The following is a 72,089-nucleotide window of genomic DNA, read 5'->3' on the forward strand; positions in this document are numbered from 1 at the left end:
TTGCCCACCCACCAGACGCCATTCTGCAGTTCCCTGACCAGTGTAAAGCCTTGTCAGGCCATGGACTCAGTGTGCAAACCTCAGCTGCTTTGTCCTCACTGAGATTTCAAGTAGTATTGGCTCAGGTGGAAAACATACATTTCTATGCTAAAGATAAGGCTGCAGGTAACTCAATTAACCAAAGTAGCATGGTTCAGTGGCAAATTTAGGAAAAAGAAACTGCCAGGGACACCCCTCACAAAGGTTGAGACCTTCACTTGAGGCCATGCAAGTTTTTCTCCCACTGACTTTTGTGCCTTTGGATTAGGCAGGTCTTTCTGGAGGACTTTCGTTTGTATGTCTTGAAGTCAGGCAGCTGTTATCTGTTCTCCTCCTGAAAACATCCAACACTTAGTCGATCACTGTGTCTCTGCCACCGGAGCTGCACAGAGAGCCAGGGCTGTGTGCAGGAAGAAGGTCTAATTAACAAAAACTACACTCCAAGAATTTGCTATTTTCAGGGCACTTCTCCACCTGCCAAGCTGTGCTAACGTTAACAGTGCATGGCGAGAGGAGTTTTAAAACAAGTGCTGGAAAAAACCCAAACCCTGTCCCTGAACAAAATGCCGCCAGCTCCCAAAAGACTTGTATGACAGACTGAGTGCCCTGTAGCTGTCAGTTCTTCATGCCCTTTGGGGGTCTGCTTATTATTTTTGAATACTTTACCTCTCCGGTGGTTCTTCTGGCAAAGTGTTGCCTGTACAAGCAAAAAATAAGGGTCTTACTATAGCTGCCTTTAATTCTATATATACATAGGATAACTATGACTTCTGTTATTGTTATATTGATAACGATCTGCATTTGATTTACATTTTGTAGGAATATAAGAAGTAAGTCTTAGAAGAAGTTTGTGTCATCAGTCTCACCGTGTGCTCCAGCAAGGTGAACAGATGCAGGTTGGTGCCTTTTCCAAAGCCCCGTGATGAAGCAACAGAGCGGTGAAAGGATTCAAAAACAACCAGAGGCAGAGCAAGGGCTCCAACACAGCCCTTCCCAGTTTTGTCACTCACACTCAAATCAGTGACATTTCATGTGCGAAGGGCAAATAAATACAGGAAAATTATTTGGAGATGGAAGTTCAGAGAGGTGTGGAGAAGGAAGGATTTGTTGAGTGAAGGTTTTGTGAAGACAATCACTGGCTGGGATTGCTTGACAGAATTATACTTCATTACTGACGCTTCGCAGCCTTGATTTTCGTATTTATTTGTGACTCTTCTTTTTTAAACCATGGGCTCTTTTGACATGAGAGTCATGCTGTGTAAAGCGCTATTGATTAGAGTTTCTAATTTCATGCCATTACAGCATGACCATTGGGGAATGAAATGTATTTTATTTTTTCCACCACGGCTATGCCAGCAGTGCTTGGGACGCAGCCATCACGCAGACTGTCAGCAGCAGGCATTTTCAGCTAAAGATCTTTGCTGTTTGAGCCAAAAGGCGAATTTGCCCAAGGTCTAAGCCTCAGCTCAGTGTGTTGTTCCTGGAATTAGAACAGATCAGTGGCAAAGTGTATTTTGAGGCCAGAGGTTTCCAGAAGGATGGCTGACTTAGGGACTTTCCATTTTTCACTCAGGCCTGCAAAAGGCCATTTTTTTTTTCTGCTTCCAGAGGAATGGTTGCCATTTGCAGTACTACCTGCTGTCTTCCCACCATTTCTGGTTTGGTGCTCAAAAAAGTGAAGGAAATCACTAAAGGCGTAGGAAAATTCCAGACGGCACCTGCTGTGATCATGTAACATACATAATCCCCTTTATGTACAAGCTGCAAGGATGAACTGATAGTAAACCTGAGGAATACCTGTCGCAGCCTTATTATAAATAGTTTTTTCTTCTCACATGCTGGATTTGGGCCCTTCTGGAGTTTTCCAGGGAAAGGGTTCGTGGTGAGACAGGGGAGGTGCATTAATAGCATTTCACCCTGTTGGTGCTGCCTGGGGGCATCTTCCCCTTCCCTCTTCCTCCAGGTATCCCCCAAACCCCTTGGGTTTTTTGGTCTGTCCCAAAAATATCCGTAAGAGGATTCCTTTAGCCTCTTGCAAAAAAATCACCACTTTTTTTTTTTTTCCCCCCTGTGTAACAAAGACTTGTGCTATCCTGAGGTAAAGACACCAGGAAGATAAAGTCAGCCTAAGTCTGCAGCTGAGTTTGACTCTAATGAGTTTCCCTCACGGTATAACTAACGTGGCTTGTCTTACACTCTGGTTTTACCTCTGAACAGTAGATATGCACTAGCTATCCTGAACAAATGAAGCTTTCCAGCAGTGAAGACAAGCTCTAACGGAGCAGCTATAGATGTGTGAACCCCTTACAAATAGCCAGATGAGAGAAGAGTGAATGCTTGAAATCTGTCAAAAGGGGAACCAGCCGAGAAAGTTCTCTGACTTCTGCTTTATTCCAGGAGCTACTGACACCCGCCGGTGGGTGATGAATTAGTGCAGCACAGCTGGAGCTACTCAAGGGCTGCAGATGGGAATCCCAGAGCTGGTCCTTCGCGTACTTGAGCACTGGAGGTAGTGTGGCCAGTTCTGGGCTTCCCCTGCAAAAAGGCATCAACATACTGGAGCAAGGCTGAGAAAAACTGGGGGTTTGAGGAGGCAAAGGGGACATCTTATTGCTGTCTATGACTCTTAATAGCAAGGTGTGCAGAAAACAGAGCCAGACTGTCCTCGGAGATGCACCAGTGACAGGACAAGAGGCAACAGGCACAAATTACAGCATGGGAAATTCTGATTAGATATGACGTAAAAAGTGTCCACCCTGAGGATGGTCAAATGCCAGATGAGGAGCCTAGAGAGGCTGTAGGATCTCTAGTCTTGGAGATGTTCAAAACTCAGCTGGACAAGGCAACCTGGTACGTTGGCCCTGCTTGGTCTGGATGTCATGGTTTTAACGGTGGCTGGTGTGACTTGTGTGTGACACTGGGGATGACACTGCTGATTTCAGTGTGTAGTGGTGCATTAGGTTCAAGCTTTCCAAACAGAAGCCCAGTGCAGCCCTAGCAAAATCTGCCATGTCAGTTGACTTACTTCTAAATGACATTGGTCTGACTCAACATTGCAGGATGCATCTTGCTGGCACTGTCCTTGCTCTCACTGGTGGTTACAAGTGCAACCCTTCAAAATAGGAATCAGGAGTGGGACGCTAGGTATGGTGCTCTACCGAAAAGCCGTTCCCAAAGCCAGCAGGAAAGGAGAAACCTCTGCCACCACCCTGTGAGCCACCTGTTTCCCAGCGGCAGCTCCATCCTGGGGAACAGGTTGGTGATGTCTCTTGATTTCACTATTAGATGTGGTGAGATGTTCAGTGTCCCTCATCTGCATGGGGTGATTAACCAGCACCCCTCTGGGCGCAGAGCATGGCAGCCCCAAGGAACAGGTGTTGGGCAGCCGGGTGGGCAGTTCACTTTAGTGCCATGCTAGTCTTACCCTTTTGTTTCTGGAAGGTGCCCCAACTGCCAGCTGTATTTTAAAATTGAAAAAGCTGTGTGTCTTCATGGAGTTGTGGTGGTGCATTTCCCCCCTCGCTGGGCTGATCTAGAAACTCAGGAAGTCTCACTAGGCCTTACCATAAGTGTAATGAGTTGGGTGGTTAAGCATCCCTTGACTGTACCAGGAACTCTTGCATGGCTAAGACAGCGAGTCGTACTGACCATTCCAAGGACTCCTGTTGCCTGGTGGAGGCTGGGGACAGGAGTAGAGATAACTTGTCCTCTCCTGACAACCTTGAGACATATCTCAGTCCTCTCCTAACTGCCTTGGAGTATCCCGTATCGGAATCTTAAGTCATTCTCTGACAGCCCTGGAGCCTTCCTTATCTGAATTGTAACTCATGTGAAATGGTACCAGCGCAGCTGGAATTCCAGTAATTTGCTGATGACTAAAGCCAATCATCTCCCAAACCTATAAACAGCAGTACTAAGTGAGACCCTTTGAGCTCTCCTGGACCGCAGTGGGCTGCGGCGAGCATCTCCCTCTGAGTGGGACACCTCTCAGAGCTCGCAGACTCTTCAGTTTGCGAAGATCAGAGGTCCGCCGCCAAAAGCCAATGAGACTTGGGCTGATACTCTTTGCTCCTTGAGGCTCAACCCTTCGCCCGTTGAGAAAGATGCCGAAGTATTTGATGTGAATATTTTCACTGAACTCGAGAGGAATTTTTAACAGGTATTCCTCTTTGACTCACTTCTATGTATATCTCTTAATGTCTTTGTGCGTGTGTGTGTGTACTAACCTGAATATTCTATAGCAACTATATTACAAATACTGCTTTTCAAATCTATACGTAAGTCACTGTCGTGAACTTTATTCAACTGTGAATGAATCTCAGGCTGCTATTATACTCATAATCCCTTTAGGTAGAAACCGTTGACCAAGTCTGAGACTAGGACTCGATCCAGCCGCACCTAGACTCCAACAGGAGTTTAGAAAGCAAGTGGGTCTCCTCTGAACCTTGTGACTCAACGGGAGGGTCTCCCCTACCTTTTTACATTCCCGATCTCTGTACCAATCGTGATAAATCAACTCTAATCCAATTTTCCTTTGTATGTTTCTCTCTTAACCTTTCTGTATACATAATTTTAGTTTGATTCTAACTTGATTTTCCTTTGTCCATTTGATCCATGTATTAAGTAATAGAGTGAACCTTGCCATCGAATCCTGTGAGGTCACACTTTTATAAATTCCTATTAAATAATTTTTGCTAATACCTTGGGAGGTGATTCTTTAAGCGGTCCAAACCTCTCCATTTTGCGACAGAAGTGAGCAAAAGGCTTTTTGACCTCAGCTGGAGCACAGCCTGGTCTGTAACATCTTAGAGCCTCAACGGAAAGGGATCATCCTCGTGCCATTCTCATCACTTCACATGTATGTCCCCACTCCAGTTTCCACTGTGATGCAGAGGCTTCAAGCAAGGGTCTGTCTCTGTGTCCTGCACAGCTTTGGCTTCACCTATCACCTGCACACATCACATTGGCACTGCTGGAGATAACAGCGAGAGATGCCATCGCTCACGGTCCATCTCTTGCCACTGCCCGGTGTCAGGCCTCCCCGAGGAGTCCCCTCCAGCAACTGGCAACGCAGCCAAGAAACCCTGGGAAGGGAGAGCTTGGCCCCTTCCCCAGCACTCAGGTTTCAGTGTAATGTAATCCCAGTGAACTCCACACCTACCTGCTGCCTGCAGAGTCCTATGGGCTTTTGCCTCTTGCTGACATTTATATACATTTCTAAATATCACGGAAGTATTGCTGAGACAGGGAAATGTGGAATGAATGACACAGACTTGTGAGCAGCAAAGGGAAATAGGTAGCTGAGAGTTTGATTGTAGTAACCACACCAATACCCCCTGAGAAACGAAGCCTCCTGCAGGCACGGTGCCTTTTCCAGGAGATGAAATGAACTTCTTCAGGTTTAGCCCTAAGTAAACGATGGTTCAGCTCATAAAACATCCTGAAGTGCAGAACTGTTTACAGACTTTATTTGTCTTGAGCCTTGTGCTTTCTGAGATCAGAGGCAATTTTATGACCCAACTTTGTGCCACGTCATTCCAGAAATGATCACAAATGCCATGTGAATGTTTACCATAATGACAAAATACATTACAGCCCAAAAGGATGGCAGCATCTAATAGAAATATAATTCTAGAGCAGCTGAGGGCCAATCCCAAGGATGGGCTCTTACTTGCCTCTTTGTACTCTGATTTCTACCTTCCTCTTCGCTAGAGCTGAATGAGAGGACATACCCAGACCCTGGTGCTCCCTGACACCCTCTCCCTGCAGCTGGGTGCTCACCACAGCTGGACACAGGGCAAAGCCAAAGGGGCAGGACTGAGCCTTCCCTCCCCAGTAAGGGGCATTGGGTTTGGGGAGCAGTTCCCCACGGTGAATTAAAGCCAGGGCTGCACAGTGGCAGGTGGAGCAGCAGCAATGTGCAGCCAGCCAGCTTGGATTGCATGTAAAATGGAGCTTGGTCAGTTTCCAGTATTGGAATTTAGCCTTTTATTTTCCAAGGAAGATGCAAGCAATTTGTCTTTAGGATGCTATAAAGGCGCCTTCAAGAATATCATATAGTCTGCTAATGCTACAGAGAACCTTTTAAAAACTTAATTGCCTGTGTCACCAAATGAGAAGAGAGTAGTCCCTTGAAAGATCCTGTGTTTTGAAAACACACAGTCAGTTCTAAATACTTTCAAATGGTACATGCTTCTTTACTCCTGCTGACAGTAAGAGTAATTGCTGAGCACAGGATAAAGGAGATTGTCTGAAATGTTTCGGTGCGATTTTCTTGTTCTGTATTTTTTTCACAATGCAAAAAGACAGCAGCATTCTTGGTCTGTGACCAAACAAAAGGAGAGGTTTTCTTCTTGTGCCAAGAGGCAGGTGAGACATAGAGATCTCAATAACAAAGTGACTCTCAGTTTGAGAATATCTCAGCTCCCATCCCCTGTTCTGTTTGCCCCTTTCCTCGCCAGCTACTCACAATCTGATGTTTTAGGGATCACTAAAAGGCAGATGAACAAAACCAATTAATCACAATTACAGCTGTGTTTCAGTATTGGCGCAGGGCAGTAGGGCCTGAGAGTCCTGGAGACACCAGGGCTGCATGGTCCTCGCACCACATCCAGGCAGAGCAAGGCAGGGTACAGCCCCTGGTTGAAAGGACCAGACACTGAGATGAATGATGTGACTGAAGCCCCAGAGCAACAGGTCTCATTGCCACCAGAACACATAGCCTTTCTAAAGGGGAAAAAATATTTAAAAAACAAAGTCCTGCTACCCATGCTTTAGAAGAAAATGGACTTCCACAAGCACAGTTTCCATAGAAGAGAGGTCCTTGAGCTGAGAAACTGTTGCTGGAGCCAAGGTAGTTTTGGCTGAGTGATGCCTTCCAGTTTTGGCCCCTGTGCCTGATAGACACAGCCTTGGTTCCTGCTACAAGTCTGCTGCCCACAAGGATGACAGGTAGGGATGTTTCCTCCCATCATTTACTCATTGCACTGACTCATCAACATCTCTATTAATTCTGGGGAACAGGAGACCTCGAGCATTTCAGTTTGGTCACTCACCCATTGCTTTTATTTTATTTTGGCCATAATATTTAACATACAGGATTCTTTCATCTCAGCCTGGTTGGAGCTAATGTAGGTGTCTGCTATCATTGTGTTCATTCATTATGCACTTGTTTCACTCTCTGCATTCTCCTGTGTGGCCCATGATGCAGCATAGTAGATCGCAAAGCCATATCCACTGTAACATGATGTGACATCTGAAACCTCAAAGGAGACACAGGCTTATGCTGACTGTACTGTTGATATGCTTCCTTTGCACCTGCTCTGAAAGCAGGAAAAAAACAGGTGTGATCTATAGCTTTAGCAATTTTTTTTTTTTATTTAAGCATTCACTGTTTTTTTGTGGGCAAGCAGATACACAAAGCACAGCAGATGTCTCAGACTTCGAGAGACAAGGGAACATTTCTCCTCGGTCCTTAGATGAAATGGACTGGGCTTTGCTCCAGAAAACAGGAACAATTAATCCATCACTGAACATGAACTTATATGAGCTAATATTGGGTATTTTAATTCTGATGTATGTGCTAAATGAAGTAATCATTCAGGGCATAAAAGTAATGGATTTGGGAAAATATTCTAAAACACAGTGGCTGAGGCACATGGGGCTGAAGCAGCACCCAGCTGGAGCGGGCACTGGCACGACTATCACTCCTGCGCTATTTCTGCACCAGAGCAGCAGGAAGACAAGTGCACCGGGACTGAGCCGCATGAGGCTACGCTGAGTATCCTCTGAGCACAGGATGAGTAAATGCTACTTAGCTGAGACAGTCTGCAACGCGGTTTCAATGTCTTGACACATGCTGCCTACGCTGGCCCCCGTCCTCAGCAGCTTTATACTGAAGATGCGTCTGCGTTGTGCTTTACATGCCAGTGTGAGTCCTTCCTTGCGTTATCTGCCATCCTAGATGCTCTGCTCTGCAAGTACCACTAACCACAATTACACCCTTAAGCAAGAGACAGCAATTGATATTTTGTCATTGGGATTTTTTGCCATGACTTTTGTACCCACCTGGAGTGAACAAACTATTACAAGTTTCATCCAATTATGTTAAGTGCAGTTGGACATACTGTGCCGAACACAATCTCTTTTCAGTGGGAGTGAGGGGCAGTCCGTTATCAGCTCAAGGCACCATCATTTATTAAGACATCATTTGCCTCTCACCAGCAGAGCCAAAGCAGCAAATCTATAGGATGTCATAATAAGGTGTGCTAATGAAAGATAGGCAGAACAGGATTAATAAAAGGGTCTTCTCCACATTATACCTTCCTCTTACTACTTTGCTCAGTCCCTGTCTTTTATGATCTCCTGAGGGAACGTTTCAAAGGGGTGCGTGGAAGTGAGGCCCATGAATCCAATTAATCGCTGATGTGGTTTGTGCCTAGAATCGCCGTGCACCACTTAAAAAAAAAACTGCCTGAGTGCAGCAGACTATAAGAAGGAAAATATTGGGCATACAGTGCTGTAAATAAGCCTCTCGTACATCCCTGCCTGTTGTTCTTGCCCTGGGCTAGGAAAGTCTCTGATAACTAGTTCAGCACCTTTACTCTCACGGTCCAGTTCATCACATAAGTCCACCTCTGCCCTTCTGCACCAGTCCAGTTGGGATCTTATTTTCACTGGAATTACTTGGTTGATGTACCAGAGGCTAAGTGGGAGAAAGCCCACTTGCTTCCCCAGGTCACAGCTCCTTGGTCTCAGGCAGACAGGACTCGCTGGCTGCTTACAGAGGTCATCCTTCCTGGAGCAAGCGCTGGGGAAGCGATGGCATGTGTCCTCCATTCCCTCCTCCCCCCCCAGCCCCATGTGGGCCATCCTGAGCATGTCTGGGGAGGAAAGCCGGAGCTAATGGTTGCAGTTAGCTCCTTAGCCCAATCAAGGTGCAACTGGGATTCAGCACAGTGTCTTCATGGCAGGATGCATTTTGGGCAAGTCGTTTGGGGCTGCACCTTCCATTTTGTCCATCTACAAAGCAGACCTTTCACGTTTCATGACCTTCATCACTGGACTGAGTGTGGGCAGCTCAAAGTTTTTCTAAGGGTAAAGAGAAGATGCATCAGAGTTCAATTTTGCAATGTTTATACAACTACGATCTTTGCAGGGGAGGAGAGAAGGACATGCTTTTACCAATACAGTTCTACACACATGCATATATCCCAATACGTAACTCTAGTAAATATACTATGGCTATGATACAGACACAGTGATACTGGTGTTGAAGATGTTTTTGTCAGCATCACATTATTCACACATGGGGGTAGGCTAGAGTGGCTCTGAAACCATTGCACAGAGCTGGGCTGGACTCTAGAAGTGCCAGCTATAATCTCTTCCTGAGGCATCAGAGGAACCAACTGGTGGCAGAGTTTCCAGAAAGCAGGCTTCAAAAGTCCCATTGCTCATGGAAGAGGTGGGCTTAGGGCACTGACGCTGATTTTGTGTTTCTGCTAACACCTCCCTTATAAGTCTGTCTACAGTAAAGCTCTTGTTGGTATAGATGTGTCATAAAAATTCACATCCTAAATCACTTTGCTTTGACCTGGCCATAGTCTGTCCCGTGAGTTACTTGTAGGAGGTGGTGACCAAGACCCATGGTCCTGAAGGAGTATTCTACATGGTGCTGGAGAAGGGCTGAACCAGTTGCCTCCTCGCATTTTGGAATCCAGCTCCAAATCTCACAGCAGAAACTCAATTTCTGTACCACTGTCCATCTGGATGCAACTGAACCACATGGACACAAGCCAAGCAGGGCTGGCTGGCTGCCCTTTTCAACCGGCCAGTGCCTCGCCAGCTTGGCATCAGCCAGGGCAAGTGTGAAGCACTGCACACTTTGCATGCTAACAGGCAAAAGCCTGTGTGATAATGTGCTTAAACATACGTGGTAATAACATTAACTTACACTTTTTGCAGATTATTAGTAATGCAGGTTTCTTCCGTGCCTTGTGTGTGTATAGTACATAACTACGCACATTAAATTTAGACCATTCCTTGCAATTTCTTCTTCCCAGAGAACAGCCACTACCTGTGGTACTGGGGACCCAAAATGCAGCTGAGAATCAGCTAGTCCAATAACTCACCTACACAATCCTACACAATGCATCCCTGGAGAGAATGAACTGGGCGCCTGAACGCATAGCGGAATCTTATTTCTATCTATCTTCTGTACTGTTGTGGCTTTTATCCAATTATCTGACTTTTTACCACCTACAATGTGTTTTTCTTCCCAGCATGCCTAGAAGAAGCACTACACCCAATTGCCTGAAAGGGAATTGCTGTGGAGACAGATGAAGTGACATGACTAAGGTCACCCAAGGCCTGTGTCAGAGAAAGGAGCTGAACCTGGGGCTTTCCCAGCAGGGACTGAGCATTACAACGAAGGCTCTGGATGTAATTCAAAGAAAAGGATTTCACAGTTGAAAAAGGGCCCACTGTAAGTCCTGCCCTACCTCTGAAGCCAATGGGAACAGCAGGTCAGCAGAAGGCATCTTCTAATATTTTCGCTTCCCAGGGCATCTGTGCAGCTTACTGGGAAAGACACGGCATGCCCACAGCTGGACCAGATGTGCAGCTGATTCCTTCATTTGCCTTTGGATTTCCACTCTCGTGTTTGTACAGTATTAGTCCAGCCCTGCAAAATTGAGTTTTCTTTTTACTATTCCCAGAAATACCATTTTCCAATGCTTTTTCCATGTCCAGAGTGGGTCAGACTGTCATGGCCAATGGCTCTGTTGTGGTCTCTAAGTGCATTAGGGAGGTGACACAGGACTGCGGCAGAGTGGCGTGGCCAGAGCACTGCCACCAGCACCAGCAACAACCAGAAATTTTTAAGGCCATTTCCCAGAGAGTACTTCAGGCTGCTGAGATTCAACACATTTAAACAGGATCCATGGACCAAGGCAGATGCTTAAGTACATGTTCCCATAAAGAAACTCTTCTAGAAAATCCCAAACTGAGCTTGAGCCAAAAGCACGGGAGATGATCTTGCTTCAAACACTGTTAGAAGAAAGTCTCTTTGGCCAAAATTTCTCTTGCTATTTTTCGGCACTCCAGTAAATCTGACTGCTGTCTCCAGCCTGGAGATTACTTCATTTCACTAGATTTCTCAGCCCAGGCTCTCTGTGCCTCAAAAGCAATTGTTTGTGCTGCAGTTGGAAAATGTGTGTCATCACAGTTGCCTTTTTTTCCACTGCAGAGTAATTAATCGATATTTCTCATGGAGGGCACTCAATTCTCATTACACTGGGCTTTCACAAAGCTGGGGGTTTTTTTTCACAGAAGTGGAATATCCAAAAGACACTTCATGCTCAGGCTGAGGTCTCTGCTTCACACTCTTGCTCGCTTTGGGCTGTGAGAGTGTGAAGGCAGCCTGGCAAATTTCACATTGCGGGAGACAGCCACAGTTGCAGAACTCTCTGCCGGTGTAAAATGAATGAAGGTTTTCCTGCAATTTTTTCCATGCAGCTCTGTGCCATCTGCTGTGTGCCTGTGATACAGTGCCAAGGGCCAGGGAAGGAGCAAGGCGGACTGGAGGTTGCAAGCCACCAGCCTGTTGCTAATGCAAGATCATGAGCCCGTGCCAGCTGTGGAATTAGGATGGCACCTTCCTCCCAGCACGGGGTGGCCAAGGATCACCATCCCGGCAGCACTCCCTACTCCAGTGCACCAGCACAGGTAGAGTCTGCCCCTATAAATATATGATCAGTCTTAATCCGATGACCTGAGGGGAAGGGAGGTGCACGCTGCTCCCTGCACGATTGCAGCACTTGAGAACGAAACGCTGAGCAGCACCAACAAAACTGTATTTGAGTTAGGCTCATTAGGCTCACAAGTTTCTTCCTGACTCCATGTATTTTACCATACAGTGCAGCACTGGAAGTCATTATTATTACAAAGAATCACTAATTCAATAACACCACTATCCTGCATGAATAACATCCATACAATATTAATGCATTTCCCCCCTCATATTCATTGCAGAACACAAAAGCTGTTAACAGAACGCAAGAAGTCTTAAGGCAGGGACGCCATTAATGCGGCAGCCACTGTTACCCATGCATTGCTAACACCGAATTGAAGCTCTGGAAATTATGATTGCAAAGCACATTTTTGGATGCCATTCACAAAAAAAAAAAAAAAAAGGCTAGAAGTTAAAACTTCAAATAGAAGTAGGAAAGCTGCCTGGCATTACACGATAACATGGCACTTTATTATCCCTCTTCAATTGTTTGACGTTTATGCCTCTGTTTAGCAAGTCTGTTCATTATCGTTCTCCAATTAACAGAGACTTTTTTCAGATAATTTTTATGAAATTCTCATTTAATTAGCAATACAGCTGAGTCTCAAATGGCAGTTTTAAAAATACCCTTCTACCGATCAAGCAGCCAAATGGTTTTTCTGAGATCTTTGCAGAATTGTAAACCTTCGTTTGTCTGCTAATTATCCCCCTGCTTAGATGATGGGAATGTGAACACCTGACAATCAGGGGTTATTCACCGGACGCTTTCATTGTGCATGGTGTGGAAAAATACAAATTTCACTTATTAAAACCTTCTCATGGGCTTTTTTTAAAGAATGGGATTTATCAGAGGATTTTCAGATTCCACACAATAGATGGGGAATTAAAATAATGGATGACAAATAATAGAAAACAGGTGTGATAGGACACGTCAGGCATTCTACAGGCACAGAGCAAAATAGAAGGAAATACGTTTATAGTACAATAATGGAAGCAAAAAAAATTTAAAAATAAAATCAACAGTAAAATTTCAGTGAATGGGCCCTCCTGCTATACAGCTGGAGACCATTATGGTATTTAGCAACAAATACACAAATATGCTTAAAATGCATTTTTGCCATATAGTGATGGGTGCATGTAGTTTGGGTAGAAAAAAATCCCTTAATCTACCACTGAACTGCTTCCACATTTGCAAGGGAATGTGGCAGCTTTCCAGTTCTCTGCTGTTCAGCTCTCCCATTGCACCGTGCTCTGTACAACGCTGCTGCTCTCCAGCTCCTTGGGATGGGTGAGTACATGCAAGTCATTGCAACATGACCGCTGCCTGCATCCAGTGCTGCTGGGTCAGCAGCAAAGGGGTGGTTATTAGCTGGGTAAGGGGAAAAAATTCATGTTTTCATAGCACAGGGTTGCAGGGCAAAATACTAAATTTGAGAAGATAGGAAACATCTTATGTTTCAGGTTTTAAGCCTAATTCTAGCAGGAGATAACAAGACTTCTGCCCATACCAGAGGTGGGTTTTGGATGCTGTTGGTGTTACGCACAATCCAAGGCGACAGCTGATTCAGCCGCTATGGCTTTGCAGTGCTCCTGGTCTCTTTTATATCCAAACAGTCCTCTGAAGCCCAGACAGGTAGGAAGAAAGTAAGTGCGATACCAATGCGGCCCTTTCAGGTGACTGAAATGCCCTTCAGATTTGCAAGACCCCACCGACCATCCTCACCAACTTTAACAAGCTCCAAAAAGTGCTTCCAAGTCAGCGTTTGGGGGGGAAGGGAGAGAAGGCACTAACGCCTCCACCCAGGCATTAGAGTAGAGTAATGAAATAGTCTGCTGCTGCCAGATAAGTGGAGAGGATTCCTTGGAGAGTCACTTTAGATCTCCAGCTGCAGTAATACGTGGTTACGAATCTCTATCAGTGCACTTGTAGTGCAGCTGGAGAGTATGTCTGACATTGCCTCCAGTGACCTTTTCAATATAGTCCAAGTGCTGCAGAGCTGGTCTTTCAAGAGGAATTCAAATCGAATTTACTCAGGCAGAAAGGATTGGCTGGAGGATAGCCCTACCACTCGCTTCGTGTTTCTCCTTGTCATTCTCATGGAAATTGCAATTCTTTATGCATGGTGCTTCTTCCTATGCTGCCGCAAATGTGTCCCTTTAAAGAACAGGAACAGCCACTGCACTTTTAATGGGAGGTCCCCCGTGGCCTGGCAGTCGCAGCCGGGCACTGCGGTTGAAGGGTGTTTGCAGGTGGAGCTGGCGGCAGCAGAAGTCAGAGGATGAAGGTGTGAACTTGAATGCAACCTGTTGAAAGGTCCCGACACGGAGCCAAGGAGCAACATCTTGGTGCGTGACACTTGATGGCTCTGGGGTGAGGTCTCTGCCCTTCTTGGGGCAAAGTGCATGTGTTTGGGAGAGGGAATGTTGGTTTTTTTATGTGCTTTCCTGGCACAGTATGATTATTTCATACATGTTTGTATGAGGTGCTTTAAAATGTAATTTCTTTGATTAATTTGGTGTCTGTATTTTCACTGTTTTGTTCGCTCCAATTTATGACAAAATTGAACAAAGTGGGTAACAAAATATAGCCCTGTCAGGCTCCTGTCTTCAAGGATATAAAGAAAAATGTGAAACTGTCAGGCACACAAATGTGCCAAACCCCAAGGAAAATTATTACATTCTGCCTGACATTTACTTTAATTTTACAAAATTCTGTAATACCATTATAAATAATAATAATAAAAAGCGGCATGGAAATATTGTTAAGTGTATTTATTTTCATTTGCTAGCTTTGTGATTTATGGGTTTGTTTTATTTTATTTTTTTCCTCTCTCTGCATCAGAACAGAGAGCAAGCACCTTAAGCTCAAGCGCTGCCGCCTGCCTGTCTGCGGGCCAGGGGGAAGGGCTGGCTGAAGTTGGGTCATCCAGGGAAATGTGCCGTGCTCATAAGAACGGGGGAAAGTAACAGGGGATGTCTCTGCTTCCAAAAGTTCTGCAAGCCTTTTGTTGAACCCCTGTAAAGTGCTCTCTAAGGGATAGGTAACTGGGTCAGATCCATAACTGCTAATACCAATCCAAGAAAGTTGGTTTATACCAGCTAAGGGTCTAACTGGGGATGATCCAGTGGTGCTGAGTGGGAATGGGAGAAAGACACCCAAAATAAGTGTGGGAAGGGAGTAGTCTAACCCAAAGACTAATAATGAAAGTTGAGAAATAGTTGAGCCTGGAGAAAAAAAGCCACAAGAGAGTGGAAGCCAGCAGCACTCAACTTCCAAGAATGGGATGAGCAAAGGCTGTTTGAAAAAAATACACATGGGTGATGCTGAGAGTCTAATCCTACTTATTCTGCTCGTGTAAGCATTGCCATTCTACCCTTTCCATGAGATCAGGGTTGGCTCTTGAGGCCATCCCATCCTTGAAGTTCCTGTGAAGAAGCCCTGTAGCACACAGTTTTTGATTGAGAGGCAGCTCTTCAGTCTTGCTTAGTGGTGGAGCTCCAAAGGCCATCAGGGCTTGTTCTCCCAACTCAATTAATTGCTTCTGAAAATCCCATGTTCTCTTCTCTGCCAAGCCTCAAAGTAGAGTCACACACCAAAGGAAATGGGAGAAGAAAACCACTTCAAGGCATCAAGGTGACTTTTCTTCTGACAGATGAAGGCAAAGAAAAGTGTATGAAAATAGTTGATGGGATGTGGCAAACAGAGCTGGCATCATTTACATGCTGAACTGACAGCATGTGCCATTCACAGGCCCTTTCCACTATAAATAATGCTTTATAGTGACACAAAAAAGCCCTGTTTATCTTGGAAGTTAAAAAGGCACCATCTGAGTGGACAGCCGGCTTCTGGACTCCCCAAGAAAATGTTTATATAGGAGACAGCGCTTTAGATAAAGATATATAACCTGGCTGATACAGGCATGAGTCTGTAGCCAGTGAACTGCAGCGCTCCAGGGATTTCCAGCCCGTGTTGATGATCCCTGCACTCACCCCAAGGGCTGATGCATTGCCTAGGACACAGATCTAACCCATGGCCTCCTGCAGTCTGGAAACCTCAAAGGGCTTTGAGTGGTTGATATTTGCTACCTTTCCCCTGGACATCCCCGTTGTCTCTCATTTCCAAGGTGCTGGGTCTCCTTAACAGCCTCCAGCTGTGCTGGATTTGGAGGTGAGTGCTCCCAGCTGCTCACCACTGCCATACCTGCTGCTCACCAAAACCCACCCTCACCTATTTTGGTTAAAACGAGCTCAATATAAGTAGCTGCACTTTAGTAATGTGACTTGTTTTGGCAGGAGTGGGTTAGGGAGTGTTCTGTGGGTTGGGATATCCAGGAGATAGGTACCTACAAACAGATAAGGCTGGTGACCTCTGCAGCCAAGCAAGGATACAGGAACAAGTTCTTGTACAGCTCCCACCCAACCGGTACCTGATGGGGAAGTGCACAATGTCCATTGCATCACATGGAATTTTGTCACAGCATTGGTCCTCTGAGTCCCAGGTAGGCCCTGACGTCCTTGGATCACTGAGCTCGTGGGAAGAGCCTTGCTGAGGAGTAGGTTGCTTCTAGAGGAAAAGGCTTTCCTATTCGGTGAGAGGTTTCAGTGAGCTTGACTCTTCCCTCTAGCTTGCAAAGTTTAATTTCTTTCCACCTGTGAGGGATGGCTGCTGTTGTGAACTAAACCCTGCTGAAGCATGGGGGCTCTTGTCATCCAAAGCAAGTAAGAAAGGTCATTCCTGGGGTCTCCAGGAGCATAGCTGTGCTGCCAAAGGCCATACTGGCTCAATGGCCAGCAAACCTGGACCCCTCAGTGCATGTACTCGATTGAGTAGTGCTACTCCTTCATACAAACACCATCCATCTCCCTTCCCTCTGTGGCCACCTTGGCCTCTCGGGTCTGTGCTCTTGACAGCAAGCGGGTTTCTGCTCAATTGTCTCCTTTATAAGGCCCTTCTGGGAAGCGAAACGTGCTGCCTGCTCAGGAAAAGGCGTTATAATGAGCAGCTACCTATGGAGGAAGATGGATCACTGAGTCAGAAACCAATCGAGAGGTTGTGATGGCATCATAAATCAGGGGATGCTGAGCGTTCAAAGAAACCCAACGCTTGATTTATAACTTGGCATAAGCCATTTGTCGCCAGCCAAGATTTTCAGAAAGAGAAACATTTTTGTAAGCTTTATTTAACATTATTTTTTTCCACCGCACTAAGCATTTCTGTAGGGTTTATTTTTCTCCCCCCACAGGTAAAACTCAATTTGCAGATAAAAGCAGCCAAACAACATCCAAAGATTTTGTTTCACTTTGAAATGCTTGATGGGTTTGAGCTCTCTTTTCTCTAATTCAGGACCATTCTTCTCTGAACCTCAACTCCTTCCCAATGTCTTTTAATACTGAGGCTCACTGGGAGTCAGAGGCTTTTGCTGGTAGATGGCTGGTGCAAATCCAGCTCATGCTGCCGAAAAGTATTATCAGTTAATCACCACTCTGTTGCTGATCTGAAGCTCATTTTGGTATCAACAGCAGGTAGGCAGCTGCCTCACCTAAACCTGCCTCTGCCCTCCCTGTTAGCTGTGTGTCTGGAGATAGCTGCAGGAGAGGCCAAGCAATTAGCTGCAATAGAAAGCATGATGGGATTTTACCCTGAGCTTCAGTGACTCAGTGAAGGGGACGAGTTTGTGCTGCTGCTGCCCAACGCTGTGACTGGGAACCTGCAGTCCCTAACGCATCTGTCCCTGCATCTCAGCATCTTGATGAGGGTATCTCCTCTGTTACGCTGCCAGACGGTGCGTAAGCAACCATTAACTTTTTTTTTTGGAAATGAGGAATGAAGATTTTTTTAGAGAATTTAAAATTAAGCACCTGTTTAATTCTAGAGTGCTCCAAGCAACAGTGAGACTTGGTGAAGTGTGGACAATGCTGTTCCAAAAGTACTTACCTTTTTTTCCATAATTTTTTAATTAGTTGGATTTTGGAATGGATTGCTTTGGGTGCTTTAAATGAAGGTGGACAAGCACAAGGGATGGGGGCTGTTCTGGAGTTTTCTGTTTGCATTGGATGTGTGCTTATATACAGGGTACCCTCAGACCATGTATTCCTGGCTGAGGTGACCAGACACATTTCCCCAACTGCCTGTTGGTATTTCTGGGAGGCCAAGAAATGCTGAGGACTGACCATGCTGGCCCCATGGCAATGGGAATTAAGAGAAGCATGCTGATTGCTACCGGCCCCGCTGGGAAGGGGTCATGGAGAGCTGCAAGGAGCCCACCAAAACCACTGCTGCTTAAGTGCAGAACAAGCCCAGGTGTTGGTCCTGGGTGTTCCCGTTATAGGTTGTGTATCCATGTTAATGCTATTGAAAGGTGTTTGTAGAAGCCCAGTTCTTGCCTGAAAGGCACCATTTTCAGCTTCTCAGGGAAGAGCTGAGCAGAGGAGGCCATGACAAGGGGTTTGGATTCAAAGTTGGCAAAAGCTCTTGCTCAGGGTCCCCCTCTGAGGCTGAGTGCTTCCCCCCATCATTTTGACTTTCTCTAACTCAGTCCAGACTTGCTGAGAAATCTGCAAACCTCAGGGAAGCTCTTTGGCAAAGCTGATGTGCGTTTTGCCTGGTTTCGGATTTCATGTGAAAAAACACCCAGCCCCCTAATCTACACGGTTCTTGTTTCAGCTAAGTTAAAATAATGACCAATTTGTACATGCCAGAACCACAGGATCACTCCACAGCATTTTCGTTAGCACTATTTGTCCATTTGACAAGCATATAATTGTGCTTCTTAATTGGAAGTATTTGTCAGTGCGAAGCATCATACACGAGGCCATTGTGGGAGCAGACTCAGCTGTGTGACTTGCCTCAGTCCAGTGCATGGCTCTGGCAAATCCACGCCAGGCCATGAAAAGATAAAGAGCAACAACCTTTTTAGCCACAAAAGGATGAACAGTGATGTCCACCTGGTCATCTTCTCCCCATGGGAGTGTCTGGTTAATAATAATAATATTAAAATGCTCATGGTGATGCATAAGGCCAAAGAGGTCTTCGGTGTGCTCTGCAGTTGCTGTCATACTCTTGGTAAAGGTCGATTTAGTGGAGGTATGGTGATGTTCAGAGTGAGCTCTTCTGGCAGCAGAGGCCTGAAGCAAGATCAGGACAACCAAGCGCATCCAACACAGGCTTGCAAAGAGGTTCTGAACAGGAGGTTTAGCAATGCACCGCTTGCTGCTCCACTGAGAAGGTCTGTGACAAGCTCCTCGCCTGCTGGGTACATAGGTTAAGATGCTCTTGCTCCAGCAGCTGCAAGTTTCCCATTCCTGTGCGGGATGAGCAAGACTGATGTGGAGTGGGTCATGCGAGAGTCCCCCAGGAACTGGTGGGGGTCCCCAGTCCCAGCTCCCTGCACACGTCTGATCCCTTGGTCCCCTTGGCCTCTGGGGATGCCCTTCCCCAGCAGCACTGGGCTTGCTGAAGGCAGCAGCACAGAGCTTTCATTTCTGCTGATACAGATCGAGGGTCAAAGGGCTTCTATGGCCCACCCAGCCCAAGCCCTTCCCTTCTCCAGAAAAAGCCTTGTGAAGAAAAAGGTGGTTTCTCTGTGCTGCAGAGCAGCCCTGGATCTCATGGTGGCGAGGGGAGCACCGTCCCAAGCTGGAGAAGCCATCTGTCTGCAGAGCTGGTTCCTTTCTTCCTTCCCATTTTGTGAAATTACTAATGTTGTGTCCCCAGGTCAGCTCGAAGGAGAGCTGTACAATGGCAGCCTGACTTAATGCAACTGCGCTTGGCAGCTTCAGACTTGGTGGGCTCCGATTTCATTTTAAAGACCCCTTCTGCCTCCCCTTATAATTGAAAGGCAAGCTTGTAGTACAGCAAGGATCCTAAATGGGTCAGACCAGCAGGCAGGCTCCAAAACAAACATCATTAACGCCAAACCACTGAACCATATAGTGTGAGCTGACAGTGCCTCTTTTGCCTGCTGACTTTGACCACACAGACGCCATCGTCTTAAAGAAACAGTCGGGGCTGCCTCTGCCAGGGCTGCTGGCAGCTATAGGGGAGGGAAGGGGAGATGCACAGCAGATGGGGCAAAGGCTGAGGTCCCCGCTCTGTATGATGGAGGGCTGGGGGGTAGGAAACCCTCCGCAAAGCTGCAGCGGGGAGTTCAGCGCAGCCAGCGTTGCTCTAGTTTGGAGAAAAGGAGGCTGAGGGGCAACCTCGTTGCTCTCTATAGCTTCCTGAGGAGGGGATGTGGAGAGGGAGGTGCTGAGCTCTTCTCCCTGGGATCCAGGGACAGGGCGTGTGGGAACGGTTCAAAGCTGCACCGGGGAGGTTTTGACTGGACATTGGGAAGCATTTCTTTACCAGGAGGGTGGTCAAACACTGGAACAGGCTTCCTAGAGAGGTGGTCAATGCCCCAAGCCTGTCAGTGTTTGAAAGGCATTTGGACCTTGCCCTTAATAACATGCTTTAACTTTTGGTCAGCCCTGAAGAGGTCAGGCAGTTGGACTAGCTGATTGTTGTAGGTCCCTTTCAACTGAAAATTTCTATTCTATTTTCTCTGCCTGCTGAGCTTTCCCCTGTGCCACTCTGAGTGCCACAGAAGTTGACCCTGCTGGTTTTGGGGTTTGTTTTTTCAGATAGGCCGAAAAGGAGGGCATGGCAGCACCACACCAGGTGCTTTGCTTCCCATTTTTTTGGTGCATCTGTATGACTTTGGGTTGAGTTGTTCTCATTGGCATCTCTAGGAGGGATGTGCATCTGCGTCCTGCTGCTCTACAGCCTGGGCAGTGGGTACAGTGCTGTGCCAGGAAGCATGTCCATCCCTCAGCAAGAAGAAATGAAAAAACATGAAACTCAAATATCCTCCACTTACAAATGGGGCCTATGGTCCATTTAGTTTCATATACACAAAGCAATAGCATTCATAGGCAAAATCCCGGGAGCCTCCCAGAATACAGAGAGGATTGGTGTTGCTTAGTTACCAGTGGTACACTGGCATGCTGAGATAAATCAATACAGCTCCAAATATTAAAGCCTTTAAAATAAAATCAAAGCCATGTCCATAATCCCCAATGCTTCCTCTTTACCTTCGAACAAACATGGCATTGCACTGGAGCCGTGCAGGAGGCAGCGAAGGACTTGGTTACTGCACAGGCTGCTGCTTCTCCTTTTCTTTCTTTCTTTTTCCTTTCCCTTGATTAAAAGCAGAGAATAGGCTGTGGCATCTCAAAGGAGAAAGCTGGGTGGAGGCAATGGACAACCAGAGCTTTGTAAGGGATGTGGAAGTGAGAGTGACTTCTTGCTTCTCCCCAGCTGCATATCGTGGTTATTTACTGCTCTGAGCTGTGATGCTGTTGTGAAGCCCTTTGAGCGCCTGTCCTTCCTGCACAAGCAAGTGTCCAGCCTCGGACAGAAAAGTGGTAGCAGCAGCTCTTGTTTTCTGGGGCCTTGTGACGTTTACCCTGTGCAAGATGCTCTGGGCTAGACCTGCAAGGACCACAGAGCCCTGAGCAGAGTCATGGTGTGTCCTGACAGTCAATGCTACCTCTGCTGAGAACTGGGGGGAAATACCTATTTAAAAAACCCAGAGCAGCCTGTTTGCCCAGAGAAGTGCCTCAGCTGCCAGGATCGTGGGTCCCTGTTCACCCCAGGGCAGATGTGCAAGTGCTGCAGGTGGCAGATGCTGCCAGTTGTCAGTGCGAGTGGGACAGTATCGTGCTTGGAAAGCAGGTTATGGAAGTTGATAACTTTTAAGTGTTTAAGTCCTGCTCTTAAGTAGGAAAGTGAGGAAATCATGTCCCAAAGATTGAAAGAGAACCAGCAAAACATAGGAAAAAAAGTAGCCCTCTTTGGCTCGTTTACTAGAATGAATAAAATCGGTGGGAAGTGGTGATTGACCTAACTTGTTTATCTAAATTAATTTGCTGAGGCTGATTTTTCTCACGGATGCAGAATGGCATGGGAAGGTCTTGCTCCGCAGTTGAATGTTGGCAATATCTTATGCCCACAGGGGTGGGGTGGGCTGCCAGGATCAGGTCTCTGGGCCCAGTAATCCTGGAGAACCGGAGCTCAGATTCTGAAAGCAAATTTAAATCAAGCCAGAGACCTTCGTGCATGGGCACAGGGCTGAGATAAGTCACTTACTGGCGCCTGAGAGTGGGTTAAGCTGTCTATATAGACACAGTCCTCAGTATTTGTATGACAGTAATACCTAGAGAAATCTGCCAGGATTAGATCACTTATATTAGATTTGGTAGATACGCACGTACAGCCTCCTCTCCCAAAAGATTGTAATGTAAGTAGACAAGTCAAAATAGTGGTGAGAAAAAAGGCTGTAACCTTACTCCAGCTTGTAGAAGGCAAACTAAAGCACAGTGAGGTTTGCCCACAGGGACAAAAAAAATGTGTAGCTGAGCTGGGAACTGAACCCAGATTTTCCAAATTCCAGCCCCAGAGAGTGCTGGAAGTGCCAGGACCACTTGGGGATGCCGAGTTGATCATTTGCTGGCACCAATTCTGTGGTCCCAGCAGCTGCCAGGCTGGGGCAGCTTGGGATGAAGCTCCAGCCCTCCTCGTGGGCAGCACAGCATGTCAATGCCTGTGCTTGGCAGCTTGCAGGACATGTCAGAGCCAGTGCTGTTCTCCTGCAGCTTCATAGCACCGGCAAGGACATGTAGGTGCTCCTCGGCATGGAGGAGGGACTGTAAGTCCTGGCTCCTCCTCGGGCTCCCTGCCTGCAGCAGCTTGCAGAGGAAATGTTCACGAGGGCTCGTGGTAACGTGGTGGGGCAAACGTCCCCAGTGAGGAGAGACAGGCATGTCTGGAGGATGATTTGGAGGTGCCTGCTGTGGTTCATGCTCCGAGTTGCCCTCCATGGGAGCAAATCTTGCTCCACCGCTGGGAGCAGAGAGCTGGAGAGTTGGAGTTCCCCAGGCAGAGCTTGCTGTCGTGGGTGACCCTCCACCTGCTGTGCCTTGGTGGCCTGGCCATGTCGGGTGATGGCCTGGCCTCGTGGGGCGCTCTGGTGTGAGCGGCGCTCCTGACGAGTCGCTGGAAGTCGAGCTCTGGTGGACTTCCAGGCTCACAGGGAAAAGCTCTGGCTTTCATTGGTCCTCCCTTCCTCCCAGGGCTCTGGGATATCGCAGGCAATCAGAGGAGTTTTGAATGAGGTTTCTTCTTTTCCCTACTGAGCCTCAGCATCTCCTTCCACTTTACTTGCAGCAAACAGCCCAGCAGTACCTCCAGCTGAGAGGAATCTCAGTATGTCTGAAGGGGACACTGGGACCCTTCTCAAACATCCCAGAGGATTTTTATTATAGGGCCACTAAGAGGAGAGGGAGGGATGGGACTCTGGGAAACCTTGGTTCAGTGGGGTGCTCCCCTTCTGTCCTTGGTTTGTCTCCCCTCTGTTAAACAGGATATTCAGAATTGCCAAATTCTTGCAGTTTTTACCAGCCCTATGGCTGCTTGGAAAGCATGGCTTTGTTTTTGAGAACCTCTTGGAAAAAAAAATTTCCTCTTTGTTTTCCTTTCTACTAAAAAAATACTAGAAAGTCAGAACTTGGCAGTCTCTGGCTATAATCCACACCAGCCGACTTTTTGCAGATAAACTTTGCCCTTCCACCTTTCCCCCATGTCAAACAGAGCAGTGTGCACTCTTTAGAAGAAACCAGGTCATTATCATACGTAGCTTGTGTGGCACGAAAAGGAAAGGAGAAACTATAAAACATGCAGGCATGCAGAGCCAGCCATGTTATGATTGTTGTTCCAAGAGAAAGATATCATGTACATTCTAATTGGTTTGGTTGAGTTATCATTAAATCTCAAGAGGCCTTTTCTTTTTCCTTTTTACGTGCTCCATGAAAAGCCACTCCGGCAGAGGCCTCTTTGGAGAGGATTGCCAGGCAGAAGAATTCAGATGATGGTTGTCCAAACTGAAGTGAGAAAACACATTTGCACCAAGAGCAGCCAGCTTAAATTAGCAGGCAGCGGCGTGGGATGCGAGCAGAGAAATGATTACAGGCTGATAAAGACAGATGTAAGACATAAACAGCTGAAATTTGACTTAAATATTTATAAGAACCCAGGGCTCTCTTACAAATGTTATGTTTGGGAAGGATAGGGTGATTTATAGCTGCTGTTTGCATTGCTCACTTTGCTTTCGTCGCTCCGTGGTCTGAGCTAACCTGGTTGTCCCACAGACAAGGTGCAACTTTAAGGTCACATCAACCTTGCACAGTGGCACGGTGCTGTCCTGGACCTGGCTGTTGTGTGAGCAGCTCCGAGCCCCTCAGCTCTCCCAGCAGAGGATGGTCCTGCTGCTGCGTACCCAGCATCACGGGGCTGCGCCCGTGCTGGGGCTCGGGAGGGTTTTGCTGGGAGCCTTGGTTGTGTTTGCTAACAGCACTTCTAGTTTCACACTGCTGTAACAGCAGGTTATAGTCTGGAAAGCTCGTGTGGCTGTTGGCAGAGGTTGGGAAAGTGCCTCCACCCCACCCAAACCACTCTCCTCTTGTGTGTCCTGCTAAAACCTAAGATGGTCATGGCACAAGGGTTACAATTTAGCTCATTTCTTCCAGGCAGATCACTTCAATATAACCAGGGCCTTCATCCCAGTTGCTGCAAACAGGGCAGGGCCACTTGCACGTAGGTGCAGGGAGCCAAGGACGTGGAGCTGGTGGCACCCTGGACCGAGCAGCACGGTGGGAATGGGTGGGTTTGGCAGAAAGGCACAAAGGGGCTGCAGGGCTGGTGGGAGAGATGCGGGGGGGCAAAGAAGCTGGGGGGGGCAGGATTGGGCTCTCCAAGCTGGGCATGAGGAGCGGAGGGATGAGCACCAGGTGGGGAGATGGGGCTGGCAGGGACGAGGACTTGCTCATTCCTGCAGCCCTGTGCCTGTTCGCCTTGCAAGGCGTTTGCAGTGGCAAACACCGCTCCACTGAAGGTGAAACCAGTGAACCCCCGTTGACAGTAGCTCAGAGCACGAGAGCTTGTCCCCACACACACCTCGGTGGCTGCAGAGTCCCCATGCCTTCAGCTGAGCAGGGCTGTGTCCCTGCGGTGCGTGTCAGGGTGTGACCTCCAAAGACAAAAGCTCCCTCTTGCTAAACAGAGGAGAAAGAGCTGCTGCTATTAATTATTAATGAAATCTCACACACAGCATTAAGGACACGGGCAATTCTTTTTGGCAAGTGTAATGAAAAAATTAATTGAATAATCATTCCGTGTAAATAGATTTAGATAAGCTTCTCTTTTTTTTTCTTTTTTTTTTTTTTTCCTCCTCTTCTCTCCCCCTCCCACACCTTCCACGTTCCAGTAGAGAAAACACTATGATTTATTGCTTGGAATATTGTTATAATTCAGAGCATCCCGTGGTGAGTGGTGGCTGTACTGGCTTGGGCCATCAGGTCCCTTGATTTCAGACAGTCTTATTTAGGGGATGCATAGTGGCATGAGAAAAAAAAAAAAAGGGCTGTTAAAATTTACTGCTGTTAGGAACACTTTAAAATAAATCTAAATGCTTGATTTACAGGGTGTTGGTTTGTTAATGGCTTAGAGGACCTGATCCTGTTAATGTCTGTGAGTCCTTTCGGTCTTTAGGGGGGGTGTTGCCTGGGGGCTGTCCCTGGCAGTGTGGGAGCCCACGGCAGACGCTGGCCAGGCCCCGGCCACGTTAGGGACCGTGTGGCTGCAGAACACCCCCCTGCCCTGTTGCACCGATTTGGCGTTTGCTAGATGCGCTTCTTGCGGTTACCGTTGTCTGATGTTGCTCAAGGTGCCTGTCAACTTCATGCCTTAAATGCTAATGTTGGAGTGAGGGAAAGCATGCCAAGCCTTCCAAATTTTCATTTCTCCCTTCCCTTTAGGGAGTTTTAATTTTTTTCCAAGGAATGAGCCTGTATGTGACCCTCAGGCAGGGCTGAACATCCCTGTAAGTTCCTTGGGGGCTGCACTGCCAGGAGCTGTGGGGCAGGATGCGGGGCAGCCAGGCTCAGTGCAGCCCTTCCCAGCGAGGATCCAAACCCCAAACAGAGGGCAGGACCACAACTCTGAATTCCTCCTGAGTGCAGGAGCCCGGGGCTGTGCTGTCTCCTGTGAAACCAATGGAGAAATCCCCTTTTTGTGCTGTGCTCTGGTTCCCACCTCCTGCCCCCCCTGCAAGGCTGGGTGCTAGCAATGGCAGTCTGGCTTTTTCTCTGTGTTTCAGTGAAAAATGTCTTCCATTAAATTTAATTTTGGAGTATCCTCTTTGGGGTCTCCAGCATGGTACTCAGGTCTCCCTCCCTAACGTGGAATCTTTATGAAGGTAGAAACCTTTTCTGCCTGTACCCATGAAACTGTTCAATACTCATTACTCTCTAAAGTGGCATAACTTTAAGGAAGAACCAGGAGACAATAGCTTTTCCTAGGAGTTTCTTTTGGCTTTAAAAATTAATAATCCCATTATTTCAAAAACACACACATAAAAAAAAATCCCAAAGCCCACTTTCTTCCCATCTCTCTAGGGACCTGAGCGCTCACAAACACCCAGCAGCATCACAGCAGAACTGAGAGGAAGGGAAGGGCTTCAGGACCAGCCTGTGCTGAGCCTATTTGGCATTGTCATGGGCTCAGCAGGACACATCCCCTTTCTGTATTTTGAGGCTTAAAATGGCCAAATTCCTCCAGCTGTGTTCTGCCCTGTATTTAAGAGGATGTAGACTAATTTTGACTGTAACTCTGCAGACTTTCCAGGAGCTGTATCACGATATGTATTCCCTGGAGTTGTATCACAGTTTGACCCTGTGTCTTTTTCGGCTCCTCGCCCCGCCTGACAGTGAGTTTCCAGCTTTCTTGTTGTTCCCTGCAGTTACAATTAACTTCAAACAGTGTCTTATCATTAAATCAACCTACATTGAACCAGGCAGTTGCCTTAAAGAGAGACTGCTCTTACTCTTTTTCTGCACTTACTCAGCTGCTGCATTGCTCCTTCTGCAAAAAAAATAGAAAAAGAGGGAGAAATAAAAATTATCTGTTGAAATGAAGCAAGTGCCTTGCTGCTGCTCGCCATGCCTGGAGTTTCTGAGTTTCTTTGGCTTTAAATGACATCTGTGTGCGTGACTGTCCCCTGAAATGGCAGAAGAGCTTGGCTTATTGCTCCCTTGGGATCTAACTGAGCTAAATTTTGCAGACCGTGAACCTGAGGCAGCTCTGTTGGGTGTCTGAGATCAGAAATGGGAGCTGGTTCTTTCTCAGGCTTGGTTTACAGGTCTGGCAAAATACCTGTAACTCTTCTCTGGGGTATTTATTTCAATTGCTAGATATGTGTACAATTGTAACATTTATAACATGAGTCAAACCAAAATAATTAAGATTGCATCCCGTTTGTGCTAAAACACACACACGCACCCCTGCCCACCCTTAAAGCGATCTGCCGCATTGTAAAGAAGTTGCTTTGAGAGTTAGAGCAGCCCCATCTCTCAACTGGAGTTAATGAGCAGTTGCCATTTCCCTCATAAACTCCATTTTTCAAAGGTTTATAACCCGGGTCTTATAATTCACAGTGGGCTGAAGCTCAATGTGTCATTCCCCAGCCTTGTGTGATCCAGTCTAAAATCTGCACAACTTGGTTGCTGGAGGGTTTTCCCCCCTCCCCCCTTTAAATATCGCTGGTGTTCAGTCCTTACCTAGGCAATCCCAGGCTCATTACCTATTGGAATTTGGCTCAAATGTCTGTGGAAGGGGGTAAAAAGACCTTAGGCCACAACAAAACCGCTTTGTCTGCTGGGCTTGGTGCTCAGTGGTGTCCAAGCGTGATCCCCTTCCCACAAGCAGAGTCCTGGTGTTTTGTTCCAATTATACCAGTAACTCCAGATGAAAACCAACAGAAATGCACCAGTATAAAATGGGGTCAAAGGCAAGATGACAGTCTACTCCTGACAGATACTGCTGGTTTTTTTCCACTGATGTTTTATTGCCCGCTCCTATAAATCAGGTCTTTCATGGTTTCTAAGGTTTGGTTCCATGTGGCTACCCTCTGCTAAAGTGTCCATTATCAAGTTTCAGGGCTTTATTTAAACTTTTAATTTAAAAAAAAAAAAAAGTAAGTAATCTATAAACAATGTAACATTGTTCTTTTTTCTTTCTTTCTTTTCCCTCCCCTCCTCCCTGCAAAAGAGCCAGCTCAGCCTAATACCCGTCTTCTGTATGGCCCGGAAGCAGTTCAGGACTGCTCTTATTTGGTTTATATGGAGTTTTGTCACCTCCAGGTTTTTATATTGGCTACCTCCAACTTCAGTCGACCCAAGTCTCCCAGGACATGCAGCATGGGCCGGCTGAGCTGGGCACACATGCATCCTGAGAGCAGGAGGTTGATGCCTTCAAGACTCGAGTCTTACGTGTCCCCATGAAGGGATTTTGGGAAAGGGAAAGCTTTGAAGGTTGTCTGCAGGGCAAAGCCTTTTTCTCATGGCAGGAACAACCCGCTCCATGTTGGCATCGTTCCTGCCTACTACTTCTTTCTGAATGGTCCTTATTGACAATACCCAAAATCTAGGCAAATTTTGCCAAAGCACTTGGTTCCCACCTGCGCTGCTGAAGAGAGCTTGTTTGTTTGGGAAGAGGCTATCACTGCCATCATGGTCTGGACATCGTTGGGGAGGGGGCTTTGGAGTTGTTCTAATGTCCAGGTTTCAAATGGTCAGGATCTTGTAAAATGAGCTCATGGTCTGGTTAAAAAATGCCAGAGGGGGTTTATATCAACTTCTTTTTATGAATCTGGGCTAGGTGAATTTAGCTTTCTCCCAGTATTGCCAGTCCTCAAGCTCTGGTTTTGTAGCACACATCATGTCTCTAAATGCATGTAGTTAAATAGTTTACTTGGGTTTCTGTGTTTCTATTTTCTCTGTCATAAAATAAGTATATTAGCCCATCTTGCAGGATTGTGCTGTGCATGATTGAATAAAATCTTCACATAAAAAGCGCTGGACTTGTACAAACTGTTTTTGTGAAGGCAGTAAGAACCGGATCCTTACCTGGCCAAAGGCTCTTTCGCTTTGTTGGAATCAGTGGATTTGTCACTTAAAAAAAAATTTAAAAAAAAAAAAAAGCTAAGCCTGAGGTGAGCATGAGAAGCTCCTTGGCATGAGCGGGAGAAAGCGCGGCAGCAGGTGCTGCTCCCCTCCTTAGTCCTTCCCAAGGCACCGAAGCCCTGTGCCATGCTGCTCCCCTCCTCAGTCCTTCCCAAGGCACCGAAGCCCTGTGCCATGCCATGAGCCACATGCTTTCCCAGGAGCCTGCAAGGTGAGGCAAAGGACGCTGCATTTGAAGTGCCACATCATTTTTCCAAGGTTGTTTATTTATCAGACATCTGCCTCCAATATAATTAATGTCACCCTCTGCCAGCACTTCTGCAGAGGAAGGGGTTCGGTCGCGTGCCAGGCAAGCAGTAAGTCGAAAGTCTCAGCACACAGGAGTGAATAACGAAACAAGTGGGTCATTCTTCACCTCTGCGGTGGGGTCTGTGGGAGATGCTGAGCTCCACAGGCAGCGTTGTCCCCCATGGGTGTTGCTGTCCTTGTCTTCTCACAGGAGTCTCCCAAAGATGAATGACTGTTCAGGATGGGAGGTGAAGTGCAGACACTGCTCCAAGGGAAAAGCTGAAAAAGTCCACCTCAATAAGGGTGAGGAGGACCTTGGATCTTCTTGCATTGACTCTGCTGTAGCTCCAGTCATTTCCAGAGTCCCTCCAGCTCCGCAGTCCTCTAACTTCATGTAAAAGAAACCAGGAAGGGGTCAGTACACAGATATGAAATATCAGTACTAGAGACATGGGAAACTTGAGCTGCTGCAGCTGTTGACCTTGGCCAAATGATGGTGCTGTGTCGCGGTGCTCACGGTGCTCGCAGCCCTGCAGCCTGCTCCCAAGGAGCCTGATGAGATCTGGCGGAAACTTCAGTGTGGTTTGTGCCATAGAAGTGGAACTTGAGAGCCAAAGTGGCTGTGGTGGTTCTGGCAGTGGGCAAAGTTCAGGTCACCTTTATGGTCTGAGAGACAGATGAAGGAGAAGTAAAAACATCAATGCTGTGTTTGCATGATGCATCCCTGTCTCCTCTCTGTGGGTTTTTTGTTGTTTGTCGTTTTTAGCAGCTCTATACTGAATTTGGCAGAACTTTCCTCATCTGTCCCTGCAGTGTCAGTTGGGCAGTTTGGCAGCTTATATTCTGTTTTCCTTTGATGTTTCCCATTTTGTCTTGGGGCTTCCCCAGGTTTATAATTCCTTGCAGGAAAGTAGGGTGGTTGGTATCTTGCCAACACAGCTCACAGGGGTCTCACCGGTGTTCCTGTGCAGAGCTGCTGGGTGCAGCAGGAGGGCGAGATGCAGACATGTGGCTCAGAGGTGTCTGCTCGCAGGAGGGACACAGTATTTCATCTCCATTGATTCCTGGAGGGCCATCTCCCTGACATTGATGGGAGAGGTTTAGCTTCAGATTAATCCAAACTTTGGATCAATGGAGTAAGATCAATGAGTTCAGGATAAACCAGCCTGAAACAACTACAAGCTGGTTCACCATACAAGATGAGCTTGTTTCAGCTGCCAGTGGTGCGAGAGTATGGGAAGCGCTGTGGGTTTGGGGATGGACATGGTGGGATCCCCCTGGATCTGGCCAGGAGAGTCAGACCAAAGAGCTGTCATGGATGGGTCAGGCTCGTTTTGCATGGGGCCTCGTGCTGATGCTCTGTAGCTTGGCATCGGGTGCCCAAGAGCATATCTACAGCACGAATGTCCTTCCTGGAGGTATTTCTGTGGATGTGGGAGAAGGGCCGATCCAGCTTATTATGGGGGATTATAGCTATTAATGTAGGTTGCCATGGTGAGTAATTAAAATCTTCCCACACGTCCCGTTCCTGCGCCACAGCAGGTGCCCTGCACAGCAGATGTTTTCCACACCGCATGCACAGGAGCAGCTTTTGTGCACAGGAGAAACCCACGACATGGTTTCACCTCTAGCTGTCTTGGTCAATGAAAATGGTCCCTGGCTTGAACTTAAATAATGCTTTTAATGCTATTTTGCACAACATGGAGGAACTGCAGGGTCCAGGTCGTAATCCGAGGAGGCCTACTGTCTTTGAGAATGCTGTATATTGTTCATAACTGTTGTAAAATGCATCAGATAATTGCATTAAAGAAAAAACCTCTGAGGAAGGCCATGTGCCTTGTCTGGTACCAAGCGGAGGTCAGGCAGCTGCCTGTCCCACAGACACAGCCTCTGTTACCTGCAGGAGGTGTTTAACAGATGATGGCTCCCGGGTCCTGCTGCCTTTCAGTCTCAGCACCAAAGCCGGGTCTCTCCTGTAACATTGGAGCATAAATGGCATTAAGATTTCCTTCCTGTGCTTTAGGATGTCTGTGGGAAGTCCTGTGATCCAGGGCATTGAAGTCAGAGCTCTGCATGCTGGAGCAAAGATCTGCTCTCGGGTCCATCACCTGCGAGGGTCCATCGGGCACTGTTTGTAACAGATATGGGACATCCTGGCCAACCAGGATCTGAAAGATGATTAGTTCATTGCCATCCAGAAAATATAAGATCTGTCATGTCCTAGCTCTGTCTTTACTGTGACTCACCAGTCTGTTTCTTGCTGGGCTTCTCCATTTCAACCCTGGAAGAGTGTCTGCCTTTGCTTTTATACTTCGCTTTTTTTCTCCGTGGATTTCTTTGCAGTGCCTCTTTTTGAATTGTCTAAAGGGGTTAGGAGGAAACATGGACAATGTCTCCTGCGTTTCTCAAGGGAAATCTTTGACTTGAAGCTGGTGCAGCCTCTCCTCCTTCCTCATGCCTCTCTGAAGAGCAGGGTTGTGAGCCCATATTTGGTCAGAAAGCTGGAAAGCCAGCGGGCGAGCACTACACATCTGGTGGGCTGGTTACTCGAGCAGCAGCCAATGCTCCAAGATTTGAGAGACAAGGGAGCTGGTGGGACCGATGGGAGCAAACCCGCTGTACCGTTACCCCACTGCACCCCTCACGCTGGGCTGTGGCTCAGGCAAGTCGTTGCAAGGTATTGATTGTCAAAGGAACAAAAGCAAAGCACGAGTAAAGTGCAATAATCATGTGAGAGGAAAGAAACTAGAGAAGTACACCACAGGTTCACTTAACTCCTACTTGGTCAATAAGCTGCTTATTGAAACGCATTATTCTTCTGTTCCTGATTCCCAGAAGTGTCTGAGCTGCCTGGAAGACCATAACAAAACAGGCTGCCTCCTATGTCTGCCATTGATTTTAATGGAGAAAGACAGAGCACTGTGTAATAAAGTGTAAAAAGATGATTCCCCCAAAATGAATAGCACAATCATATAACAAAGATGGTGATTATCATGGAGTTGTTTCATATTCTTGTCTTTGCACAATGAGTGTCTGGCTGGCTTCTTGACATCGCCGTCCTTTTTCATGCCTGTGATGCTAATTTAGGGCTATAACCGAAGCAACCACACTGAAAGGCGGGCTGATCCCCATACAGAGAGAAAAACAAGGTCATTTAATTTTTGTTTCATTACTCTGATATTCTACTGCTTAGACTATTCACGATTTAAGAGCAGGTATTTCCTTTTTCACTCCAACATTTAAAATAAGAGCTCCTGTTAAAACTGAGTGAAATACAGATTTCTTTTGGATTTACTGGCTAAACAAACAAAATAGTTTGGATGAACTCCCCCCCCCCCAATAAATGAAAAAAAAGTAGTTACAGAGTTACCAAAAATGTCTCATTCAATGACAAATTAAGTGTTTTGGTTTGGGGAATGGAAGGGAACAGCAGTGAGAACAGCTATGCTTTTAAGTTAAATTTAGGTAAATATAAAAGAAGAAAAACTAAAAACATTGCACCTAGAAAACATTTGAACTGAACAATGGCTTTAAGAGTAATGCTCATATTGACGTTGGCATAAATTTTTAGATTTCAGCATTACCCAACTTGGGTTATTTTTTTTTTGGCAAATAGGTTCTTTACCCAAGAGAATTTGCATGGTCTTAGCCATAATATAACAAATATTAAAATCTGATTTTAAAAAACAAAGTCACTTTTAAAAAATAAGATCTCAAGTATATATGTAGACCAGACGGATTCTGTTTTCAATGATAGTTGAGGGTCTCTTTTTTTTGACACATTATTTCAAAATGAGCTTGAATAGAAAGAAAAATGCTTAATTCTGCCTAAAGGAATGCAGCAGCAGAAAAAAACCCGTGTATTGTTTTAAGTCAGTGGTTCCTGTAGTGCGGCCACAGATGCTGTTCTTTGCCATAGGGCTGTAAGATCAGCCGTAAACCAAGGAAAATATGATCAGGGCACTCTAACGTGCACGAGCCCTGCATCACGTGGGAATGGTCATGGTGCTGAAGACCATTTTGCACTGCTTTGGTCGTGCTGCGCTGGCAGCTTAGAAATCCCCAGTTAGAGGAGTGCTGCATCTGCCTTTATAAAATCCAGGAGGATTTTATAACGTCCCCTTGTAAGACCGGGTTAGTATTTGCTATGGCCCTGACCCTGAGTGCAGTGGAGATGGGGGGAAGAGCCCCATCCTTGAGCAGGCACGGGTGATGCCAGGTTTGGCATTTCCCCTGTGCTGGCTCTGCCGATGCTTTGCCACGCCAGCTCTGCCTGGGCGCTGGGGAAAGCACTGCATCCCCCGTATCTGCAGCAGCTCCCTTACTGATAGCCGCCACCGTCAATCTGTCCAGGCTTGTTAGCACCATATCCATCACACCCCAGAGGGCAGGTCCTCTTGCCAAAAGGCAGCCCTGAGACCGTCACAACAGCAGCTTTTTTTTTTTCCACATTACTGTATTTAGCCAGAAGTTGATGCCAGTAACACCATCGTTAAAATCTTCCTGGATGTTTGCTTCATTCCTTGCTCCCCCAGCCATTTCAAATCAGATATGCCCTGTCCACACAGGCCAGGACAGCTGTTACTTGAATCTCTTCCCAAGGACGCTTCTAAAAAACCATTTCATGATGCTGGTCCTTTGCCAGCATTGACGGATGCAACATCCCCGCTTACTGGAATTTCCATGTGTCAAAGCACGCAGACTGCGCAGCGAAAGGCAGAGCAGTTGGCTCGAGTGCCTGCCGCTGCTTGCAGCAGAGCTGAGAGCATCTCAAACCCTCATCACCCACACCAGCCTCCCAGATTTCTAGCTGGCTTAAATGAGAAGACCAAGGTGGGGGGTGGGTCTCAGCTTCCGGTGTTGCACCGTTTGGATGAGTACTTGAGGGGTGAGGGTTGGCGTCACTCCTTCTGTCCCCTCCTTGCACCCGCAGATGTTTCTAAAAGCAGTTGGATGCCTTGAGGTCTCGGTGGTGGGGGGGGCATCCAATGTGCTTTGATCTCTGGCTGCCAGGGGTGGGCACTGACATCTCTGGAGAGCTTTGGACAGTCCATCCCGTGTTTATAAACTGTTTTGGAGAGTTTAAACCTGTGTGGAGGTATAGGACTAACGTAAAGTCCAGCCAAAGCTGGGAAACACTGTGCACTGCTTTAGTTCCATGGTCCTCATCCCTCGTGGCCATCTGCATTTTGGAAAGGGTTGGGGTGTATTTTCAGAGCTGCTGTGGGGTTCTTCATCCCGAGAAGCCCCAAAGCAGCAGGGCACACACTCACCTTGTTTTTAGCAAGAGCTGGACATCCAGAGTCCCTCCTCTTCCTCCCAGCCGGGACTCTGAGTGGAGCTGATGATCAAAAACCATGCAACCTCTTCATTCATCTGGGTTTCTAATTTCCTGGAAAGCCTTTGGGCTTTCCTTTTCCAATGGCTTACCAGCAATGCCACCAGTTGGACGATATTTTGTCATCCTAAAACCTCACCAGATCACAGACAGAGCTGGCCTGCCCACGGCCGAGCACAAAGTGTCAGCTGAAAAAAGACACGAGGGAGCGTGGGCAGACAGAGAGGCCAAGGCAAAATCTTGGTGAATTGAACTTTTTTCTGTTCTCTGTCTCTCTCCAGGTTTGTGTCCCACCACCCCCAGCTCCCCAGAGACTGGTGTCACCCACAATAGCTTAGTTTTGAAAAGAAGGTGGATAGGTATAGGAGAGAAGATATAATTATGGGTAGAATCTGGGATTTTTTTTTATCAGATTGTGACACTGTCGAACGCTTTCTGCACAAAGTATACTGTTGAAAAGGCAGCGATTGTGCCTTTCCCACCACCATTATCAAAGCTCCAGTCAGTCAAATCCTCCCTGTTATTAAATGCTGCTCTGCAAGTCTGCATTGTGAAGCTGAAGGATATAATCACAGGTGCCAGACACAGGGAGAGAGCTGATCCAAAGGTGTGAAAAAAAAGAAAACACAAAGATGAGCTGAATAAAAACACATAAATGAGGTGTAAAAAATCAGATTACAGGGGGCAGAGAAGGTGGGAGTAAAATGAAGCAGAAAAAAAATCTATTACTTAGGCTTCTCCCCCCCCCCCCCTTTTGTTAATATAGAAGAAACAGGGAAAAAATGCAAGCCAGTGCACCGGCGTATTTGCCAGTATTTGTCGGCCCTGCTCGAGACATGCAGTACTTGAGGTGATTCAGGCACTTTTTGGCTGCTGTTGTCGATGTCACAGGGCCATCGGCATCAGCCATGGGGACCTGTGGGGTGCAGAGCCCCTGCCAGCGCGCTGGTGCCCTGCAAGCCGCTGGGTCCACGGTGGCTTCAGCAAAGCCCAGCACCAGCAGCATCCATCTGCATGGTCGATGTGGTGTTCAGGGCATTGGGTTGACCAGACAGCTCTGGAATTAGGAATTGCATCCAAACATTTGAAATTAAAAATATTAGCACAGCCTTAGGCTCTAGGTAGAATATTTCCAAATTTTTCTGCTGGAGTGAATTAGAAAGGGAATTACGTCTATCAGAGCTTCTGTTTCAAGGGGACCAAACGGCTGCATATTGCCTTCAATGATAAAAAAGCATGTTCTGGTTGTGAAGCCAAAATGTGATTTGGAAACTTCCTCCGACTGCTCTGGTCCAGTGATGTCAAGCTGGAAGGGTTTGCTGCTGCCAAGCTTTTCGTTTTAGGGTGTTTTCAGACTCAACCCTTGTTGAAGTGGACACATTCCTGCAGAAAATTTCCATTTTGATGAATTTGCATTTTTAGAAAACTTTCAAGCAGCATTAGCTCTGTCCTTTGAAGACAGCTAATACACCAAGAAACCCAATCACCCTCATTTCCTTTAAATATGGATATCTCCAGCCGATTACTCACAGTGCCTCCTGCATCCCTCTGTGCTGCCTTTGTGCATTTTATAAAAACCTCTGTCTTTTAACCAGGAGCTTGACCACAGCAAAACTGGAACCAGTTTTCCCTGCACACAGCCAGCCTTGTGCATAGCCTCCCCCAGCGTAAGATTACTTATTTCTGCTTAGGCTAAGCCTGTTTGTAGTCGATGTCAATTAGGACAAAACTGATAGAACTACATCACGCAGCTGTTCTGCAATAGGTTTGCAAAATCCTTTGAAAAATAACACTCCGAGGTCAACTGGTGCAACTCTGAACAGAGAAAGCTGGCTAACTTTTTAGCTGGCTTATAGAAACATTCCAGGGTAGAAGATCTATTAACAGGCAAAGCAATAGGTCACCTTTCTGTGCATAAAATGCCGATAGCATATTAATGGAGCTCACACAACCAACCAGCCCTTGCTCGCTGGGCAGGGGGCAGGGATGCAGTCATGCTTATAACACAGAAAAACATGGATTTTTTTTGTTCTGCCCCAAGGCATCTTGGAAATTTGGCCCTATTGAGGTCGATAGGAATTTTTTTTTTTTCTGGATTTTTTCCTGACTCTTCTCAGAGGTAAACTGAGCTCAGAGAAATATGTATCATCTCACCAGCGGAATTCCAGAGTGATGTTTGCTGGCCTGTTTTACACATGAGGATAGGCAAAATGATCGTATGGCTTCCTTTTGCCCTTCATATCTACCAGTCCACCCTTTCTTGCAAACATTTTTCTTTTTGTTACTCTGAATATCAGGGGTTCAGAGCATCACTTGTAAACCCAGCAGCACATGCATCGGGTGAGGTTAATTTTGAACACGGCAGGTCATCTCTCAAGCTAGCACGACCTTGGTTCAAATTCTACTATATTTCAATTGTTATGGATTTTCAGTGCCTCTTTTCTGAATGGGAACCTCTGAAAGAAATAATATGAGGTGCTATAGATCTGTTTGCCGGCAAGGTTATCACAAAGGCAGGCAGGACAGTTTGCCTCTGAGACGATGCACTATAAAGCCTCCAAGGTCTTCCCATAAAGTGTGTGAAATACTACCACTATAGACATGCGTCATTGATGTTTAGGGTCAAGTTTTCAACCTGACCCTCAGACCAGCTGAAATATGCAGCTTTATTATTGTGTGATCACTCTATCGTTCAGGCGAGCGATGCATGGAAGCCCAAGCAGCCCATGCGCAGTGAACTGGCATGCAGGGGGAAGAAGCGCTGCCCAAGACAGCATTTCAAGGACACACTAAAGACTTACTTGTCTGCGTACAATTTGCCCCTGATGTTCTGCTCTCAGCTGCAGAGAGGCAGCTATGGACTCAATGTAGGAGAGGGCAGAGGTGTTCTGGCCCAGAAACCAGGTGCCGCCCCGGGGAGAAGTGCTTGGGTAAGGAGATGGCAGGGAGCAGCTCATATTTTGAGCAACACTGGAAATCAAGCACTATGGAAAAGAGTGGAGAACCTGCAAACCTGCAAAGCCCGAGTCACAATAAAATTATATTCATAGCTGGGCTGGTTTTGTATTTTTCAAGTGCCAAACGGGATTATATCCAAGTTCACAATGGAATGACATAGACCATACGTTCACCACTGACAGAGCAAAATGATTGATTTTTTGTCCAGTTCCAAAATATGTTGCTTTTGGGGCATTTTCTTGATGTTATTTGCAGATTCAGCAGGTTGGCTGATGAGGTGAAAAGAATTGTCCAGCTAGTGCTTGCTTGGCAAGGTTTACCTGACCTTCTGGGAGACAGAGCCAGAGGAATTGGCAGTATCGACATTTGGTTGTGGACATCTACAGCCACGTTGTTAAACTACATGGCACAGCTCATGGTATAACCAGGGAGAAAAATATGATAGAGTTTTTGTTTCGTATGCAGACTTCTGCTATTTAAGACTGAAATCTTATTTCGCTACAAGCCATATAGAGTCCATTTCAAATCTTTAGGTCTGACTGTGTCTAGTGGAGATCAGTAATACTCATGCAAGGAACTTTTTTTAATCCCAGGGTGTTCATACTCATATACAGAAGACAGAAGTAGCCAAGATTTATACATTTCCTTTCAGGTGTTTACAGCTGCAGATTTCAATGAGAAAGTTCTTCACCAGCTTTAAAAAGAACAGTGAAATAGTGTAGCAAGGGGCTGATTGCCACTCCGTGGGGAACTCCTGCACACATTATAGACTATCTGCCTCACACAATAATGACAGACAAGTAGATGACCTTTCTATGCTAATGATTTGGCTCCTCGATGAATTCATCCTATGTGATACAGGCAACTTGTCTTTACTCAGTGATGGATCATGTCATGGGATCCCAGAGCTTTCTTGTGTTAGTTAATGTTCTGTCAACACAAGCCCCTGAGAGATCGTCCCAGATGTCCTGGATGACAATTAAGCTCTCTTGAATAAAAGAGATGGTGCCTAGTGAGTCTCTAGGAGCTGACGCACTTCCTGAAACACAACTGGTCACATCCCAGCAGAAATCTTTCCTATGTCTGCTAGCTTACCTGCTGCTCAGAGCATGGAGCTCAAGTGCAACAACAGGGTTAAAAATCTACAGTAAAATGAACTGGAAAATATTGATCCAATTTAAAGCAGCATTACAAATGCCCAAATCATTGCATCCTAGCATTAACTAATTTTTAAACATCTAATGGGTTTATCTGCTCTGCTGCACTTCATAATGACAAGTAAATGTGTTAGCGCACACAGCTACTCCATCGCAGACATTTTGCTTCCCTATACCAGATACAGACCCTATATCTGCCCTATCTCACATATCACAGCTCTGCAATTAAGTGCAATCTGAGAGAGAGCGGGAGCAGGGTACACAGGTTATTTCCAACAGGATTTGGGTGCCCAGCTTTTTGCCTGTCCTACTCAAGGGCCGGTCTCATGGCTGCTGTACATCAGGGCAGCACCACACAGCTCCCTGGAGGGAAGCTGATTTAAAGTAAGTTGAACCTCAGCCTAGATATTACAGATTATGCTTGTGTTTACGTATTAGTTGAAGATGAAAATCAGAATGAGGGCAGTAGAAGACATGATAAGAAATGTTTGATGTATAAAGACTTTCAACCTGGCATGTAACTCCTTTGCAAATGCTGTGGAGGAACCTTGTGTTTATACCCACAGGGGAGGCTCTACTGGCACCGTGTTCATGGCAGAAACTGGTGTCACCACCTTTCTTCCCAGGCACGGGACTTTTAATACAACCTTGGAACTGTGAACTAAAATGATGGGCACATTGCCCCCATTTTAAATCAACACAGTCCTGCAAACTGCTTTCTCTCAGCCCAGTTCTGCACTTTTTTATAGGTCCTTTTTTTTCTTAGAGGGCTAATTTGCTTTGGTAGCTGCTAAACCCCACCTTGGCTTGGTGTCGGCTGATAAGCTGGTTTTGATCAAACCACATTTCAGTCTCCCATAGCAAGAACCTGTAATCCTTGTGGGATCACTAACGAAGGGCTGCAGACACCAGAGGGGTCAGATCATTTACCAACATGCAGCATCAGACCACATCATGAATTCTTAAAGAATCACAGGCACTTCAGCAGTAAAAAAGCCTTAATTTGGTGATCACCCACCAGCCCTTATTACCAGTCCTCACAGTAGTTTTAGGGTTTTGACCTCACGGGGAAAAAAAAGCTGTTTCTTACATCACGTCCCATGCATGGACAAAACACGTGGCACCTGGACTGACCTGGCTTATGTGCTGCCTGAGAGGTGTTGAGGGACCTCCACTTTTGTGGCTCCTTTACGCCCCTCGACTTATTTCTGCCGGCAAATGGCTGTTCTCAGGCTGGTCTTGAGCCTTATAATCACATCCATCCTTTTTCCATGGACTCCAAGAATCTCCCAGTTTTCCATGGTTCCCATATCTCTAAATCAGCCTCTCACAACTCATCCCCGCCTCATCTAGTGGGTCCTCTAGCCTTGACCTCCCACATTGAACCCAGCTGTCTTGCCCCGTTTTTGGCTCCCCAGGCCTCATTCTGCCTTTCAAATTCCTGCCCATCTCTTCACCTTCCTGCCCCACAAGAAGTCCCATGGTGTCCTCTGGGGTCAGTGTCATAGAGGGTGGTGGGGAAAGTGGACTCATATTGCAGAGCCCAACAGGGAGGATGTGAGAGCAGTTCGGCTGATGTCCTGCCCATACTGCGCTCCTCTGATAGTGCCCTTTCACTGCATGGAAATCAGCATCCACAGAATTATTGTCTCTTTTTTTTTTATCACTCTCACACTGCATTTTGAAGAGGTGGTAATGAGATTAGCCCCCCTCACTGCTTTACAATATACTTCTTTATCTGGCTGTATATGTAGAACAGGCTTTTTAACTGCATAAAGGTGTCACAGTGAGGTTCAGGCCCTAATGTATGACATTATCTCCCCTGATGATTGCAGTCAGTACCTGGCTAGGCATAGAAAAGGCTGTTAACTGGCTTGCGGCAGTTGCTTGCCAAAATGAGATGCACTCACCTGGTAAATGCAGGCAGCAGCCTGCTCCCCGAGGTCAGATCCTCAGGTGATGCAAACCAGTGTAGCTCTGCTAAAACCAGTGGAGCAGTGCCAATGTACACTGGCTGGAAAGCCAGCCCAGGCATGGGCTAAGGTGATGCTGAATGGATGGGATTCCTCCGGCAGCCAAAGCTGCGAAAACTGATGGCTCCTTTTTACATCCACTCAGCAGATTTAAATGAGGCACTAGTGAAAATTGTGGAAGCAGCTGGAGTTTATGCTGGATGACTTCTAACTCAAGCATTTCTGAAACTCTGGTTTCAACATGGTCGTTCGTAATATGGCTGCAAATATTTTTCTTTGATCGTGTGTTGTGGACAGGGAGAAAAGCTCCAGGCTTGCTCTCAGGACGCTGATGGGTTCAGGCTTGCAGGCAGATCCTGGGGCCCTCAGTGTCCCCCTGCCCTGGGGGCCAGAAGGGTTTGGACCCCCAGTCTGGACCTGAGCCCCTCGTCCTGCCAAGGCTGCTGGTGGTCCGCCCTTCCCTCAGCCCCACCGGCTCTGGGGTCTCAGCATCTCCCCACACCGACATCCCCGCTGCCGGTAACAGGCTGCTCTCAGGCAAGCACGTGAGCTGTCTGGTGTGCCTTCTTATAAAAAAATAAAACACCTCCAAAGGTTGTTTAGTGTCGTGTCATTAAACACCAAACCTGGTGGGATGGCTGGTGGGATGGCATGGACAAGCTCTCCCGCAGCCTCTTAAAATAACTGCAAAACCCACCCAGCCACTCAAAGGGTTTGATTCACCCAAACCCTCTTTAGATATTATGTTTAAAGGTTACAGAGTTGTTTGTTTTTTTTTTTTAATAGACCAGGAAAATCCAGAAGATGTTTTTTTTCTGCCTCCCAAATACAGTAAGATGTATGAAACGTCATAGAAAAATAACAAATCTTTGCTCTATTCCTGGTGTTTAATTTAGAGAAAAGGAAGTGTTATGAGGCAAAAGCAACACTTCAAAGAGGTCTGTGTGAGCACTGGGGAGCATTGGACTTGGGAGATGAACAGTCACTCATTGCAGCGATTTCAAAGCAAAACCAATAACTAATGGTACTGAAATATCACCTAACAGGAGTGGATATTTGCACCTCTCAGGAGCTAAAAAGCTCCTACCACAAAACCCTGGGATAGGAACGGATCAAGAGCAGAGACGAAAACAGTCAAAAATGAGTTTACTGTTGCAGGGTTTATTTAGAACTCATCCTAACCCATGGTGGGACAGGTGAAGATTCAGTGTCTTCAGCCCAAAGCTGAAAGTCTTCTTTGTTAAAAAACAACGTCATTACAACAGGAAAATGTAGTAATTAGGTTTTCTGAGAGAACAGATTCAACTGCTCTGGAAGAACCAAAATTACTCAAAATGCCAGAAAAGATTTCTAGGGTTTTTTTTCCAGAAGTTTGGGGAGAATATTTTAAAAATCAAGGAAATCATGTGTATTATATTGATAATTTCATTTGTTAAAAAAAAAATTGCAGTCCAAATGAAACCCTATCCACTTTCTAAAGGGATGTGGCATAGAAAATATTTATTACCCCCCCATAATTTTTGTGCAGTCCTTGTTAGTGTTGTCAACACAAGCCGCCCAGGAGCAAAGAATGGGGAAACTCATTCATTTTCAGATTTGGGGCACAGCAGAAGAGCTTTGTCCCCAAAAGCTTGTCTGCTTCCTCCAGCTCTACTAGCAGGTCTTAAAAAAAAGAGCACACCTTTCTGATGGAAATTGTGGCATTTTCTAAATGATGCTGCGCCTGTTTAACTGAAGGTGTCATATTTAAACCAATTAGTTCAATTTACAGAGGTAACCATGCCCTTATTCCTCTTTGAAATAGCTTGTTTTGATTTAATCAAGACTAAATCCTTATTAATACATTTATTAAAGGTTCTGACTGCCTGTATAACCCGAGCCAAGTTCCTTCAGCCAGCTGCCCCATGAAGCCCAGTGGGAACTTCTGCTGGGCTGGGCAGGGGTTAATCCACCTTGTCCCTAAACTTGTCTGACACTTGTCTGACTCCGTGTAATTTAAACTTCCAGTGCCTCGTTACCCCTTTTTTCTCTCTCTGGTTAACTGGTGAGCGTGGAAGTGAAGATTCCCATGGCACAGCACTAGCAGTGCCTGGAGCCGGCTGTGTAGTGATGGCACCCTCATGCAGCACAGCTGGATGTGGGGCAGACCCCTTAAATAGGAACTGCGGCAGCCTGGCTTGGTATCATGAGGAGCTCAGAGCTGCTTGGGGCTGGGAGTAGAGGTACAGCAATCTCTGGAGCTGCCAAGTGAGGACCCTGCAGAAGTCTGATATTCTCTCTTCAAACAGCACAAGAAAGCCAAGGTAACACCTGGGCAGGTTTCTGCCTTGGCAGGCTTGCTCAAGCTTTCTTCTTGCTGCTGTAGGACACCTGGGGAAGACAGGTTTCCCTTTGGTTTGCACTTCTACAGGACATTTTATAAAGGGTTTCAAACTGTTAGCTCCCTTAGGAGGTGTCCCCTCTGCTCTCTGAGATGTGTCATGTCCTTGCAGGGGAGCAGTGACCTGCTCGGGCTCTGAGGAGCTTCTAGGAACCTGTGTTTGTATATCAAATATTGAATTGTTTCCCTGGTGAATGAATTGGATTTGATGGCTATGGTCTGTCTTTGAGTCTAATGGGTTAAAAATCACTCCAGGCAAAGTAATTATTGCAAATACTTGTTGTTTGTGTTACAGTATAGCTATTGTGTTTCGCAGCCAGGGAAACTGAGGCACAGAGAGCTTTACAGAAATAATGTGATGTTGTTTTCCAGGTTTGTTATTAATTAATCGTTGCTTATAATGCCTCTTGGATCTCAGTAAGTACTCTCAGGAATGAGAGAGTTGCAGAAAATATATTCATGTGTCTTCTAAGGATTGTTGTCAAAAGCTAGAGTATACTTCAGGCCTCGTAACCGTGACTGCTGAAGCACAGTTGAGATAGCGTGGCAAGCTTCTTGGAGGATAAAATAATGCAAACCTATAATCCATGTTATGGGGTCATCTGAAGGACCAGTCATACTGAATATGATCAAAAATTAGATTTCTCTGGTGGAAAAAATTTGATCTGGCATTTTTCACAGTCTTGGTGTCTTTCCTTTGAACGACTCCTTTGTTCTGCAGGTCTCGGGATGAAATTAAATCATGGCTCATGTAAATACTGATTCTTTTTTTTTTTGACTGGCTGAGAGCCAGTCCTATATCCTGTAGCTACTTATGCCCCCTTCCCTCGCATACACATGCCATGTTAAACTTCTTCCCACCCTCCAAACTGAGGAAGGTTGGGGCATTTGTTACTTCTCTGGAAGCCTTGTGAGAGAAATTGGAAGGTGTGAAGGACATCCTTACAGCTCCGGTGTGGGGTGACCCTGAGCTTTATAAGTATGGCAACAACTTATGGACCTCAGGGGTTTGGGTATTGCTGCAGCTGGTGGAGTGAGGTCATGTGCAGTTTTTGCCTCTGTGAATTGTTCAGGAACCATTTCTGACTCAGGGTTTTTAGTTGCAATTATTCCTCAGACACTTTGGCTAGAAAGCTGCTATCAGTGGGCGGTTTGTGACACGTCCTCTGCGAGTGCTCGGTGCTTGCAATTCAGTTTTACACGGTCTGTGACTGGTCACCAAAGTCATACGGTATCACTCTTACTTCCACATTGTTTTAAATTAGGAAGCAATGAACAACAGGCTAGGAAATTTGGGGTGAACACTAATTCATGCTGACTTGCTTGAAGCTTTTGGGAATTGCAAACATTTCTCAAATGCCCTGTGGTTTTTTAAATGCTTGCGAGTCACAGCCAACCACTTTCATTCACAAAAATATTTACAAGATTGGGTTTGTAACTATTTAATCTGCTCTGTGAGGGCTGGAATTCTGTTTTCTGACTGAAGTTGCTGGAAATATTGACATGAATTTCAGTGGGATGTGGATCTGGCCTGAGTTACTGTAACGGCATGTAATTATATACAAATACAAAAAATGCAAAGTGCATTAACTCAGAACCTTCCAAAATTAAAAGCAAATGCTCAATTAAGATGAAAAAAGACCTGGCCTGCAAATTGCCTGTGAGACCCTCAAGCCAATGTAGTTCTGGCTATGGATATATCTTTTCCTGAGACAGAGGAACATTTTATGTTGGGGGTTTTTTCTGCCCCCCATCCCCAACAGGATCTGCTGGAAACCATTCAAAGGATTGGGATTTGGGAATAAGTCTCAGGGGAGATGGATTAGCAGGCAGTGAGTTGGTGAGAAGGTCAAAAAGACAACATATTGCATTGTTTTATGCACACTGACATTCTCGGCTGTGCATCTATGCATATATCTATTATATAGCAGTGTATTTTATATATATATGCATTTCTGCTTTGGGAAAACTCTTCTCTTGTGTGATTATACTCATCTCTTATCAATCTCTGTCTATGGACTACTATAACTACAGGCAATCAGTAAGATTGACTGACATTGAATATTTGTGATTTTTTTTTTTTTTTTTTTTTCCAAAGACGGCATGCTCAAAACTTGAGTACCCTGGTTTGAATGCTACAGCTGAGACAGATGCAGACAGAGGAGGGGTAACTCCATTAACCACTTAAGGTTATGCCAGCCTTGCGCTAGCCCCCAGTGAAGGCGAGTGGTGATGCTGCCGGTCCCTGTGCAGGGTGATGCTGTGGGCCGGGGTTTGGGCAGGGGAGGGACTGAGCTGCCTGCCTGCCCGCAGGAAGGGTTGGTGCTGGCTTTGGTGCCTTAAATCCCCAGAGTAATCAAGGCCTGACACACAACTGCAGACAGTTTAGGGAAAGTGCCTCGTTTGTCACTACACAGTTCCTTGTCATGTCCTCCCATGGCAGGCTGTGCAGGGGCTGCTGTCCTCTGTCCAAATCCTTGCCTGGTGCTGCAGCAGCAAAGCTCATCCCGTTTGGGCAAGCGGCAAGCTCGTGAGCTTTGTTTTATTGAAACCATCAGGCTTGGCTAAAATCTCTGGTCTCAGAGCAAAGCCAATGACTTCATCCTTGGAGCTGCCTCCACGTAACCTTTGCTTTCACAGATCTACTAGGAAGCTCCCCGGGAGGGAAAGCCCAGCTGCCAAATAAATCATACCTTCCCAGCAGAGAGGTGTGAGATGCTCAACAGGAACCTGAGCTGCCTGGAAGGGGAGAGACAGGGGATCTTCTGCGGAGATTTTTCAAGCTTGTCCAAGCACCAGCAGGGCCAGATCCTCTGCCGGAGCCCATCGATGTAAATGCACCGGTTGCTGTGGAGTTTTGTTGCTCTGTTCCCAGTGAGGATTTGGCCAGAGCCTGCATGTGTGGTAGGTAGGAAGGAACCCGTAGTCAACTGTGGGACTTTTTTTTTTTTTCTTTCTTTCTAATTAAAAGCAGGTATATTTTTTTTAAAACATTTGTAGTGGGAAACTATAATTTAGTTTTAGAATTTCCCGTTTAATACTCCCCTAATGCCTGTGAAAAGCTTTGAGTTGCAGTTCATGATTTGAATCTTTATAGGCAATTAGCTGGAGAAAGACCTGGAGAAACACAGGTACAGATTTGCAGAGCTTGGGGTAGGATGATATGGGAAAGAGAAAACCTACAGGTTGAGAAACTGCTCTAAGGCAGAGGGGAGAAAAGCCTCCATTATTTCTTTAAAGATGCTTGAGCATCAATGTTGCATGATCCAGGGGTCATGTCAGCAATCCATAACTCAGACTTGGTTGGACCAGAAGCTAGATTTCCACATGCGTATCTCTGTAGTGCACATCTTGTGTCCTCTGCATTTCATCTGCTGGATCTAACAGAGCCTACACTGAGAAAAGGGACCCAGGGACCCGAGACTCCCCTCCAAGCCCTGCCTCTGTGGTCCAGCCCCAGCAAGGGCAGAATCAGTCATGAGGGTGACGCCATCTGCCAGAAGGTGCTGTTCAAATGTCTCCTTTCTGGAGGACAGAGCTGGATTTAAATCCCTGTTGCTGTTCCTGCAAAAAAGCAAGGGCTTGGTGGAATTAGAAGGGTTGTTTTACATCAGTCCTCTGAGAAGAGACTGGGGGGGGGGGGGGGGAAATGAGGTGTGAAACTTGTCTTATTTGTGCATCATTCAAGACTGATTTCAGAGGGCTTTGGACAGTTGGGTGAGACTTTCAGCCTTGGGGCCTCTATTTAAAATAGACCAGGTTTTTTGCATAAGAACATAGATGTTTCTGGTCCAGGTTTTTTCCTTGAAGACTTGCAATCTCCAGCTACTTCAGGCGGACACAAAAATGGAATAATCTGATTCCATGAATTATTGGGTTTTATATCCCTCACCCCAGATCCAGTGAAAACTTTATTGCTTTTGTATCAAAAATGAGGACAACTTCTGGCTCCCACAATTTTCACTGGCTCAGATGTTTCCTCTGCATGAACTGTCGGTCCTAAAACCTTTCCCATACTTTGGGCTTTCTCCATGCCTGGTTTTGCCCACTTTTCTGTGAGCCTCTTCTGCTACCACAGCAGAAAATGAACTGGGGGCTTCTGTTTAGTTCTTCAAGGCAAGGTATTTCAGTCTACCTACCTGTGATCCAAAAGTACTTATAGTGCCCAAAGACTGCAAATGAAAGGTGAACAAGGGGAAAGAAAGGGTTATCTATGCTGTTGAACATAGGTAAAACTAGTAGGTAGTTAGGCAGGTCAACATGTTTGTCTTGGCGTTAAAGATTTGATGCTGAAGCTATGACCATCTCCAATGACTTTGTGTGCAACTCCTGTCAGGGGTGGGAGGTTGGGATGCCCCCAGCACTGCAGCAGATGCTTGCTGATTAATGGCACCCAGGTGAAATCAAGGCTACCTGAGATGGTCCATATGCTCTTCATCAACCTGCAGCTGTTTTGCAATGAATGTCTCTCAGCAACAGTCAGAGCAACATGGTCATATTCTCACAGCTGAAATGATGACTTGTCCTGCTGTTCATAGGTCTTCCTTGCAAGTCTGCTGTACAAAGCTTCCCATTTATGTGCTGTGGCCATGCTGTCAAAGTATAAGTAATCACTTTCATACTTACTGAGCTGCATGGTCACCAAGGTGTAATATCTGACGGGCAACAGATGTCTGCTTTCTTCCAGGGTTTACAGCATTGTTTTATTGCTGTTATTTGCTCTGGCTCCATGCTGCTGGGGAATGGAGGAGGGGCAAGTACTAATGCTGCCTGCTGAATGAATGGCACCTACAGTCTTCCTTTTGCTTTGGGGGGTCTAATTAAAGTGCTTGAATAATACCCAGTGCTCACAGATCCAGCATATCTCCTCAGAAATGAAATTGTCTCTCCTGCAGTGGAAATTTCTGGTTTATTCAGATAGCCTTTATCCAAACACAGAGGCATTCAGCTAAGGGAGACTTGTGTTTCTCAAATGTCCCCGTGCCTGCACAATGCTACAGAAGACAAAACAACCTGTGAGTAAGATGAGGACCTTGTCTTCTGAGGAAGTCTCTCACGAATATGACATGCTTTACCTTTCCATTAGCTGTCTGTGCTTAGGGACCAAGCAGGGAGTTATGCCTCCCATGGTGTTCAGCAGCAGTTCACACACAGAGTTTGCTGGTTTAGCTTGCTTGATGGAGAGAGTGAGATGGTGCCTCTGACTCTGCTCCAGTGCTGCTGCATCCTTTTTGCTTTTGAAAAAGTGCTATGCAGCCTTAAACTTCTACTTCGATACCCTCCAGGAAGCCTGCTTTAACGCCTCAGCTGAAGGACATAATATGAGCCATTAAAAACATTTTTTAGAAGTCTGGAGGTGACCTATGGAGCTCCAGGAGACTGATTCTCGTGTAGCAGCAAGCAGCCAGTTTGTACCTGCCACCTCTGAGCTGACAAGCCTCTTGAAACAGCAGTTCTGCCCTCTGTGGAGAGGACTTGGCTAATCCTGAGCTGTTTTGGGGAGCTCCCAGGGGTGCTGCTAGGAAGTGTGCTATGGGGGCAGTCATGGCTCAGACAGCCTCAATTCAGTCCAGACCCTGAGCCCAATGCTTCCTGCTGACTGCTCTTAAGCAGCCCCCAGTCAGTACTTTAAGCTCTTTGCCCCATGCTTCAGAAGTGTTGAACTCTCTAATCTGTGCTGGCCCTCTGTGCACAGACAGTATTTGAGCTGTCTACAGCAGGACCCACGATCTGCAGACAGGGTAGCTGGGGAAAGACTGGAGACCTGTGGCCTGACCTCCCTCACCCCAGGTAGGTCACAGACCTGATGTGCTGATGCCAATGGCCACAAGTGCTCCCTGCATTGCTGTGACCAAGGCATATCTGAATGACCCCAGCAGAGCTGCTCTGGAGGTGGGTCAGTCCCTTTCCATATAGTTACTGCTGGGATCACAGCTGCCAGACCAGCTTTAAAAACTAACTCCTCTGCCCTTTACTGTGGGTGCTGTGACATCTGGGAGCTGGTGGCTCAGTGGACATCAGTGGCTCAGCTGGTCGCTCTCCCCTCTCCCTTTGCAGTGCTCAAACCCACACCTGGAAGACCTGTCCCCTCCCCAGCCCTACCACCCACAGTATTATCAGTGTGGCCCGGATGCAAGGGACGAGTCAACATTGCCTGCCACTTTGGTCTATGGTAAGCCACAGACAGTTTATTTCAGCAGGAATTTGGGCTTTAAAGCCTCCAGGAGACTGGGACTATCATAAAAGATGTATCCCCCTCGATGAGTGCATGATTCAGTCATTAGAGCTAGAGGATGGAAAAAGAAGTGCCAGCTCAGGGATGTAATTTGGCTCCATGGAGATACCTAAGCCTTGTCTGTGCTAATACTTGTAGTAATAGGTATTAAATTGGCTCATGTAGACACAGCCCTGAAGGGCAAGAAAACAACATCACATCTCCTTTTAAACCTCTCTCTTTTCGAGTCAAGCTTTTTTCAGACTTCAGGCGTAGGGTGTCTGTACAGCTGTTTATGTTATGCTGTTGCCCGGAGGTCCTTGCTCACATGGCAGCCTGCTGTGCCAAGAGCCGTGCACATGTTTAGGAAGGGAGACCCACAGGGAAGAGCTTAAAATCTATGTAGACGCAACAGGAAAAGGAAGCATTTCTTCATTTTGCAAAGTGAGGGGCTCGCTTGGGCTTGCGGGGGGTTTAATTCAGATGGGATGTGGCTGTGGTCCCCAGTGCTCCTCTCTGCAGGGAGAAGTTTGGTGGTAGGACTTGCTGCATGAGAAGCAGCCCCCAAACCACTTGACCAATGCATGCATCTGCCTGCCTGCTGCTACTTCAACATACCTAGCTATAAAATGCCTGACTTAATCCACCTGTGTTTCTGGAGTAGCATCCCAGGGCAGAAAGAAAAGGCTTGTCTGCGCTATCGGTGGTCAGAGCCAGAATATGAACCTGCCTCTCCTGAAGTAAAATCTGGTGCTTTGTCACAAAAATATCAGGAAACAGCTTTTCCAATCTAGTGTGTTCATCTCTGCTGCAATCTGTTCAGGGAGGGGCATCCACAGCTTCTGCCTGGCAGGTGGGTCTCACCCTGCTATGGAGCAGCGCTGCTCTGGCTTCATTATTTTTCAAGATGAAAAGGCTTTTATGCAGACTTTCTGAATAACAAGTCACCATGTCACAAACTCTTGTCATCATCCCAGTTAGCCTTTGAAAAGCCAAACACTTTGCCCATTGTCTTTGTAGGTAAAACAAAAAAGTGGCATCTTTCTACAACCTCTGGAAGAAAAACCTCCATGAGTTGCTGAGGTGCTGCTTGAGTGGCATCTCAGATGAGAGCTTTCTCGCAAGCTTGGCTCCCCAGCAGTTCAGGAGCCGTGCATCTGATCAAGCTCTCTGCAGCAGCAGATTAATACTGTCAAACATAATGAAGGAAGGAAAAATATCACTGAATCAATAGGGGTGAGCTGGATCAAGCTGAGTCCAATTCAGGAGATGAGTGTGCCTCTCTCATGGTGGGCTTTTTGCATTTTGTGTCATTTAAAAATGCACTATTCAAATCTTGTTTCTTCCACAGTTCTCTCTTAGCAGGAGAAATGGGTCCCAGCTCCTCTGGTCACATCCAGGGCTGAATGTGCATCCACGTTACAAAGGCATTTGTATCTGGAGTCCCGTTGTGCTCAGATTAGAAGGTCTCCAAAGCACGGAAGTCTCTCGGTCTCTTTTCTGGGTTGGGCCCATTTCCAAGGTAAATGCAAGTATTTGCAGACAAGCTGTGGAAATGAATGCCTTACCCACTCTGGGGAAGAGAGAGGTCTGGAGAAATATTATTACAAATTCCTGGCTTGAATGACTATTCTTGTTTTTTCCAGGGGCTGTACCCCCAGCAGGGCAGCACTGAGTGATTTCAGTGGTGCATTAACAGTGAGATTAGTATGTCAGGTATTCTTCCCAGCAGGACTTTATTCTGAAGGATCTTTTCTTTTAATCGTTGCCTTTCTGTTTTTGGTGACAGCTTCTGGACTGAACAATGGACTGTGGGAAACCTTGGGCCATCCTGGCTCCACAGTGTTGGCTGAAAAGAAAATTTGCACACCTGACCTGCCCCTGCTTAACAATGTGACTGGGGAAGAGCTGTTTGCTGCTCGTTAGGACAGCAGAGCTCTCCTGATGGCTCGGAGCAAGGATGAAGAATCCCAGAAAAGGTGCAGTCATAATCCATGCTTCATTAGCACAACCACCAAGGTACCCTAGTCCCTTTTATCACCTTGATCTAGGCTACTGGACATAATTTTCAGTAAAGGAGAGAAAAAGTCCCACAAGCTCTCCCAAAAATGCTATTAAGTCTGCACAGGAGGAACCTGAAAGCAATGTCTTCATACTTCTCCTAAGAGTTTAGAAGCAGTGTAGAAACTCATTTAGAAATGCCAGGGGGGAGGGAGAGAGAGAGAGAGAGAGAGAAAAGGTCTTGGTTTGGCACAGGCCAAGACTCGGATCAACTCCTGGCTGGGTCAGAACAATGGGTGTGCTTTGAACTTGGGGGCACCCCCAGGAGCTGAAGCCCAGGTCCTCTGGAGGTTTGAAGGCATTAGGTCTGCAGACCTGGGGCCACTGATGCAGTGGGCCGGCTCTTCTGCTGGTGGAGATGTCCTTGCCTTCACTGCAGCTGTGTGATCTGGGGGGAGTTAGGTAAGGTGTGAACTGTGCTGCTGAGCTCTGGTCATACGTCTGCTCGCTACACCACTCCTCGCTGAGGGACCTGTTCTCCTCAGCAGACGTGCACTGAAATCCAGACAGCAGAGCAGCTCCGACAACCGAGCAGGTGTTTACGTGCATCTGCTGAGGGCAAGGGCTGGTGTGACCACAGGGCACGCAGGCTTCCAGTTTTTTCCCCCACCGTCACTGGTGTCCAGGTTAAACACCAGCACCTGTGGGTAATAACACCCTGGTCACTTTACTCAGACCTTTCCATGGGATGATAAACTGCTACCCCAACTTCACACACTGTTTTTGTGGCATTCAGCCTCGGGAGGAGAGCGCTGCTGACTTGCTGCTGTTTGGTGTTGTCTTCCAGCTCCGTGGATGAGCTCTCCCTTGTGTACTGCGTGTTGTCCAGCTGCTGCATCCAGTCTGCTGTGCGCATGAATCGGTTACAGGGGTCTGTACAAAAGTCATTCCCCAAACCAGAATGTAGGGTCCTAAATTGCTTAGGTGGTAAAAAAAAAAAAAAAAAAAAAAAAAAAGCAATAATCTCCAAGTTGCTATCCTTTAGCTCAAGATGGTTGGGCCTGGAGCTTCTAAATTCAATCCTGTTCTCAACCCACATGTGGAGCCAGCTCACACAGAGATGTGGCCAAGCAGATTCTTTGCTCCCTAAATCCGTAAGACAAATCTTTGAGAGCCATGAACGGGCCATACATGTTTCCTTACTTATCCCTTAGCCCTCCATGACTTGGAGATCACTATGTAATCTTGGACTGAGTCTTTGTTTGAAAGGTTTTCCCACACTTTACCCCTCAAGAGAAATTGTTCACTTGGATTTTTTTTGGCATCTTTGTTGAGTGTTTTTTAGGTTATCTTGAGAGATCCTGGAAGTCACTCCAACAGCCACAGGTTTGGTCCCTTTTCCTGCAACAAAGTCTGAATAAATAATCTCTGATGTTGGTGCATATGGCATATCAAAGTGATTTGGCCTGGTCTGTGAAATATATTCTGTATTAGTCTCCCCCTTACCTTAAACTAGGTGAAGAAGCATGCACAAACACACAAACTATTTGATGTTTTTCCTCCAAATCAAAAAAAACCCTGTCTCTGTGGTCCTATTATCTCCTCTTATTAAGTATGTTTTCATGCTGTGCTTCTTTTTTTGTGCCCACAGTCAATAACAATTTAAATGATATTCTTTGATGCCCTTTGTTCACATCATTTATTTCCATCTCTTTATCTGATTTTGCCAACAGGACCTAATTTGAAAGAGGCTGCAGTTCAGCGGCAGGAGGGATTTAAACACTGTTAAGACTGACATTTTCCCTCATCTCACATCCCGTGGGGTACCTGATTGCAAATTTATAATACACCAGAGGTCTTGCCATCAGAAGATACAGACTTACAGTAACAGCAACTAATTTAAAAAAGATCTCCAGCGCATCAGTGTCTGGGGCTGGTTTACACAGACTAATTAATCCTTATTTGACCTGAATTAACTCTTAATCTGTGTGAAATGAAAGAGCTTTACTGGGATACAGAAAATTTTAAAAGATGAAAAATCCTTTCAGAACAGGAGGTTTCTGCAGCTGAGTGACTTGTGGATTAAAATACTTGTTGGCTGCTGCTGTGGAAAATTAGCCATTTCTTTTTTTTTTTTTTTTTCTGTTCCCACCCCCCTGTTACTAACCAGAAAATACAGGAGAGGGGCAGAAGATTTTTTGCCGAGAGCAGTTGCTGTCCCTTGGTAAGCGATGCAGAAGCAGAGCACGACAGTTGTCCCTGCTGTTTCCTGCTGATATCTTGGGTTTATCAAAGAAATCTGCAGGATGGCAGAAGGGAGAAAGATCATTTTGGAGCAGATCTTCCCCTTGATGTCCCCAGATTGCACAGTCTCCAGGTGAGAGATGGTTTCTCTGCTTCTTGGGAGCAGTTGCCTTAGCAAGGACTGCAGACGTGAGCACTAGGTAAATATGGAAGGATCATAGTGGATGTTCCCTATGTAGCCTGCTCAAAAGTGGGAAGATGTCCCCATGCCATATCTTTGGGACAGGAGGACTTGTACATTTGGAAAGAAACAAACTTTCTGGCTCAAAAGTTTTTCTAACAGGTTTGGTAGAGGACAATCTTGATCAGATGTCCTCTCACACCTCAGAGGACTCTGCCACAGCACAGGATGAGCAAATGGCTCATCCAAGATGATCTGAAGAACATGAAGGGATGAACACATCCCTGGCCACAGTACACCCTGAGGCAGGGGCTAAGTGGGATGTGCTGGGTTGGAAGTGGGATCTGGAGACCAGAGCTGGAGCCAGGGTAAGTCAAGGCCACCCTGAATGTGAGCAAACTTTCACTGCTGGGCCCTGGGGGGATCTTGTTCAGTGTTCATGGATGTGTTAAGGGCTAGCCTGGACTTTGGGAAGCTGTGGAAAAAAGGAATGGCTGGAGAAGGTTGAACCTGCACATGTAACCTGGTGTTTTGGTTAGATTTTGTGGCATGCTGTGCCAAATGCTCCTGCTTGTGGAGACAGAGGTTTCCTCAGAGCTCATCCCTGTTTTGCTCTTGTCTGTATTTCACTGTGCAAAGATGGTTAAGAAATGCCTGGGGGAGATCAGAAGACTGTCTGTAATGTAGCGATGGGCCAATTGGGCCAGGTGAGATGTCTCTCCCAGCGCCAGAGGGGCAGCAATTTACCCTTCTTCTTTGTTCTTGGCACACTTCCCTCCCTGCCCCCCCCTCCCCTAAACCTGCTTACCTATTATTTACTCTATTTGAAACTCCAGCCAATATAGGACCACCACGCTTTATCTAAATGCCTAAACCAAAGGGGAGGATCCTTATTTCCACTTCCTGAGGTGTGAACTGGTCCAAAGTCACCCAAGATACCTGAGGCAGAAGCATCGTGTGAACCCAGCTCCCTGTACAGTAGGACCTTCCCTGCCATCCCCGGTAATGTCGCTGTGAATGCCATTATTATTGCATTAAATGTCCGCTGGCCCAGCCACAGCAGAGAGGTGTTTCAAAAGATGCTACCGCATTACGCAGAATAAATGTCACCCGCTCAAATCAGCAAGCTGTCGAAAGCTCGAGGTAACCCTTTAAAGGTTATCCAGTGCTGCTTGTATCTCTATTTTCAATTACTCCCACTTGTTGGCTTTGAAGTCTTTAGTATGGAAAATAAATCATAGTTCAATGTGCTGTTCCATCATTCAGTAATGCCTGATGTGACAGTCTCAGAAGAGCACAAGATTATAGTGATAAGGATCTAGTTTTAAAATGTTTACTGTTTCCTAGTTGGATCTTTGACCTCAGACTGCATTAATGTTGTGCCATTTTTAGGTCTAATGCCAATTTCTGTCTTGCAACATATCATCATTTTAATGCCTGATTTACACTCTGAATTATGGTAATTTATTGTAATAGTGTGATTTGACCTTTTCAGTATTTCCTATTTTTATTGGCTAGATGTTTCGTCCCTTTCCCCAGAGGTTAGCGGGACTTTGGGGGGAGTGGAGGAGGCGAGCGAGCCTATCAAAGCATGCAGTGCTGAAAAGGGCAAAATGCAAGAGCACCCTGCTAATTTAGGGGCTGGGGAACGCATGGAAATTTAAAGGTGATATTTGTGACAAACCCCATGCCAAGAACAGAGATGACATGTTGTCAGCCTTAGAGATGAAAGGGCATCTTCAGGAATGGCTGAAGTGATGTCCGTGAACATGCACGTGCGAAGCAGGATGGAAAGGCTTGTTGTGCCTTCACAGTGCCAGCCTGTGTCTTGCCAGCGTGGAGGTTGCCGTCACAGTTTGAAGCTGGTATTTATGGTTCCAGCACAGTGAAATGCCCTTGAGGGTGGATGGGTCTGTTTTTGGAGGAAATCAGCTTTGGGAATTGGAGTGTGCCCTGATGAGGGAGCAGAAATGTAAAAGGCCAAGATGGAAAGTGAAAATATAATCCTAATTGTTTCTCTTTTTATTGCTATATGCCCAGAAACACTACTTCTCTAAGGTAGGATTTGCAGGCATACAATGAGAAAAGAAAGTGATAGCTTACTATTTAAAAAAAAAAAAAGAGAGAGAAGGAAAACCCAGAAACACTAAAATAATCCCCTACAACAAAAAGCTTTGATAAAAGCAAAGCTGAGCCTGAGGGTGATGCTGCTTCTTCACCCTGTTCTTCACTATCGAGTTTGTTCCAGAGGACCCAGCCTTTCCTTTCTGTTTTGGAGTGGGGTTTTTTGTTTTGGGTTTTTTACTTTTTTAAGAACTGCCCTTCGGCAATCCTTTTGAAATAAGTATTTGTGCCTGGGTCTGGAAAGGAACAGCAAAAGCAAGCAATCAGCTCTTCTAATGGTCATGTTGCCTTTCTGGGAGCATCATCTTCAGTCTTTGCTCTCAAGGAGTGGGAAAGTACTGCAGAGTTGGGCTGGGACTCGAGCCCTCCAAGAGGCATTTTGAAACTTTTGCTAATAAGGGCTCAGACAAATATGGGTCTAATCCTACCCCGGAGGGGTGGCAGCTGCTGTTACGATGCTTTAATGGGAAACAAGTAGAGCAAAATAAAAAGGCAAAGCAGGTGCTGAGAATCTCTTGCCCTGAAAGTGAGCGAAAAGTGTTACTGAAGCTATTGCAAGCACAATAGGTTGGAAACACAATGGGACGGGACTCATCTCCTTTGGTTTGTACAGCTCCTGGTGCCATTAGGATCTGGTACCTCCCTTGGGCACTTTTGCCACACCAATCATGAATTACAGAAGCATGAATTTTGTCCAAAACCAGAGGCAAAGCTAATAAACATGCCTGGAGAAGGCATGATGATCCTGCTTAAGTGTGCAGACTGAGGGAGTGCAACAGCCAGGACTGCAGCCGGTGCATGAAGCACACTGGTACTGCTGCCTGCTGCGGTGCAGCATTACTGACCCCAAGGCAGCAGATGTAGGCCACTGTGATGGATTAACAGTGACATTAATGGAGACCATAAAATGTATATTGTGCGTATATGAAATTGTATTTTCAGGTGATTTGTTTTCTCTTGAGCCATCCAACTCATCTCCACCGAAGAGTTAATTTATGGTGTTTACCCAAAGTGATCTGTCCAGGGCAGGAGATGGGGTGTAGTTTTCTAGTAAAAGGTCTCCCTTCAGCTTAGCTGGTGGACATGCAATTCTTCTTGCTCTGTGTCTGCATCAGGTGTTTTATAACAGGCAAACAACCATCCTTTCCAATTCATCCCAAAGGCCATTTCCATTACCCCTTGGTTGGGTTGACTAGAAATAACAAAGCTTCCCAGTGCTGAACTTCAGTAAAATACTCTATCTCACACGAGATGACTTCCCAGCAAGCTTGCACTTGACAGTTACACAGTGCCTGGGCTTTAGCTGACACTTTTCAACAAGTCATACCCCAAGTTACAACATTGGTAGGAGTTTAGTGCCTCTGAGACTTCTGCCCCTCTGTCAAATCTGGTTAAAACTGCCCACAGCTCATCTCTCCTAATGAGCACTGGTACCTGCAGGCTGTTCCCTTAGGCAGACCCAGATGCATTTGTCTTTTTACCTGAGAAAATCAAGACAAAAGTGGTCTTAATTCTGACCACACTGAAGCCCTTGAAGAGACTTTCTTTTATCTGACCTCTTAGAGAAAGACTGCTTCTGCCTTATAGAGTGTATTTTGGACTTGCACTGCTTAACAGCATACCTTAGGAAGTAAAAGCAGCCAAGCAGAGCTGGTGGAAGTCAGGATCTGAGTCATTGTCACTGATTCCCTGGATGACTTGAGACAAGTTTCCTTCATTTTGATGTTCGTTTGCCTTAACTGTAACCAGGCCAACAACAGCAAGCTGGGATTTGATAAGGTCACTCTTGCTTGCACAGGTCCCATGGTGTCCTGATTTGGGACTTTGTGAGAAATCTGCTCATTAAAAAAAAGACAACTGGGAGTTTTAGATACAGACAGCTGTTCTGTAGGTCCTTGTCACTGTCCTCATAGCTGGCCAGTCTATATCTAAAGGTTGACTAATTAAAATACAGTAGATGTATACTGTAATTGTAGGCTGACAAAATCATCGCCTGTTGGAAGGGAAGCTAAACCAGAGGTGGGTATTCCTGAGCAGTCAGCTTTCCAAGCAGTCTTTAAAAAAAACTATATGAAGTGTGATTTTATTGTACATTTTTAATCCATTCAGCCAATTCTACAGAGATACAGCCAGAAGTACACATGCATTAGATGCCTGGTTTGTACATATGATCACCTTCATTAGTTTGATGTGCAAATGGTTACTTAGAAATACTAATATCCATGGTGAGTGGTTTCAAACGACTACACATGCAGGCGTATAGCTCTACAAACATACTATGTAGACTGAGGCCTTTGAAAATGGCTCCTTTTAAGTTTCCACTCGCATCCTGTTACTGAACTGGGATTTTGCACAAATATTTTAAAATAATTGTTTTAACATTTTCATGCTTGCTTTAAAGTAGATCATCCTCTGTGATCACAGACAATGGAAACGATTGTTCAGTGGTCTCTTACTCTAATCAAGTCAATTTGCTTTGCTGGGATTTCCCTCTCCCCTGTATTCAGCGCTCAGAGTGGTAGGACCAAACAGAGTGAAGCGGATCTAATTAACTTCTCTCAAGGGTATTGACTGTCTGCAAAGGAAGAGGAAAGCAATGAGGAATACATTATGAGAGCTGATTCATTGCCAACTCACACACAGTAGCACATCTTCCTCTTGCAAAAGCAGGGTTCACATAAATTTCCTTATTTGATTGTGTTTCCTGTTGCATAAAGGCACCAGAGGCTATGTGAACTCCTATGGTTTCTGAAGACAGAAAGTCAAAAGGAAATAAAGCAAAAGTGCTTTGTATAAACAGTGGAAATTAGAAATTCATAATTAGCCTTCATTCATTAGGAGGATGAAAAGTGAAATGTAAAGTAGGTTGGTGTATTATCTTCTCTCATTTAAGATGTACCCGTGGGCAGACATAGAAAACAAGCCTGACTGAAGATCAGATGCTACCTTCATCTCCCTTGAACACCTATGGGAACAGCAAGGACTTCACATCCATGCAAGGCAAGCCCAAAATTTGGAAAATCATGTAAACACAAGAAGCTGGTGCAATACTGGGTCTGGCAGTGAGCTTTAGCAGGGAGCTCCTGCAGCGATGCTGCTGATGGGAGTGGGTGCAAGGAGGGTGGGCTTGCTGGCCAGTGAGCCACAGCCACCAGCTCAGCTGGAGGTGGTGATGTGGGGACAGGAGACAGACTCCTGTGACTTCCATCCACTTGGATTCGAGTGTTACTAAAGACCAAAAATTCATATTAGCATAATTTAAAAAATAACAGCCAAACTGCTGCATGCATCGGTTTCCCCAGTGGAAACTGTAGAGCGCGTAACAACATGCGGACACTCAAGGGTTTAACCCATGGATGTTGAGCTCCGGTATCTCATAATGAACTGCTCTCTAGAAAATTATGTCAGCTGGATGCACAGGATAGATAACAGTGCCCATTCATGTGCCATGGTGATAAGAACATCACTGGGCAGATGGATTGTACCTGTGGTGAGGCATGCAGCATACTTGTGAGATGGCAACAGCCTTCATCTCTAAAGGAGTGTTTGCCAGAGAACTTCTCATGAAAATGGCCCCAGAGGTGCCACATGCGTTGTCACCTCAGGCTAATAAGAATCCATGCTTGTCTGTAATTAAAAGGTCATTGTCACTCATTGACACAAACACAAAAGGACTTTCCTGGTATCCTTGAAATTCTGGTGGGAATATTTGCTTGCAGGATGTGCAGTTTCCTCCAGCTGTAGCATTGTCACAGGGTCACCTCTGCTTTGGAGACCTGGACCTCTCAAGGCAGGGAGGACTGGAGGGAAGCTGAAATATGGTTACTTTTTACTCTACGAAGTACAAAGGAACATTTACACCTCTTTCCTCTGAAGCATTAAACGGATAGTAAGTCTTTCTGACCATCGTACTAGGATGACATAAATGAAGATGGTGCGTCAGGCTAGCCAAGGTAGCCTGCGAGCATCTGGGAGCTATTTTCAGATGTCAGAAGTTAACAAGGTGCTGGCTCTTCTGCTAAATTGAAATTCTTCCTGAACGTCCCCGCTTCTGACACAATCTGTTGATTGTCATCTTTATTATACCATGTGAAAATAAATACATTATTGCATCTTGCCAAAATGTATTGCCATTCAAATTGTACCCATAATCTGTGTGTCTAACGCAATCTCAGTGTTTCCTAATGAATACATTTCCCCACCAATTTCTGCAGGATGAGAGCCCTGGTCTTGCAATTTATTCAGCAGTAGGGGTGCAGACTTGTGTGCGTTTGGAAGGGGGAGAGGATCAGGGGTGGGGAAGGAAGAGGGAAGGGATATTGTCAGCACCTGCATCAGCACGACATCAAATCAGATTACAAGGGGCATTAAAGGTGTAACCTGAGCAGAATAACCCTCTTCTGGGCACAGCTGTGAGCAGCACCAAAGCTCTCAAAATATTTTGCTGGTGCAGCATCACCTGTTTAACAACAGGATATTTTACAAGCCTTTAAACTCCCTTGCGTCTTAACACCTTCTTTTATGAAGGCCAGGCTGGGTACTAGCAAGCTTCAGCTGTTGCATTGCTACATGCATTACACCAAGCTGGCGTGGGCTCTTGGTGCCTCCAGTCCTCTTCACCCCATTGGGTGATGTCCTGCTCTGCAGCCCCATCAGGCCATTGCAAAGATAAATACCAGCTCTTTGCTTGGGCAGTAGAAGAGTAGGAATCACTCACACTGGGATAGAGAAGAGTGATGAATCGAGGCGGCTGCCTGGCATTAGTGCAGCAGAGTATTTCACTGGAGGGTGCTTCAGAAAGGGTGATTGAAGGCAGCCTCCCTGCCCTGTGCTAGCTCTCCTTGCTCACCAAGAGGATGGAGCTGGAAGCCCTTCACACTAACTGCCTCACTGAGCTGACAGCCTTTTGCGCCTGTACCACCAAACCCAATGCATGGAAAAACACTCAGAACAAGAGTTTTCTCAAAGGACAAAGGTAAATAGCAACAGATCATCCCCCATTACCTTTCCTAAACAAATGCAAAACATATTTGCCATCAGCAAAGTGTTTTATGGTTCTCACCTCATTCTTACTTGTTTGATAGCTTTTGCAGCTCAGGCCATAGGCTGCTGTGGGACAGCCCTGTCAGTGAGCGACCATAAAGGCAGAGTTGTGACCTTGCGATGGTTTAGCAACAACAGTGACTGGTGCTGGGTAGAAGCATTAGGAAAAGACTGATATAGTGATGGGGAAGCATAAAGCAGCTGCCGTGTTCCCTTCCCCTCTGCTGGGGTGAAGGGATTCACATGCATTAGTAGGAGCAGCTGCTCACACCTGGGTGTGTTTACACCCTACTTTGCCTCCCTTCATGTGAGTGGTGCTAAATTCATCTAAGATACCTATAGCAGCAATAGTTGTTAAATGCAATAATTACCTGTATGCTAAAGAATGCCCTATTTATATTCAAATATATTCAGTTCAATATGTTGTGCCACTGCACTTAATAAACAGAGCAAAGGTGGTTTATAGGCCAGGGCTGTGCTTTTATCAGCTTTCCGCTGCGGTCATCAATTAAACCATTAAATAATGAACAGATTGGCTCAGCTCTATTAAATGATAATCTTCAGTCCCATACATTCTGTAATTTCTGCTGCATGGGCTGGGAGTGTGCGTGCTCTTCTCTTTACAGGCATCAGAGCTCGGTGAGGTGCTGAGGAAAGCTGGAGTCTGCTGCATGGCAGAGCAGGGGCTTGGCATTTCGGTATGGTGAGCTCCTCGGTGCCTGGGTAGCATGCAGCCTCACTGCTTTAATAAGAGATTTGCCCCCAGCGACTCTTTGGATGCCTTTTTCCCCTATAGGAATTTAAATCCTAACACCAGAAAAAGCACACTGGAGAATCTTATTTCTTCCTTTGTTGCCAGTAAATGCAATGAGGTTTGGGGAGACCAGCACAACATGGTGACTTGTTGTTAATGTCTTATAAGATGCTTGGTCTTTCCTTGCCTCAGCTGCCCTTTTGCGTGAAGCAGCGTGAGCAAGACTTCACAGAACAGTTATAAGAATAAATCGATGTTTCCAAGATACTACTGTAGGGTATCACTGCACTTGGCTGGAGGGAGGTATGTTGCATCAAGGCTAACAAATTAAATCTGTGTCCAGGGCTACTCCAGGGCTCAAAAAAGCTGACATGCAAGGACCCAAGTGTGTGTCTGCAGCCTGCGAAATGGGGTGGTGGGTGCAGCGTGCCTGGTGGGAGAGCCCTGTGACCTGCCAGCTCCAGGTGTGCCAAGGCATTGGGAGCACGCCGGCTGGGCAGCACAGCTGCAGCAGGCAGCGCTCCAGCAGCAGACGCGGCTAAACCTGTCTGAGTGCTCAGGGACATTCCCATCCCCGCTCACCTACTACTGTGAAAGGGCCCCGAGGGCACAGACTGATGGAAATTTGGGTACCAGACTCCCTCTGGTCCCTTAGGCTCACCCAGCTTCACAGCTACAGTCAGACAGGCATCCTTTTGGCTTAGTCCGTAATCAGTACAAGGTTGATGCACTAGTCTTCTCCCAGGCAGGTTGTGCTGCACCAAAGGTACATTTTAGAGAGCAAAACATTAATTTTTAGGACAACAATCCTCCTCCTCAGGAATCCCGTCATCTCCCGCTGGGTGAGTGAGGGCAATACCTGGCGCTTGCTGGGCTGGCTTACTCGGACATCGCACTGCTGTTATCATCTTTCAGTGCTTTGTAAAGCACTTGGGGATGACTTGGCAGGGGGAAAGGTGTTTCTTCTTAAAATGGAAGCCTCCTGATCCTATGCCTTAGAACAACTTCCTTAATTAAATTGTAGTCACCAACAGAGAGGGTATTCTTCCTGGCAGTTAAATGGCTGGAGGATCTGAGGGCCCCAGGCAAAGCCAAAGGTATTCAATCCAGCAAGATGTTAACTGCCAGGAAATATCCCAACAAGGCAGCGTTGTTGCGGTAATACGCTTAATAAAGCACTCTGGTTTTCCTCTGGCACCACAGGCACTGGGAAGGTATAGAGACAACATCCAACTCTTTCTACATCTAATTCAGCTCGGCGGGCGAAGAGAGCAGGAGGTGCAGGGCACTGCCACCCTTTAGCCCGTCCGGTCGGACACGCAGCGTACACCAGTGCATTTCCATTCAGAGCAACGGAGAGGCAGGCCAGAGGAAACCAGTGTTTACTCAGCCTCTTAACACCTGTAACTCGACAAAAGTGTTGTTTCTGATGCCAAAACCAGGGTGCAGTTGAGCAGAAAAGGGTCTGCTCTTGCAATTGGTGTCGTTTCTTGCATTTTGCTCTCTACACACTGTTTCTGCTGTGATAGTATCAGGGTGTTTTGTTGTTGATAATTACAGAGAGCAAACAAAAATGTACTTTGCAATCCATTGTGGATTAATGCTGTGAGATGGGCTAGGAGTATAATCTCTGTTTTGTAATAGGAACTAGGCTATGACCACAGGGCAAGTCAGTAGTGAAACTCCTCAATTAGCTCAGGCTTGCAAAGAAACTCTCTGACACTTTGTGGGGAAAGAGGACTGTGGGGTTCAGCTGGATTCAAGCTTTACCCAGACATTCTCTATAATCCTGACACCTCCCCATTCCCTGCCTGCAAAACCAGTTTAAAAAAAAACAGTCTATTTCTCCAAGTTTTGCTCCCCTCCTCTCTTCACAGTGCAAACCCCATCAGAGAAAGAGTCTGGATCTTACATACTGCACAGAGCACAGTGCAACCCTGATCTCCCCCTACACCCCACATCTTACAGGCTGGACCCAAACCAGCATTGCCCTGGGAGTGCTTCAGACAATAGCAGTGCTTGTGTGAGAGCAGGCTTTATCAACCCACATCACACCAGAATTAATGGCTCCCTTAATAAAAGCGAGTGAGATCATCACTCTTGGCTTAATTTTTCCTTTTTATTGCCTTTTACATGTACAAGTAATGATCAGCTGCTTAAATATCTCTAAAACCAACACTTAAGGACATGTTCAAATCTCTCACTCTCTAATGAATGGCAGTGTCATTTCAGAGGGAGTTTTAGCACATTCTTGGACCAAAAGGAGAGGCTTCTTGTAGGACCGGCTCCAGCATTGTGTCCCATCCTTCAAGACTCCTGAAACAGGTCAAGTCCCATTAAAACAGCGAGATGCGACGGTCCTGCAGCTGTGTGGTCAGTGCAGGCTCAGGTCAGAGATCACATACAGGTTTGAAGAAAAAGGCAAATGTCTCTGTGCCTGTCTACCCAGTCCATGTTAAAAATAGGACCTTCACAGAGCTCCAGGTACAGTTTAAGAGATTCCTTGGATTTCCAAATAATCTTTCAAGAGAAGGCACCAGATTATGGACTGAAGGCTTTGTTTCCTCGCGTTCCCCAGAAGGATTTCTAGATACTGTGGGCTCTCCATTTGCCCACTCCATCCCATAATAAGCATCAGAATCAGCATCAGATATTATTGAGATGTTACTTAGATATACAAGAGCCTAAATGCAAATGAAGCTCAATGTGATTTTAATTCCTAAATACCTGTATCACCTAATAAAAAGAGATTTAGGCTCTAAATCACTTCTGAAAAACACCTCTCTCCCTCAGGTATCGCTCGTGTGCAGAAAAAAAAGAGTTCCCGGTGCCCAGCTGTGTTTCTGCTGAACTCACCAGCAAAATTATGGTTTAAGGCAAGAGATAAGATTTATCCCCTCACTTGGCCCTGCTATTTTTCATAAAAATATATGCCATGTACAGGATGTGCAGCCCCCTGAGCCTACTGCCCTGAGGTGACCTCCAGCTCACGGCTCCATCCCAATGCCCGGAGAAGGAGGCGAGAGCTGCTGGAGGAAACCCCAGAGCAAGTGCTGCTCTGAGCTCGTGCTGAGAAGCGCTGAAAGGTTTGAGGCATTATTGTCAGCGCATTGACTTCTTCCTCCTACTGTATGAAAAATTGATTTACTGGAGCTGTAAAGAATTTGCAATGTACTTACATACGTGTAATTGGTTAGAGTACTTGCGGAGAGACAGAGAAGCCTCTCACGGTGCTCTGCCCCGTGCCCGTGTTTGCAGGGGAGGAGACCGCTCTGGCAGGGCTGAGGTGGAAGAGCCTGCCCATTGCTGTGCAGCAGCACAGATACAAAAATTAATAGTTTTCCTTTTTCCACCTACCATTAATCTGCAACGTGCGCAAATTGTAATTAAGCTCATTTAGAGCAGGGCATTGTATGCAAAACACTAATATCAGCAATATAGTCATCTAGAGTAGCTCCATTTGTCAAAATAATGGTGTGGGGGAAAAGCGTGTCTCGCATAGCTCAAGGTGTGAATGAGCAGTGCAAGTTCAGATGCTCCTTTGAGGTAGAAGGCCAGGACATAGCACTTCTCCAGACCGCTGGAGAAGGTCTGGAAACCTTGTAGTGGTTTCAATGAAGCCCTGGGAGCCCCTACAAAAATCTCACTTGAGTTAATGCGGTTAATGAGACCGTTGCCTGGCATAGTATTAGTGTTGGTGTAGGATGCTCTGGAAATGCTTAGGGGTGCAAGCAGGGTCCAGGTTACCCAAGGGCTGGGACTTGAGGCCACAGAGCCAAAGCTCACCCTGCTTGGAGGGCAGGTGACACCAATGGAAAGTGGGTGTTAAACCTTTGTGCTGCATTAAACCGTCTGGTAGAGCTTTTCTGCTGGAGAGGGAGCTGTCTGACTCCAGCCCTGTTAGGTCAGCTAAAATGGCTCGTGGTAAAACCTCCTGTGTTCAGGTGATGGGGCCTTTAATAGAAATCAAGGAAAGGCTTCAAACCAGGGGAGCTAATTACTTGTTGATTGCCTGGGCCTGCAGGCAGGGATGGAGGAAAAAAACTGAGACCAGAAGCTCTGAGTTTGCCGTGTTGGTAGGAAAAGTGAGAAGGGGGATGATTTTCAGTAAACATCTACCAGGAGGCTACTTACAACAGTGAGTACCTTGAGTTGCTCATTTATTATTTATGGGACAGGTTGCCCAGAGAGGTGGTAGATGCCCCATCCCTGGTAACATTCAAGGTCAGGTTGGATGGGGCTCTGAGCAAACTGATCTAGTTGAAGATGTCCCTGCTCATTGCAGGGGGGGTTGGACTAGATGACCTGTAAAAGTCCCTTCCAACCCAAACTGTTCTACGATTCTTTGGGAGGGCAAATGAGGGGCTGAAACCTCTCCTTCCTTCCCATGAAATCCCTGCATGTCAGACAGCTTCTGCTGTTCATTCCGTGCTACTCATGGCCTCCAAGTTGTGCCAAATCTCTCCAACATGCTCAAATTCAGCAAGCTGCCCCAGTGCAGGCAGGGATTTCATCCCTCGGCTTCCACAACTCAGGGCACAAAAAGCAGCAGGGGGGTGCCAGCTCTGGGGGCTGCCTGCATCTGTGCTGGAAGGCTGATGCATCCCAGCTGGGTCCCTGCGCGACGCCAAGTTGCTCTGTGCGCGCAGGGGCTGTGGGGTTGGGATTTTGGGACATCTGGCAGCCCAGGCTGTGCAACATCTGGAAAACCAAGAGTTTGCCACCCAAAGTGGGACTCAGCAGGTCTGAGATTTGATTCCTTGTCTGTGACCTTTCAGGGCGAGGTCTGGGAGGGAGTAATCTTTCCCTCCTCTGCTTTTGTAATCACATCGGTGCGTTTGCTGGGGCTGTGCCGGCTGAAGTGCTTACAATTTGGGAAGGCTACGTTCTTCCAGGAGGAAAAACTGGGAAAGTAGTTACATCTGTGAAGTCTCCAGCCTGTCTTAGCTGCCAAAAGTGCTAAGTAACAAAACCAAAATGTGCTCTGGTTTCAGATGCCATGGACTTCACCGTCTTGAAAAGGGGCCTCTTCCCACCGTGGCTTGTGTAACAAACCTCTGTGCAAATAAGAAAAGTTTGGGTGCGAGGCAGGCTGTCACTTGCACTTGTACTTATTTTGGTGTGAAAGACCACATAAGGTGTTGGCTGAGAGAGAGGAACCGGGTGATTAGGGGGGTTTTGCAGATGTGGAGATGCTCTGCTCCGCAGGAGCCCCCGGGGCAGCCCTGCCAGGGCCCAGCGGGGGGGGGGGGGGGGGGGGGGGGGTAATGTCTGAGCTCTGGTTTCCAGCAGCATTGAGGATATTCCACATATTTAGCCTGTGACACATTGAGGTTCCCTTTGCACTGCCTCACCCCCTGTCCCTTTCTTTGTCAGTCGGTGGATGCCCTGACCCTTGTAAGTGAACAGAAGACCTCTAGGGCTATTTATTATTTAATGCTGCATTTCTTGGCTTTCTTTTTTTCTATTTATCTTTCTGCCATTTAGTGCCCCAAGTTGAAGAAGTCCTTGATGTGTTGTCAAATCCCTCCATGAGATATTTGATTGAAATGTGTATCACCTGCTTGAGTAAACCTGGCTGACAGGGAAAGGCTTTCTTGCTCTGCAAAGAAATGCAACAGCCTCCTTCCACTCTCTGCCTTTCCAGCAGAACTCAAATGAATGGCTTAATTTCAAGCAAATTTGATAATAATGTTGAGGTGTCAAAAGTGATTACATTCCAGAACATCAGGCACTTTATTTATTTAAGTAGAGAAATCATGTTTGGGTTTGGGTTTTTTTTTTTCCCCCAATTTCCCCAAAAGAAGGACAAAAGTATTTGCTCCTTGCTGGCTGCCAAGGATAGCTGGGAACAAGGCTGCAGTTGATCTCCCCCTCACAGACCTTCTCAGGGGGCTGTCTGTCCCCTGTGCAAGGCAGGACCAGCATCAGCAGGTCCAGGACCCGGAGAAACTTCCACAAAAAACATTGCCTGAGCCCCATTTTTTTTCTCTGAGCATAAGCATCGAGGTGCTATTCTGCAAATGACCTTTGCAACCCACCTGTGCGCCTTTAAGTTGCTTTAACCACGTGTGAAGCAGTGGTATTAATAATAATACTATTCACACCAGAGTCTCCTGGGCAGCTGAATGACAGTATGAATGTGGATTAATATTCTTTAGCCACAAGGGACTAGGAAGGAGCTGATGGAAGCATAGCTTGTGAAATTAATAATCACCACCCACTTGGAGGAAAAGGAATTGGATTATAGGGACTCCAAAATTAATAGCATCCTGGGCAGGCAGAAGCTATTGAAATATTCATCGGGTTCAGCTAACCTAAGACAGTAAGAAGCAGGCAAGGTGTGATGCATTATGTAGCCATGGGCCATGCTGAACTGCCTTTCGTGGCCGTGGGGGCCAGTGTTCGGGAGCCGTCTCCTTTCTCCATGCTGGCAGTGGGGCACTAATTGGGCAGAGGTACACGGTTACTGACGGAAACGTGTATATCCACTGACGAGCGCTGCCAGGTATTTTTATGCACAGCATAAATAAAACAGCAAGGGATGCTCTTGGGGTGATGCATAGGAAAACAGGGGGAGAGGGTGTTGGGGGTTTGTCATGCAAAGGGTTTTCAGCAGGACACCTGCCCAAATCCTGGGGGCTGCCTGGGCAGAAATATCTTGATTTGAGTATTTCTGTACTGCTGTGCAAGGCTCCAGCGACCATGGCGTATCGCTACTGTGGGACAGGGCAGGGGCTTGGGTGTGTGAACAGCAGGCTCCTCCACTCCCGAGAGCCATGTCCTGCCTGTGTCAGCAGGAGAAAATAACTGACCTTGCTGCCAAGCATGTGAAATTGGTGAGAAAAACAGTGAAACTAGTGGTGTCTCCCAGAGGGTGTCCTCAAAAGTGGCCGTGGCCTCCTAGGACCTGCTAAATCCTGCAGCACTGGAGACCTGGGGGAGGCCAACTTCCAAAAAGCCCTTTGCGGGGCAGGGGTGGGGAAGGGGGCAGTGTCTGCTGCTGACTGGGAGGGAGCTGGATTCAGTTTAACTGGATAAATGGCCTCCAAAAAATTCCTTCCAAGAACTCTGCTGACAGCCAGGCCCTGCACGTGCCTCCTAAACCCACTGGCATCAGACACATGTGTCCCCAATGTGTGCTGTGAGCAAGGGAAGGGGCACTATGCATCCTGAATGAGACCCTGAGCACGAATACATAAATGCATCTTACAAATCAAGCTTGGCATCATTATCAGTCATGGTCTGGAAAAACTGCTTTCACCAGTACAAAGGAATCAGGGTCCTTCAGCCCTGCTGATGCCTCTGCAGGAAGACTTGTGACAAGCGCAGGAAAGCTCAGAGCTGAGAGTGCCACTGAACTTGTCTCTGCCCTCTGCCTCCCCAGGGACTTTGGGGAGGCTGCAGACCAGGAACCGAAGTACGGCAACATTTTTTCCTCCCTTTAATGCCCCATCTGCCTCCTTTTGCCTCAGTGGCTGGCGTGTAGCAAGTGAGGCCAAAGAAGGCAGACCGCTGGCAGAGCTGCCCTGCAGAGCAAACCCAGTGCATTGCGTCCATGTGGAGCTGTCTGCTTTGCCTCCAGGAAACGCTGCCTCTCTCACCAATGGAAGTGCCCTCTCCCAACGGAGTCAGGAATGGAGAGAATGTTTCCATTCAAACAAATGATCCTCTTCCTTGCCCCTAGAATCCATATTTCTGGACGATTTTCATCAATGTGTGACCTGCAAGCTCCAGGGAGAGGGACCTGAGCTGCCTTTAAAAATCAGATCTCCGGCAAACCTGCATCTGGCATGAAGATGCCGTTCTTAGCTCTGAAGAGGCTCAGCAGGTTGTGTTGATTTGGGAGGCAGCTGTCTAAAACAACACGTATGCACACATGCGGGCAGGCAGACCGGCGATGGGCTGCCTGTGGGGTGCAGCCTGGCCTCCATCCATCCCCTGCTCCATCCATCCATCCATCCCCTCCTCCATCCCTCCCTTCCAACACTCGGACAGGGGTGATAGCGGCTCCCATGGACTCTGCTGCCAGGAAAATGAGGTATATCTCTGCTCCTCAGAGGCTGATGGGACCCCCCTGAGAAGCAGCTGTGGGCCAGATGCCACCAAACGTCATGGAGGCGGTATGCTTGAAAAAGGAAAGTGTATACAGGAGAGCAAAGCCACCACTAAATTAAATTGCTTATGCTATTGAAGAGGGAGGCATTGCCACTATGAGAGTATGTCAAAGTCCTGCAAGCTCATGTGAGACGTGCAGTGAGCCTGTTGTGCTGCTAGCGTGCTGAATTACTCCTCGAGTGAGTATTTGAAAGGGTAGATCACTACAGGGGATCATTATTTAATCAGTTTGAATTAGAGATTCCCCAGAAATACAATATTGTGCGTTGAAAAAAAATCCTAACTGTGTGTTTTCCACAGCTCTGCTCTTCTTCAAGAAAACCAGTTGGTTTTGATTTAATTCTGCCTAGAGGTAGCCAAAGTATCTCAGTTAAAAACCTGACCCCATGATGTCCAGGGGTCAGCCCATCTTTCTTTCCTGATGGAGGGAGCTTCTGGTGGTGGCACATGCAGAAAGGCTGCCATTGCACAGGTAAGAGATGGTCTGAACTTCAGTGGTTTTACAAAACAGATCTCCCATTCATCCACCCAGGCTACACAAACTGGAGTTAAGCCCAGACAAGTTTGCCTGTGTAGAGCTCTTGCTGGCCTCAAGCTGGTGAATGGGTTTGTTTTGTTGTGTTTATAGCGGGGAAAGAAACTCTGGATGCGACCCAATGCATGTTTAAAATCAGCAGGAGCCCTTCTAGGGAAGCAAGGTGTGCGTGTCGGTCCTGCTGTGGGTTTCTCGGGAGGCATCATGAAACATCTCAATGGGAAGTGTCCAACAAGCTCCTGTTGAGAGCTTTGGTGAGAAGAGTCCTAAGGGACCTGGAGAGTGGTGTCCAGTGGGTGCCTGTTCCTGGTTTTTTGCATTGATGGCTTTAAAAAAGGCGTCCTAATGAGATTTATGAGGCTGGTTTAAAACAGAGAAGTTGCCTTGCCAACAAGACACGTCTACTACATAAAAAATATGATGATGAAGGGATAAGTTGACAGCTTTGTGTCCATAATGTTTTCATCCCAAGGTGCCTTTATGCAACTGCTAAATATTTAATTTCTTTTAATTATCTTTTCCTGATATTTTTAGCAGGTGAAGATGCAAAAAGCCCTCTGCCCCACATGGGTGGGATGGGAACACATCGGCATGGGGCAGACACAAACCACTGCCAGCGTGGCCATCTGTTCCCCAGCTCCTCTAACACTTCCCACTCTTACGACGCCGTCCAGCTGAAAAGTGTTTTGTGGATTCAAGGTCTGGTTTAAACTCAGAGTTTACCTTTGTAGCTGTCTTTGATTAGGAGTTGAACTTGATCTGGAGAAAATATTTCGTGGCTCCTTTTAACCAGAAGAGCTGTGATTTCCTTGGGGTAAGATTTGGGCTGTTTTCCAGACCAGTGTGATTGAAGCAGTGCAGGTCCTGAGTGTGGGGAGATCATCAGCATTGGGGGTAGAGACACAGCCTGTCCTGTTGTCCTCTCCTGAATGGATGGATGGCCCAAGCAGGGGCACTGGGATTCTCGCCTGTTGTCCCTGCCCAGTTTTCCAGACTGTAAGCCCTGTCCCAGAGAAGACATATGTGACGACCTATATACTGCAGCTGGTGGGAAAGGCAAGGTTCGTCCAGTTGAATTTTGCTGGAAGCAGGGAAGGAGAGCTTTTCTTTTTTGCTGGCCTCCTTTCTTCCAAGCTTTTGCGAAAAAGAGTTGAAATACCAAACTAGAAAATTATATTGGTGTGGCAGGTATATTTTCTTCTTCAAAAATGGAAATGCTCCTCAAACTTCTTCAGCTTGAATACTACACGTAATAATATTTTGCTTTTATTTTTTGCTGGTGGACCAAAGGCTGGGCTGAGGTTGGCAAAGAGACCTTTGGGAGTGGAATCCTCTGCCAGGACTGTCCTGCAGCCTCTGTAGTGCTGGGGAGGAACAGGCAATATGGGATGTGAGTCCTCGTGTCCAACGTGATGTGTCCACATTGGGTGAGGGGGAATCATGTCCTGGGAATATCCACTCTCCCCCAGGCACTTACGGGTGACCAGTGGTGAACTCTGATATAGCTAAATATGCTATGGATACTCAAAGTGAAATAAATCCCACTGTTGGAGTGATGTTGTGGATATCTCAGATCTCTCTGAAGGAGCCCAGACATCTTTTTCCCTCCTTGGGTGCACCACTGAAACATCAACGCTTCTCAGGTCCCTTCAGTTGCCCGCCCAGAAACCACAAAGCCCTGAACCAAAGCACTTAAATACTTCTGGCCCTTGAGGTTTAATTGCAATTCTAGACAGCCAAAATTATTCCCAGCTGCCTGTTGTGCCTAAGGGTGTCCTGCCCTGTCAACCAACAGCAGCTTGAGGTTTGTCACCTCAAGCACAGGTTTCCTGCACTGGGGCTGTTCAGCACCAGGCTATGGTGATGGGTGTCCAGCCCACGTGGCTTGGGGCTGGATGT

This window comes from Harpia harpyja, chromosome 12, assembly GCF_026419915.1.
Source record: "Harpia harpyja isolate bHarHar1 chromosome 12, bHarHar1 primary haplotype, whole genome shotgun sequence".
NCBI lineage: Eukaryota > Metazoa > Chordata > Aves > Accipitriformes > Accipitridae > Harpia > Harpia harpyja.